Below are 55,085 nucleotides of genomic sequence, written 5' to 3' on the forward strand. Positions count from 1 at the left end.
GGTTAGAATATTAGGCCAATTCTTTCTGTCTATATATATATCATGGTTCTTGAAATAAAGATAATTAACTTTGCAAATCATTTCAACACAAAGTAATTATTCTCATACTTGAATCTTTGTGATGACACTTGTTTATGAGATGGAGGGACATTTTACTGTTTGACAAAACAATAGCCCCTAATCAAGTCACATAAAAATTTACAAAGCAGTTTATTGGAAGCAATAACATTAAAATTCTGACTTGAAAATATATATATATACACACACACACACACACACACACACACCTTACTAAAAGATAGATCACAAATACTTCTAGCTAACACATGCAAATTAATAAGGGACTCAAAGCTATAGAAGAAGATGGGAAGTTCCAGTTCTACAACATCTTTGTGAATTAAAGAACCAAAATATATAAAACACTTCAAAATTAACAGTAAAAGTAGGGTGACACTCACTGCAACAGAAATCTAAAATAATGATGCAACCCCCAATTAAGACCTCCATTCTTTTCAACCAAATAATTGTGTGTTTGCAGAAAATTAAGTTCATATGTATTTATATACGAATTGAGAACAGGACATCCATAAATATCACACTAATTATAATAACAAAACTGATCTATATTATATTATACATCAAAATTAAAAATAAAAAAAAAAATAGAAATTTTTCCAAATACTTGGAAGCCTTAAAATCCATATAAGACATGATGATATTCATAGATCATCATCTTCTACTGGTATGTATTAATATATTTGATTCATAATAAGCTAGCATGGAATCTCACATGATACTGCAACAGTTCATTTGTTCGCCACTTAAGCCCGGTTTAGTTGGTGGGACTGGCCCCTTTGGCTTTACTGAGTAAGAGTCGTGGTTGAACACAGCACGTTTGAGTTCATTGCCGCCACCTTTGTCACCAGCATTGCCACCATTGCCGGCACCATCACAATGTAGACACCGATTGTTTACAAGGTAGGGATTTGTTCCATAGTGATGATAGTAATTAGGAGGAGGAGGAGGAGGAGGAGTTTTTTTAGGAGCACTGGGGAGTTGTAAGTTGGCATTAGAATATCCAAACTGCCACCAACATAACTTGGCACGTTTTCCGGATTTAGCTAGAGTCTTCAAAAGAAGTTTGGGATCAACTGTGCCTGTCACTTCTACCATTCCATCATCACTCATTTTGAAGTTGGATACTCCTAATGCCGCCAACAAAAATAAGTAAATAAATTAATAACACTACTGCATTTAATTAACAATATATCCAAACAACTGATGTTCATTAATGTTTTATAATAAATGAACATGAGATAATTTATATTTCTAATATTGGATACAAAAAACAAACTTCTTGTCCATTTCATGGGATATGCATTCTGGAAATTGGTCACATCTATGAGAGATTAAGATTCAACTACTCAAGAAGATCAGGAATTTGAATAGCTCAGAAATTACTTGGTTACTTGTTGAAAGATGATTGTTTTGCCAAAAATGAGTATTAGAAAATTCCAAACGTGTACAAAAATATATACTCATACATATGTAAACCTGTCAGAAATCTCTTCTATTACACATTGTGTCTAAGAGGAGGGCGCCTACTATAGTCTAATACCATTAAATAATCAATTTTGAACATTTTTCTAAACAATAAGAAAAAAAAAAAAAAAAGTAAATTAAAGAAACCACGAATAAAGGCATCTATGCATATAAAAAATAAAAAAAATAAAAATCTTACCATTGGTACTCCTTAAAATCCTCATCACGGTTCTTTGCCATGTCCAAGATCGGGTATTCACCTTAAGAACACAAACCTGCAAACATATGATTCAACAAAAACAAGAATTATTTGCAAAATGAAAAAAATGGAAAGGAAGTGCAAATAAAAATCAAAGATGTATGTGTAAAGTATAACCATGAACGGGTAGTTGTCAATTTTTATTTGAGGGAAAACAAAGCTGGGGGCCATCGATAACAAGTTGCAATACACACTATCGAAATACGTGAAGGTTGGTGACAGAGATTGTGGACTTGTAGGTTGAGCGATTCAAGGTTTCTTGTTGAATAAAAGGGAAAAAACCAAGAAGAAGAGCAAAAATGTATATTTATATATAGTAATCATCTTGAATATTAATTTGGTTAGTTTGTAATTGATTATATATATCACTGACTTCCTTATTTAGCATTTGAAAATCTTTGATATACTTCTCCATTATTTTCCATAACTAAAACAAATCTTTCAAATATATTATATGGTGCATTGATTACCTTCTTCCTAATGTATCCACCAGTAGGATGCATTATAACCAATTCAGAAAAAAAGGCCCAACCGAGCTATATACAAAGCAAAGAAGCCCAATATCCACTATTATTAACCATTCAAACCCCTAAGCAGACTCTTAACCATATTTTCTCTTTTCACCTATATATGTATGTGTATATATATATACATATTTTTATAACATCAGTAGAAGAATTGTAAGCTTGTAAAATGAATCAACACTCTTTATGGGGTTGCATATATAACTTTTTGTTCAATTTATTTTTATATAAAAATATTTAAAATTTTAATTAATGAGAGGAGTGACTTTGAGGAAGCGGTGGTCTGCCGACCTCTTATAGCGCGCAGTGTGTTGTCCTAATTAATTTCCTTGCACAAAAATAGTAAGTTACTGAAAATTAAAGATTTCCTATTGCACAATTTTTGGCAACTAAATTTCTTATTGATTCGGCTTCCAAAATCGTAATATACAGGAAAGCACTATAATAATATATTCTCGATCTCTTGGTAATTTCCTATAAAGGTCGGATAAAAAAAACTCATTGTTTCTTTTCTGTTTTGGAGTACAGGAGCAGAGGCCAGAAGCCATTAAAGCTAAGGTGATTTTTCCTTTATTGTTCTTCTCCTCTTTAGTAAATAAATACTCATACTAAATAATCATGGCTTTCCATTGCCTTCAATTTTTCAGTTAGCCATTTCTCTCTATACTTAGTATGTCTATATATGAATATTTATGATCATATATACATGTATTCACCAGTAATATGTTTTCTTTATGTAAATGCAAGAAACCCTCGAGAATTTATTTCTCATACGTGTAGCTCTACATGATAGAGAAGAGATGTGTAGATCAATATTAAACCAAAAATAATGTTATTTTATTTTTCATTAACATCTTAATGTGTTAATGTATTGCATATTGGTTGATGTAGTATCATACTTTCTTTATTACTTCATTATTAGAGACGGCTACTTAGCACCTAGGGATTAGATCAATTTAATTTTTTCATACGTGTTTTATTTTATTTTTTCTCATTGTCGCGACTCTACAATAGCTACTGCCACCGTTTCGTTCAGCGCCGACTACATGCTCGCCGGTGAGAAGGTGTGGTCAACGCCTACCCTCCAACCATCACCACCACCCAATACCCACCCTCACCATAACCATCATGAACCACCAGCCACTATCTCCAAACTCCAGTTCAGATAAAATTGGCAAAATAAACCTACAAATCAAAACCCAATGTCGCACAGATGGATAGGTTTAAGAGTTTTACAGTGTCGCCGTCAGTACAGCCATTGATGGATCCATGAAATTCGAGATAAGTGGATAACGTACCCCTCCGGCGATTCGAAGTGAATTTATGAATTCTTCTCTGGCCGGCGATTCGAAGTGATAACCCTAGAGTTGTCAACAATAACAATGAGATCAAATACCCATAAACCATGATTCAAAGTCTTTTAGCACAGACCTTGTTTTTAGTTAGGCTGGCCCGAAATCCTATGGTATCGTTGGCTTGGCTCAAAGGTACGCATTCACTTTTTTGCCAGACAATATATAGAGTCTCTGTTTTGCCAGTTCGCTTGGTTGGGAAGGAAGATTTTCAGAGGGCACACATCTTTTAGTGTGTTTACTTAGGATATATATCAATTCGTCTGTGTACTTCATTAATATATATACATAATCATAACTTCTCTCATACTTCTTTTTCTATTAATGAACTCTTTTATTACTACTATTTTAGTATTTTTGAGGATTAAACTTTGTTTTATTGGTAGTGATTTTAGAGAGAGAAAGAGTGAAGACTCTCTCTGATATAGAGAGAGTAACCTTTAAAAGAAGAGGGAGATGGAGAGAGAGAGAGAGAGAGAGAAAGGAAAAGAATTTGCCGGAATGTTCAATGGTCGTGTCAACTAAATATGGCCAGAAAGAGAGGGATTGAGAAATAGAGAGAGAGAAAATATTTGGTTTATTTATTATTATTTCTTTTATGCGAGTATTTGAGATATTTTAATTACTAAATTAGCATAATTCTTGCATATCTTGAATATAGTGTGATAGGGTTTTTGGCATTTAATCCTTTATATAATTCTTAACATCTTTTTTAGCCTAATGGGATTAGATTAGATTATTATTATTTTCTTAAAAAAAAAAAAAAAATGTATTGTTAATTTGAATGTTTGATTTCAGAAAAATCGGAAGATGGGCCGAGCAAAATTGAAGATGGAACTGATTAGTAATGAAAAGGCGCGTCATTCGACCTTTCAGAAGAGAAAGAAGGGTTTGAAGAAGAAAGCTTATGAACTATCAACACTATGTGACGTGAATGTGTGCATGATCATTTACAGTCCCAGACAGAATGATCATCCGATGGAGCCGGAGACGTGGCCTACGAATCCCTATGAGATTCATCGCATGATTGAATTGTTCAAGAAGCGAACTGAGCAAGATCGTACTACCAGGACACTTGATTTGTCCCATTTTTTCATGGACAGGACTAAGAAAGTTGAAGAAGCACTGGTGAAACTGCGCAAAAAGAATGATAACGAAGCTAAGTATCCGACTTGGGACGACCGGTACAACACTCTGTCAGAGGACTACTTGAGGGAATTGAGCTGTATGCTGGAGAAGAGGCTTGTGGTCGCCAAGTCTCAGCTTCAATTGAGCAAGGGAAAACAAAGTTTGGAGGTGATGCCAGGTGGTATGATAGATTGCACTCCAATACAGTCAAGCCAGAATCATCCTTATAATTTCATGGATGACTTTGGTAGAAACAGCATGCAGTTGAAGTATCTTCGTGAGCAGCAATCCATTCCTTCTTCAGGTAATCATCATCCTCAACTTCATTATTACAACCCCACTACTGATCAACATCAACATCAACATCAACATCAACCTCAACCTCAACCTCAACCTCAACCTCAACCTCAACCTCAACCTCAACCTCAAAGGGGACATTATTACCCCACTGATCAACCTCAACCTCAAAGGGGAGGATTCATGCCACTGGATCCATACTCGACGAATTCAATGATGATGATAATGAATGGTAATGGCTACTGCAATCAGCTTGGTGGCGCGGGGTCTAGCAGCAACGTCATGTATCCAATGGATGGATCAATTTATGTTGATCCACCAATGCCACTGCCACTGCAACTGCCCAACATGATGGAGAACATTAATAATCCCATATTAATGCCCTACCCAGTGATGTCAACCGCTCCATCCCAAGTGCATGCCGCACCTTTTCAGGTGAAACAACAGTATGGTTATCATCATGAAGTCGATGATTTTCAGATGAAGAATAAAAATTAAGTGGTATGGTTTCGGTGCTAGTTTTGAGTATGGTTTCAGTAGTGGGTATGGTTTTCAGTTTTTTCGGATTGCTAGGCTTATTTAATTAGTCTGTTTATCTTCAATAGCTACTTATCTAGCAAATGACCTGTGAAGGAGTACTTAGTAGTTTTGACATACACAAACTATTTATGGATGGATTCTATTAGAAGCTTAATTTATAGGATAATTTGAATATGATAGGGATTTATGTGTAAGTTTTGGGTTTAGAATTTTGATTTATTTTTAACTTCTCATCTTATATGTTTGTCCTTGATATTCAAATAACTTTTGTTGCCTATATGGATTAATAAACTTTCAAATATTTCTATATGGCATGGTGGCTTTAATTGCACATGAATTCTTGATTACATAGTCGTCAAATGCACCTTGCTTTCAAGAAACTTTCATCATTTTGTCTCGTCAAATGCACCTTGCTTTCAGGAAACTTTCATCCTTTTGTCTCGAGTAAAAATATTTGAGAGAAGTTGCCTCTATAAACGAACCAAACCATTTGGCTCTTTTGATGTTTTACTTATATCTGCAAGAAAGCTGCTAATGTTTTAGCCTTTTGGTGAGATAATGCATGTGCAATTCCGGTAATTCAAAATTTTATCTAAGCAGGATATAGATAAATACAGTGGGCAAAGATTACATAAAGAACTAGTATTTCTAAAGGAAATGGACTATGGTTGGTATATCATTCGAGAGCCTATTACAAGAGTCATGACCTCTCTATTTATTTACTACCCATTAAAATAGTTTATATAAATACAACTCTAGACTCTTGTAGATCATGAAAGAGGCTCTCTTGATAGTATTACACAATTTAATTTTTTTTTTTTTTTTTTTTTTCACTTCAACTCTTGAACTCGAAGCCTTGACCTCACTTTTGAGAGGTGGAAGGTGAATAACATACCACCTAGGCTAAGAGTTATGTACTCAAGCTGAAAACTTAAGGTTCATAATTTCGTATAAAAACCTCATCAAGCTTCTCAGGGTTTTTCACATTAATTTCATTTGATGGAGGAAGTGAAGGGCAGCCATAAATAACAAGTTGCAATGCCCAAGCCTAATAAAATGTTTGGAGATTGTAGAACCATTTTTGTTTGTCTCTATATGGTATTTATAATGAGTAATAATTGTCATCCATTTAAGTTAATAATTTTATTTAAGTTAGTAATTAATTTAGGGGATTAGAACATCTGCAAAATATATAAATATATATTTGTGTAAATATAATCTATCATAATATACCTACTTAATATAGAGTTGATTGAATGAGAAAGAAAATATGCGTGTAAAGACCGTGCATAGTTGGAGATAAAAAAAAAATTTGCACATCATAACACAAACGAGTGTATATTTTAGGAAGTTTCACTTTTTGGGAAATAATAATTTCTTTTAACTTACTAATTAATTAGGAAGTTTCACTTTTTGTGAAATGTAAAAATTGGTAATATAAGTAACCTATATCGCATGATATAGATTTTAATTTCAGTATTATTTATATACAGTAGTTTTTTATACTGATTTTCTCAAATTTATTTGCTTAAAATTTTTTTATTCAAGCCCTATTTACTGGACCTACTGCAAGAAAATAGAATCGTTGTGAACATAAAAATTAGAGACAGACCGGAGGTCCAAATACAAAAGTCAAATGGGCTGGGCCTATCAATGAACAACTCTTCCATGTTTGTGGTCTTAAGAAAGAATAATTATGTTTGAGAGAGAGAGCGGTGAAGAAAAATATTGAAGGGTATTTTTGTAATTTTAAATAAAAATTTTTAATTTTTAATTTAATATTGAATAGTAAGGTTAAATTTATCATTTCATAGTCCGATTGACAGGTCGGATATGAATATTGGGACAATGTAATCACTTTTTAAATGTGTAGGAATTTTCTAAAATAGGTTGAAATTTTATGATCAAAATTTGAATATAGTGGAAGTTTTATGATTTTAACCCTATATATATATTTTTATTTCTTAGTTGGTAGTCACACTAGGAGCCCCCTTCAAAAAATTATTTACACCTAATAAAAATAGATCCTAAAATTTGATAATTCATGAGACATTGTAACCCAAATTTTTTCTAGTTAGGCCAACCCATTGGGTTTATAATTTTTTTCTATTAACTATACAAAACATATTAACCCTAACATACTGGCATAGTTAAAAAAAACCTTTGATTTTGATGCCCCATAAAACATCATATTTGAAGATTGCACCTAATGTGAGTAGAGAAGACGCTAGGGACAAAACCCCAAACCATACAAAACATATTAAAAGAGAGTAGACCACCAAATTAACACATTTAAGTGTTGGGTGTTTCGCGGCACAAGTCAATCGAATGCTATTGCTTACAAACAACCAACCCATTTATTCTTTGACTAGAGCCCTTTATTAATAATAATTACATATTCTTTTCTTTTGGCATCAAGTACTTCCCTTGTGTCCATATATTTTGAAGGACTTCAAGATTTTCAACAAAGTATTCTTGAGAATTAGTTGTACTTGATTTTAAAATATTTCACCCATATTTTAATGATTATAATTTTAAACTACATTTTAAAAAATAATAATAATTAACAATTGTACGAAAAAATTGTATTTTCCTATGATAAATTATGAGACAGCACTGCTATTATCGAAAGAAAAGACAAAATGTCTTACTCATGCATCTTTGCGTCATTTAATACAATAGTTTGCCAAATTTGGAAATTAGTTTAAAAGTAAGTTTAGTGGTGGGTTATTCTGTTAAACTTTATTAAAACTGATAATGTCGACCACATATCATGATTTGTCTTTTGCAATCATAAATAAGATTAGTGGGTCATATTGGAACATAATTTTGCACTTGAGTTGTTTACTTTAGGATGCATGCAATTTCATGTCAATAGTGCCCAAAAAGGATCAAGTTCGGCTCAGCCCACTTGGGGGCTTCTCAACTCGATTCAAGCTCACTATGAACTCAATACATTACCCACTTGTGTGTGTTCTTATTTTTACAATTTGACTATTATTTTGTTATGATATAAATTGTGGCCAAAGGCATGAAATCATATATAGTGAGCTTGAATCGAGTTGAGAAGTCCCAAGTGGGCTGAGCCGTACTTGATCCTGTTTTCTATAATGCCATATAAAAAATAGGAATAATATCTCTCAAACAAAATGAAAAATATAACACAGCATAAAACTCATATATTTTTGAACATAAAATTGATATAAAGATTTGAACTCTTGACTTTATATTTTGTGAGGTGATGAAATATCATTAAATATTTGAGCATATTTTTTTTTTTTGACTATGTACACATTACGGAGTCATGTCATATGTGAATTAGAAATTTTCATCATAAAAATAAAAATAAAAAGCTCAAAACATTATGATATTAAACTATATGAGATAATTAAAATTTAAAGAGAGTAAAAATTTAACTACTTTGGAATTGGTAGATTTCAAATTATTTTGATAAAGAATTTTGATTATATAATTAAGTAAATCTTATGCTGAAAGATAAAAAATTCATGAACGAGCACATCTTAATGACAGATTTTTTTTTTATCTTACCTAATATATCATAGGTTTGACAATATTAAAAGATTATGTCTGTCATATTAAATGAATTTTCTTAGGTCGATAAAACATGTCTTTAAGAGACGATGGATTTAAATTGCACAGCTAACGATTTTTCGTAAAATTAAAACAGACGTGTAGGGAAATTAATTATTTCTCGATGGTTCATTTTAAAAGAGTTAAGGCCCATTAATAATAACGCGTGTATGGATAGACTTGCGAGACTTCCCTTCCCACTTAGAGTCAACTTTCTCAGCCTCCAAACAGAACACCAGGAAGCTCAAGTCCTGAACCTGAACGGCTCTGCCAAGCACATAAAAACGAAGCCAAGCCTTTTAATAAGACGAATCAATTCGTTTTGAGAAAATTTGAGTGGGACCCACTTCCACTTCCCGGTAATACTATAACTTCGCTTTCAAGGACCAATCTCTCCGGAGTCCCGACTCCTCTCTCTCCTAACGCAAAATAAACGTCCCCCCGTCTCTTCTTCTTTCACTTCTACTCTACTCCGTCTCTCTCTCTCTCTCTACAATTTTTTCTCTCTCTCTACAATTTTTTGTACAAAACATAGAGAATTTGGTAGCTCTGTGATGAGTCGGGTAGTTCTCTGAGAAATGGGTACGTGTGCTTCAGTCCTCAAAGACCCAAATTCATCCACGAAGATCCGACGACCATTTAGGACTAAAACTGAAAAGGTTGTGATTCAGTCACCCACCAAAGTCAAACCAATCGTCAATGGTGACCGACCCACCGCCGAGTTTGGACCCAATTCTCAGCCCTATCAACCAGTTTCGAATTTTCATGACTTCGGTATGATCCTACTCTTGCAATCGAGATCTGCACAATTTATATTGAATTTACCATTGATTCTGATTGTTGCTTTATTTGAATTTTCTAACCATAAAATCGAATGGGCTTTGTGTATTTCATCCTCTCTTTTCAGTTTTGTTACTTTTATGCCTTGTCCGTCTTTGTGGTACACATTGAAATAGGTATGCGTTTTTGGTGGTTGATATTTCTGATATGAATTAAATTTGACCCATCTAATTTAGGTGATTTGCTGCTTGTATATTTTGGGTTTAAAGATGTTAGTTTTTGTTTTCTATCCTGCTGTTCATTTTCTTTAAAAAATTTGTAGTTATTTTTGCATAAAATGTATCATGCCATGTCTGTGACATGGTTTTTAATTAATTTCCACCACAGCCTTTGCGCACGGCTGGCTGAATGATATTGCAATAGCGGCCTTTGATCTCCATCTAAAGTGCTAGCCTAGTGCACGAGGCTCCACCGTTGTGGGGTCAGACGTACAGCCTCACCTCTGTCTGGAGAGGCTGTGGTTGTTTATGGTTTCAAGACCTTGACCTCCAGGTCACAATGGGCTTTGATGTCCATCTGATTCGTCCAATTCGACCTGAATTTGTGACTGGACAGTGGACACTGCCTTGGAAAGATGATAGCAACCCTGAAAATCATTTTATTTTTTCAAGGCTGATTGATAAAGAGACCACAAAGGAGGGCCGGAGAGGAAGACGTCAACCCTTCTTGAACGAGCTGTTAATATGGGAAAAAGAACAAGAAAGAAGATAATCCCGTTGAAGTCTTAAATTTTGCTTCTAGGATGGAAGTTGTGCATAAAGTCATAAACATCTACAAAGATTAAAACAAAATCATGTTGTGGTGTTATTGGCAAAACTTTAGTCATTCTTGTGCAGATTTCTGTATTAGTATTATGTTTTTTAACATTTCTTTATGCCTGTGTTTATTGAATATTAGAAATATGATATCCATATTATATCGAAACTCTCTTCAAATGGGTTTTTTCCTGAATGCTACACATACCCTCTTAAATGTTTACTTGTGAAGTGCCATTGATTAGTGTCCAGCATCATGGACAAACTTTCAAGTTTATTTTATAGTTGTAAATGGAGCCTTTTTTAAAAAAAAAAAAAATTATTAAATACCTTATATTAGATGACTGTTTCAAATGAATGAAGTAACCGTCACACTTTATATTACATAAACACCATTTTATTCAAAAAGGGGGGAACAAACAAAAAAAAAAAAAAGTGTTGGAAAATATAAGCAGCTGGTTGAGTCTCTTTGTCCTCAAGTAGTTAGACACTTTCTCATTAGACGCATATATGAGTTCATGTAACATAGTTTTTCCCTTATATAAACGACGGAGAGAATTATCGCTTAATGGAATAACTGGTCTGCACAACCATAATCTGTCAACATTCATCTTTTAAACTGGATACGATTCTGAGTGGTCTCTTGTTCTTTTGTTTTTTTTTACCTTTTCCCTCTTTTGCGTTGATTTTAATCAATTCATATAGCTTGGAAGTCCTTACCCATTGTGATTTCCATCAATCCTTACTCAATAAACTCTCCTTTCTCAGCTCTCAGGTATGCTGCTGCATTTGAATAATTCTCGAACAATATCCACATCAAAATTTAGATTTAGAAACCCAACTATAGAGGGGTGATGGTGATGGGAGATTCTGACAAATCTATGTACCAAATTTGTTAACTCCCTGTTTCACTTGAAGAGAGAAGTTTATCCAGATTGTTTGTTATTTGATAAAATTATAGGAAGATAGCTGCCTTGGCTAAAAATTCCCATATGCCATTGCTAGTTGCTTGCAATTGGATTTTGGCATTTTGAAAGCAATTTATTGAAAGAATTGACAAGGTGAACTGTCCTTTTTTAGTATTTAAAATCCAAACTTTTTGTTGGATTGTCAAATTTGGTGAATTATTGGTCGATATTGACCTTCTTGGAATTGTATTTTTGGGTTCATTATCAGACTACATTTTACAGACAATATGTTTATTGACATTACGATGGCCACTGTGACTCATATATGTTCATTGTCATTATTTCACTTTTTTATTGTCATCAAATCACATACAGGATCCTAAACATGGTACCTATAAACAAATCACTTAATAAAAAAAATGTTCATTGTATATTGATATGCAATCTTGTTTATGTTCTGACTCCAAATTATACATCGTATTCTTATTTGTTCTTTTAAAATATGTCATTATTAGTGCTCAAGCTTCTTTTTTTGGTTGCTAAATAAACGAAAAAAATCTGTACGTGAAAAGTGGAGTGATCAATTTTTTTTCCCAATTTGAAATTCACACATCCTCTTTGCCCCACATGGGGAATTGAACCCTTGACCTTGTACTTTGAAAGGTGAGGAAGTACCACTAGGCTACAGCCTTGGTGGTATAATTTACTTATTTTAAAGCCACCGAATGCACAGGTCATACGAAGTGACAAGGTTTATGCAACTAATGGGTGTCCCATTTACATGTAGTTTCAGATGCATTATTTGTTGATGTTCGTTGCTAATCTTATAGCTGTCTGATGCCAAAATTTTATGTATGCGCCATTGTATTGCAGGTAGTAAAGAGGAGACCTTTTTTGATTCCCAGCCCTGGTTAGATTCAGACTGTGAGGATGATTTCCTCAGTGTTAATGGTGGTAAGAATGCATTAGAATGCTTTCAGTTATTTTCTCTTTCAAGCTTACATCATTGTTTGTGGGCATTACATCTTTAGATGAGATTTCTTTCTTGAATTCTATACTGTATGATTGATTGACTGCTGCTGATTACACCTATAAACTAAAAAAAATTTCACCAAAAATGGAGGCTCTGTTGCCAAGGAAACAATCAAGGATCGAGTGACCCTAAGTTTGCCAACCTCGAAGTACCAATTTAGTCCAACCTGTTAAGCCATAGGCTGTAAAAGTAATCCTACTGATCTTAACAAGAAAACCTCAAACTTGGAGCTGTGGAAGAATATGTCAAACTCGGCTTAATAAGCCCGATGACACAGGTCCAATTGTTCAAGTCTAAGAGCATTCACTTTTTGCAAAAATGTTAAAGATTAGGTTTGTTTTTAGTCTTTCTCCTCCCAGAAGACCTTGCAGGGGTAGTTAACACTGAGTGATGCCCCCCCTCCCCATTTCTTTTTTTTCACAGGAAGAAGTTACGAATTGTTTGGTGGTCTTTCTGTCAAATTTCATCCTGTTGTAATCCATGCAAGCAGAACCAGAACTGTTTTTACTGAATAAATTATTTGGTACTCTACTTGTCAAATGTCATCCTGTTGCAGTTTTGGATTTTGCCTAATCTTTGCCCAGCTGTATCATAAGGAATGTGAGATGTGGAAGTTGTGTCATGCAGAATGTTAAGAGTGTTTCTAGTTTCTTTACTTCTTGTTGCCACCATAAACTTTTTATTAGGTCTCTCTGTCACCTAAAATGCAGATTTTACTCCATCTCGTGGTAGTACTCCAGTCCATCAGAGCTTCTCCATGGGAACCCCACGAAGATCATTTCTCGAGGACAGAACACCAGGTTCCAAACCTGAACCATCCTCTACAGGGAAGAGAATGAAACTATCTGAACTTCTTGAAAAGAGCTTAGAAGGTGACGAAAATGTAAAGATGGAAGGTCAGACAGCTATGCTGGAGCTTTTTCAAAAAGATGCAAATGTCACCCCTCGTGACTCTGGAGCTAATTCTGTCAGCAGTATTAAAAAAACTCCTAGTGGACATTTAAAAGCTGAGAAGGAAAAATCGGTTAGATCTGCAGAGTGTTGCATTCCGAGCTTGCTTTCAAGCCGTAGCTTTAGTGAAAGGAGGAAGAAGAAGAAGAACCCTGTCCATAGCTTCCAGTGACTATACTCTTGATTTCCATTACTTTCAGTACAATGTATATTGAAAGAAGCCAAAATCTCAAATCTCTCTCAGAGAGTATTACAAGTTTAAAATTAATGAATTTAGAGTAAATATATAAGGGTATTGGTTTTTAGCAGTCATAAGGATTTACATATATAAAGTCAGACAGAAGGTGATGCTCAATAAATCAGTCTCAATGCGACACTGTCTTTATGTTCTAATTTTTCTTTTCTTCTAATGTTCAGTTTCACTTTAGAAAGCTATTACAATCAATGTGGTAGTATCCTTCTAATGGGTAAAGCCCAACTTACCGTCTGATTCTCAGCGAGGACTATACTAATTGGGCCTCAGGGAACAGAAGGCATTGTATTTCTATGGGCCTCATTCAATTTTTGGGAAGCTTATATTATTATGGTTCAATTTCTGTTTAGATAAGAAATTTATTTTGGTATCAAGAGTTTTTGTGCCTATGGGGTTAGTACGAGGAAAGAGCCAAGCTTTCTTTTCAATACTTTTTTGAACCCCTAATTTGTCATCCTGAATGCTGCATAACTTTGATATTTGATTTTGCCAAATATTAACTAGAGTCTGTGTTGGAAATATTGAGAAGTGGTTGATCTCATTTTGTTTTCAGGAGGAAAATCAACAATGAGTTGGTCTGGGGGAATGCCTGTGTTTTTATCTAGGTATTTAATTTGTGTGAAGCATTGCAGTCTGGTATTGTATTGTCCAAACAACTCATAAGCCCTAAACTCTGTTTGGGGATCACACAAGGTACTGATGGGCCACAGTGTTTATTGGGCCTGGATCATCTAATTTTGGTTGGGCTCCTTGAAATCATTGATCGTAATCATGGCTCAAAGCCATGCATGTATAGATCACAGAGCGAGAAGAGAAAAAACAAAAAGAAAAAAAGTGCGTCTCTACTAAGAGACGAGACCAAACAAAGAGATACTTTTCTTATTCAAAGTTGGTGAACAGCTTTTGGGGCATCAATGTGAAAGGCCAACTGTGTGTGATTATATTGTTAGGTAAATATTCACATATCCTCAATATGTGGATGGAACCCCTCACCTCGTTTTTTCCCCTCACCTGAAGAGAGGTAAAAACAATTGGTCACATATCCTCAATATTAATCTCCTACTTTTAAAAAAAAAAAAATTAAGAGTTTAAATTTCAATAAAGACATGTGTGTATAAGTACCATACCAATCAATTACAAATCTTGGTGGTAGTGTTTGTGGTGTGCATTGAGTAATGGCCATTAGAATATCTTCATTGACGTCAGCATGATCAGTAGTAAGTTGCATAAGATCAGCACCATTCATACGATTTGGACGCAAGCAGTCTCTGAAAATGATGATACTATAACTTGCAAGTTTGGAAGTCGAAACCAACAATACCAAAAAGTGGTATGCTTCCACAACTGAATCGTCGATCTCCACATCCAAATTTTGAATCTATGTCTTTGGGTTGTCAAAACCTAAACAGATAATGGGAACACTACTATGCTTCCACAACTGATTCCTTCAATAAACTGTACTTTTCTTTTTCATCTTACAATCATTCAATAAACTAGTTATGGAAATTTCATTTAATGGGATGGGTTCTAATCATCTCATCTAATATATTTTTTTTGGGGACACCTACATAAAACATATTGACCATTTTAAGAGTTGAATTTGGATCCCCCCTTTCCATACTCTCTTGCAATAATATTGTGTTTTTCTAAAAAAATTAGAAATTGTCAATTAGTTCAATTTTTTTATTCTAAAGACAAATAAGTCCTATAAATTTTTTACAAAGACAAATAAGTCATATTTTTGAGAAATATTTTCAAATAAGTTCAAATTCTATAAAAATGAACCTTTTTTCAATATTCCCCTTTATTTCTAAATTCCTATGAGTGCATTTTTTTCACTAGAATATAAATTTTTCTAAACTAACACTTATTTTAAAAAGTATGAATTGTTACCAAAATTAATAATCCTAAAACATTTAACAAATGATTTCAACTTCAATTTTTGTAAATACTCCACATGTTAAACTACAATGAAATGCCTTTCGTGCATTACATTTATGAATAACAAAAGAATTTTTTCCATTACTTGTGAATTTTCTACTTCATATTTCTTTAAAAAAAGGATAATTATTTTTTTCTTAAAAAAAGGATAAATACATTAACTTCTCCTATAGATTGCCTAATTAACGTACAGGGACATCCCCCCTAATTTAAATTAACATTCATCCCTTTTAATTTTGGTATGGATGACACCTGACTTGCCTTTTCATAAAACCTAATATTTTTGTCTACCGATGTCATGCTTAAAATTTACTTAAAATCCAATAATACCCTTAGAAAGTTTCGAAAATGATATTTTGTCTAAATATTAAATTAATATTAGTACAATAGGTATAGTAGTCATTTAACACACATTCTACGCAAAGCCAACACTTACAAGAGAGGTCAGTGTTACTTTTCAAATCATCGCGGAGCTAAGTGTAATTATTCAAAAGAAAATTCTTAGAAATCAAAATAAATCTCTATAAAATTGAGACAATGTTATTTAAAAGAGTTATCAAATTATTTTAATATATCAAATATAAAGTGAATTTGCAACTACTTTTTTTCTTAAATTCTTTGTTTTTAATTTTAAAAATTAGTAAAATTATTTGGAGAAAATTAGTTAAGTTGTATAAAAATATATAAAATGGATAAAAGAGGAATTGTATTAGCCATATAATTTTGTTAGAAATTTTTATAAAGAGTAGGACTTCATTATCACATAAGAGTTTTTTTTAAACTAATTTTTTTTAGAGTGCAAATGTTGATTTTAATATTTTTTTTTTCTTATCAAATGTTGTTTTAGGTGGGGCCAGTGAAAACTATAGCATTTCGCTCATTGGCCCCATTTATTTATTTACATTATTTACGGAGTATTTGTTATTCCTTTGTGATTTTTCAGTCAAGCAATCATTATCCATATGTAAAAGCTTAATTCGAACCATCATGGCGTGGGAAAACAAAAGAAAATAAATTTTGTAAAAGAGTCTCAGAGTCTCAAACCAAAAGTTGAAAGGTAGAGAAAGAGAGAGGACGTAGGCTGCCCTTTCTTTGATCTTTTTGGCTTTCAGTTTTCAAAGCTTTTTTAAATAATAAAAATGATAAGATATTTATAGATGATGTTATCTGACAACATATGTAAAGATGAGATTTATTTATATGTATTATACTTTTTTTTTTTTTTTCTCGCAAGCAAGAAAACATATTTATTAATTAGAATCAAAAATTACATCCAAACTAGTTTTATGCAAAACAAAGTCTGTGAAATTATTATCCCATAAATATATATTTTTCTCTTGTAAAGCATATGCAACAACTGCATGGGCAACCTCATTCTCTGCTCTAGGCGTATACACCAAATCAAAATCAGGGTGATGATGAAGCCATTCATGGATATCTTCTACTAGAGGCCTAAGTAAAAGAGACGCAGACCCATCCAACATCGCAGCCTTGACAATGACCTCTGTATCAATCTCAAACACAATATGACTGTAACCCCAACGAATAACCTGGTCCACAATCTTTCGAAGCACTAAACCTTCAGCCACTAACGGATTTGAAACTCTTTGAAAGAAAAAAGACGCCAATCGCAACACCTTTCCCCTATGATCACGCAGAACCATTCCACCTCCAGCCTCACATAAGACTTTGCAAAATGATGCATCAGTATTAACTTTAAGCACGTCTACTGGAGGAGCTTGCCACTTAATAGGATTCTCATAACTATTTTGCCCTGAATAGTGTGATCTCATAGTAGCAAAAGGAGCAACATTACAATTTAAAAATTCAAAACAGTGAGCTTATCCAATTCTAACTATCTCCATTACATCTTACCATTTTTGCTCAAACACCCAAGCATTACGCGCCTTCCAAATCTGCCAACAAAGAAAAGCAGCCATATTCTTCATCGAGTGCTCCTCACTTAAGCTCGACCAATTCTCCATTTTTGATCTCCACCATCTATCCCACTGTCCATGGCCAACTTCCTCCCCATCTAATCTAAGCGTAGAAAGCTTCCAAACCAACTTGGCTCTTGGACACCTATAGAAAAGATGACTAACTGATTCAGTTTCCAACCCACATACTTTACAGATAATATCATCCATCATCTTCCTCCTACCAAACTTTCTAGTACAGCCACATCCTCATTTAAACAGCGCCAAAGGAAATGTTTAATTTTTGGCATAACCTTCAACTTCCATAGATGTTTCCACTGTTGTTGACGTTCTTCTATCCCACTTGTTCCATATTCACCTCTATTTGCATGCCGCATCCCACCTCTTTTTAACTTAAGCGCAACCTGATATGCAAATTTTACACTAAAAGATCCATTTGCTGAAAAAAGCCACCATTGTTTATCCACTCCTTCTGTAACCCGCAATTGGATCTGTAAAATTCGTTTCCAATCTTCTTCTTTAAAAATTTGTTTAATCAGGAACTCATTCCATCCTCCTGTATATTGATCCACCAAATCAGCTACTCTGTAAATGCTAGAATTAGAAGGTTCTGGAGTAAAAAGAGTAGAATTGTTTTTATCAGGAATCCACTTGTCTTCCCAAATTCTAACACTCTGACCATTTGCAATCTTCCATACCAGCCCATTCTCAATCACTTTTCTGGCTGAGAGAAAGCTTTGCCGGGCTCATGAAGAATTTGAACCTTTTTTAGCTCTGAGAAAATCACAATGAGGGAAATATCTACTTTTATAAATTTGAAAAAACAAACCTTTCCGTTCCACTTGCAGACTCCATGCTTGTTTTGCTAGCAAAGCTGTATTGAAAGCTTCCATGTCTTTAAATCCCAATCCCCCATCTGCATTATTCTCTGTCAATTTCTTCCAGCTAGCCTAATGAATCTTTTGTTTCTCCAGATTACCACTCCACCCAAACTGGGAAATATTCCTCTTCAGCGTATTACATATTTTGTGAGACACCTTGAAGCATGACATCGTATATGGAAGTAAAAATTTAATAAACTATATTTTGAATTCCACAAGTATTTTTGTATATGGAGAATTTTATAAATGTCCTGACAAAAAGAAAACAAATGGAGAAGAGAACTCTGCACTGTGTTTTAGTTTTGTCATTTTGTCTTGTGGGAATCTTTAGCTATGTTACACATTTATATAATTTTTCACATGTAACATACCTCATTAGGGGTATACACGATCCGGTTTAGATCGGATTGGAAGTATTTTAGAACTAAACTATTTATAACTGTTTCACTATTTTTAAATTAGACCAAACCATACTATCTAAGAAACCAAACCAAACCAAACCAAACCGCGAAAAACCGGTTTGGTTCGGTTCGGTTTGTCAGTTTCAATTGATTTCTTTTTTATTTTAATTTAGAATCAACTAACGTATAACACGCAAAAAAAATAAAAAATGAAAATAAAAATTTAAAAATAAATAAAGGAAAGAAAATTGAGATATATGTGAAAGGAAAGAAAATTGATATATATTTGAAAATGGAAATTTGACTTTTGTAAAAAGAAATTTAAAGAATTTAAAGAGCAAAAGAAATAAAGGAGAGACGTGAGAACTTTACTCGATTTAGGTTTAGGATATGATATACACATGCAGGCTCTTATGCGGTCCAAAAGAACGGATATTTTAGCGAATCAATAGTCAAATAGTCGATTACTCATAATACTTTATCAAACCTAATTATAATTAATATTTGTTACATTAATAGTCAATTTACCATATTTAGTCAATACTTTTATTCAATCTTTCTCCACCTTAATCTCTTCCATTTTTCTTACAATTTTCAACAGTTAATTTGTTTATAAATTTGTAATAATTGTTTATGAAAAAATCCCCCTAAATTGAAAAGAAAAAAAAATTAAAATAGCAAAAAAATTAAAAAAAATTAAGCATCATTCGGAAACTAATTTAAGAATTGTCCCACGTGTATTTAGAGTATAGGGAACCAATTGGCATATTGGAAGCATATGATAGATTAATGGCATAAGAAAGAGTTTCCAATTTACTTTAGTTTGATATACCTGCGCAAGTAGTACCATGAATTGCTAGACATGTAGTATTAAAGTTTTTGTTAATAACGATCTAAATTAGAGAAACTGTGAAGTGGTAAATGGGGGTGTGTGTTATGTGCACTTGACATGGTCTCGCCAAAATGTTTCTGCATGATTATTTTCAACAACCAAAAAAAGTAAAAAAGAAGTTGAGTAATAGAAATAGTTTTTGAGACATTTTAAAATTTTGAACGTGGATTTTCTAATACCATAAAATATTTCCAAAATTAGGATGATGAAGTTGGATATTTAATTGTATTTGTGTATAAAATTTAAAAGAAATTATAATGGGTGAAAAGTATGGTAAATTGACTATTAAGGTAACTATGGTAAATTGATTATTAAGGTAATAAATATTAATTATGGTTAGGTCGGATAAAGTAATAACGTGTAATTGACGATTTGATTATTGGTCTGCTGAAAAATTCGTTCTTTTAGACCGCATGAGAGCCTTCCTTAGCCTTCCTGATGATATATATATATATATATATATATATATATATATATATATATATATATATAACATAGAAATGGTTCGGTTATATATATATAACATAGAAATGGTTCGGTCCGGGCTGGTCCGGTCTAACATGACCCTAAACCAGGACCGGACCGAAAAATTAAGGTTCCATAATTTTGGACCCAGGATCAAACCAAACCACTATACAATTAACCCAAATCGATTAAACTTGAATTGTTGACATAATATTTATTGTTGAACTTGATTAAGACCTATATCTCAAGAATAAATATATAGAAAGAGTAACACTAGTTGATTTTGAGGGAGCCAATTGATATTGAACATCCACAATCCATAAATATATGCCCTAAATACTAATCAGCTAGTATTTATTTTCAAGTTTTAACAATGATCCTACTTTTTAGTTATCTATCTAAGTGAACAGATTATGTGTAGTTATCTAAAGTCATACATACACACACGCATGCATACATACACACACGCATGAATACATACAGTCAAATAAATGATAAGGAAGGCAGGCAAGTGGGCCCCACCCATTTCCTTGTATTTTTGCTTTTCTATGGTCGGATGGGCATTCCCCTTCTGAGTGGAAAGAAAAGAACGTGAAAAGCCCCTTCCTTTAGCCAGAAATTCTATCAATCAGTTAACATATTGTATAATTAAAGTTTGTTTTCACATTCTCTTCCCTCTCTCTCTATATATACACATCTTATATCTCATAGAGTCATAGCCTTCACATAGAGAACCATCTTGCCAAAGCAAGAAATGGGTCTCAATTGCACACCGAGTGTAGCAGTAGTGTTGAGCTTATGTGCTCTGTTCTTAGTCATTGAGTCTCATCCAGCATTAGGTTCGAACCGTGGTTCATTCGGCCTAGCTACCGATGATGTCACTGCACCACCGGCCGGTATCTGCTCCGGGGCGGTGATTTTACAGGGTTACAAATGCCAAGAGTTTGATGTAAGTGCTCAACCCCTATAATTATTAAGTACAAGAATTTCATTAATATAGTATATACTGTACTAAAGAGAGTTGCGCGCACACATATATGTGTATATATAGTTGAATTAATCTATATATTGCGTTGATGAATGTTGGTAATTAAAATGAGTTTTGTTATTAGGTGAGAACAGATGATGGGTATATATTAAGTGTGCAAAGAATCCCTGAAGGTCGTGTAGGAGGTGCTGCGAAGAACAAACAACCAGTGCTATTGCAACATGGGGTTCTTGTGGTAAGTGCCTATATATATATATATATATATATATATATATATGATCTATACATATAGTATTATTATGTTTTAGTTTTTGATTTGTTTCAGACAGCAATAAAATCAAAGTGTTTTTGCTCACCACTCCGTAAGAGAGTATGAACTTACAAGTAGTAGATTATTGAGTATGAATTATGAAACCGAGTATGGATAGATCTGACATTGGGACAAAATAGTTTCAGTCCCGCGTCTTGGCCTCATCTTCTTCATGGGAAAGTTAAATCAATCATTTCGGTCAATTTTTAAGGGTGTTTTAGTAATTTCGTCCCACTGACCGCTTACCCAGATTCATTTGTAAATTTATTAAATTATTTTCTTATATTTTAAACAATTACGGTATGCATAGTTTTTATTATTTTTATTCCTTTGAATTATTAATTACTTCCCAAACCCTTATTTTTCTTTCTCTTTATTTTTTAATTAAGTGAATTAGTAAGAACATAGATGGCACGATTCTTCCAATATTAGATCTTCAACCTTGTAATAAAACGTTGATGGACATTCTATTTGGAAGCAAGTGGGGGCGGTCACCATATCAGCTAAAGCTAGGTGGAAATTTTTTAATTTTTTTAATACAATTTTCAAACATTATGATTAATTTATGCTTCCTAGGTTAAAAAAAATAAAATTAATTTGTGCTTCCTAAAAAAAATATCTTTAACATCAAAGACAATCGGTAATGAGTGATACACAGGATAAAGTGGACTCTTATTAAGGTGTAACTTCTTATTTTTGTTAAAAAGTAGTGAGAAAAAGCAAAATCTAATTTAAACGTTTATTTTTTATTTTTTAATTATTGTCAACAAACTTAACATGCATCATTCACATATCCATACTTTTGTTTCTTTGCCAACTTGAATCCTCATCACATTTCACCATTCATTTTAAAAGGCAAATGAGATATCAATAGGTCACAAGATCCTTAATTAATTTAAATATTGTCATAAATAAATTTTTTGTTAGATGTAAAAGTCAATTTATAAGGTATTGTAAACTTTTAAATTATATTTCCAATAGAATAAATATATATTAATTGGGTAATATGAAAATATCAGAAACTAAATATTTCCAATTTAATGTAAAAGGTTATTTAAATGTTAAAGAAGATGAAATTTTGTTATATTTAGGTTTAATACATGTATAAACTATGAACTAGCCAATAAATTATCAAGAGAAAGGGTAAAAGTATAATAAGTAGACTAGTAACCCGGATACGTACAATCCCGTGATGAATAATAAGCACGTGCGAGTTTGTCTGGAAAGGTAAGAACAATTAACCCCAAATGAGAGGAATCTCATCTGACGGTCCGCAAAATCATGCGGACCATCTTATGTACCGATTTTCAAGATCTATGGCTATGCATCCCCATTGCATTCACCTGTCTCGTTTTGTCCGCATACACCTTCTTATATTTTAAAAAATCATTACCCGTTAATGTTTTTATATATATGTGCTTGGAAATTGTTAAATGTGGTAATTAAATTAAATATTGTGTTACTACAACTATTGCAGGATGGAATGACATGGCTATTGAGTTCTCCGGATGAATCCCTGGCATTGATCTTGGCTGACAGTGGCTTTGATGTGTGGATCGCTAATACTAGAGGAACCAGATTCAGCCGCAGACATGTCACTCTTGATCCCACTGATCCTGTACGTACGTGTGTGTGTGTGTGTATATATATATTCTCTAATTCTCTACCGTTGTATATCCTCACTCTAGCTTAATTTCTAAAACTGCCTCACAAATTAAAAGTACAAATTCAAGCTTGAACGCATTTGGAATGAATGAATCCCTTCCTCAAACAAACTTGATCATTGAGTTCATGAAGCTATCTATTTATTATGATGTTGATAGAAATGGGCTGTTTTTAAGCTCTGGATTCTTGTAATTAATGGAGGTTCTGGTTCCTGAACGTATATGCATCACAAATTTCACAGGATTTTTGGAATTGGACATGGGATGATATGGTGACCCACGACCTACCAACTGTTATTGATTTTGTGTTCAAACAAACCGGCAACAAGATTCATTATGTTGGCCATTCCATGGTAACTATCATTACTTCCCTACCTCTCTCTCTCTCACACACACACACAAATATATATATATATATATATATATATATATATATATATCACACAAATATATATATATATATAGAGAGAGAGAGAGAGACACACACACACACACACACACACACACACACACAAACAACAATAAAAGTGTGCATAACATTGTTTTTGGCAGGGAACTTTGATAGCATTGGCAGCATTCTCAGAAGGGAAGCAAATAGACAAGGTGAAAGCAGCAGCCCTGTTAAGCCCAATTGCTTACTTGAGCCACATGACTACTGCACTTGGTGTTGTTGCAGCAAAAGCCTTTGTTGGCGAGGTACACCCACCGTATATATTTTAGCTATGAAATTACTAATATATCTATTTCACCATCTAATAGTTTAACCCTAAATACACGCACACACACACTTGCTAATGAATTAAATTTAATATCAATTTCTTGTTTTGTTAACAGATCACTTCGCTCATAGGTGTTGCAGAATTCAATCCCAAAGGGTATCAATCTAAATACTATGAGTTAGTTGGCTTGACTAAGTCTAGAGTAACTACTCTAAACAAAATTTTTAGCCTGAAAATGTACTTAATTTAAACTATAATATTTTCTTCTTCTTTTAATAGTGAGCCAGTAGCCAACTTCCTCAAAGCTTTGTGTGCTGATCCAGGTCTAAACTGTTATGACTTACTAGGAGCACTAACAGGTAAGAGATATATATGTGTGTGTGTGTGTGTGTGTTTTTTTTAATAAAAAACAAAAAACAAAAACAAATTGAGCACGTGTTTTCAAGTATACTGACCATGTGCAAACAAATTACTAATTTGAGGCAAAAATTGCTGTCTCAATGTCTCCACCGTGGATCTCTTCCTGAAGAATGAACCTCAATCTACAGCAACCAAGAACATGGTGCATTTGGCTCAGAGTATGTTTATTATTCATATTGTATTGTAGCACTTATCATCATTAGTTTTTTTTGTTTAAAAATGATTTGTAATGATCAATTCGCATGTATACAACTGACAATGGACACATTTATGAAATACTGTATCAAATTGCAGCCGTTCGAGATGGAGTTTTAAAAAAATACGACTATGGCAATGATAACTTCAACGTGGAGCATTATGGTGAAGCCAAGCCGCCTGTTTATAACCTCTCTAACATTCCCCACAACCTTCCCCTCTTCCTCAGCTATGGAGGCCAAGATGCGCTTTCTGATGTTCGGGATGTGGCCACCTTACTGGACAGTCTTAAACTACACGACGAAGACAAGCTAAGCGTTCAGTACATCAAGGATTATGCTCATGCAGATTTCATCATGGGAGTATCTGCCAAGGATATAGTTTACAACCAAATTGTAGCATTTTTCAAACGACAAAATTAATCACCGATCAGCCTCTCAGTCTAATGTATTAGAACGGATTTTTACCCGTTACATGATATAATGAATCGTTATCAATTCAATCTCAGTGAGCTGCAAGTATGTAGTGTAGCACATAATAATTAAAGATGATGAAATTTGACACAGGATTGTGTCTGCGTACCTCAGACATCCTTCCAAGAGTTATTAACTGATGTTTTCTGGAGATGACTGCACGAAATCCATATATATAGCACCATATCTATTAGTCCTTGGGCCCCATAGCACCAACCGATTGATCTTTAATCACTTGTCAAGGCATTTCCATCAAACAGTGAGTAGAGAATTTGAATGAAATGAGACAATTGGGTTGCATAAAGTGTGTTCTTATTTTGGTCTAGAAATCAAGGTCGAAAATTTACATGTCAAATAATAATAATCCAACTATGATATAGATTGCATATATAGATAGAGATGGTGAGAAATGCATATATAGATAGGTATTTAATGTATTGTTTTATTGCAGTTTTAATTGATTAAATGATTTATTTGATCACGTGCCTATTTGTTTATGTGTTTTTAATTGAATTATTTGTTTAAATTAATTTATGTGCTTAAATGTTATTTTTATTAATTATTGGTATGAATTGATTTGTTTAAATGTGAAGTGATGATGTGTATTTATTTGTTTACATGCTATGTGTTTATTTGTATTTAAATTGTTTGTGTTATTTTGTTTTAGGATATTTACCCATGAATAGTTGTATTTATATATTTATGATAATATATATATATAGATAGTTTTAAAAATTATTATTGTTATTATTATTTTTATGGAAAGTAAGAATTATATGCATTGTTATTATTATTTTTATGAAAATTTAGAATTATTTTGATGGGATTTATTAATGGAGAATTTTATTATTTAGTTTCTTTCAGCTTCTTACTTATCCTTATTTCTTTTGTATACTATGCTTGTTAAATTACCAAAATGCTTTTGATATCTTTCGGTTCTGTGTTCGGACTTGATTACCCGTGACTCTAAAATTGAGAGGTATCACAAGAAATGAACTCATCACATCAGGACTACGACCACCGGAATTAGAAAGAATGATGGGGGCACATTAAAAAGTTGACGGAGAGATGATCATGAGATGGATAGATGCCTTTTGTTTGGTTCGTATTTGAGATGATTCAATCTACATGATTCAAACCCTTTGTAGATACATGCATGTACCAAATGTCCAAATTGAAATTAAGTCCCTCCATGAAATTAGCTATATAATGGCCAAATTGACAAATCTCAACTTGACTTGGACGAAGGACTCATCAACATAATGCTTGCTAATTTGATCAGTTTGTGGAATACGACAAAGCACAAGAAAGATAGGATTGACTACCTAGGGTCAATGGTCAAAAAAAACAAAAATCATAGGATCAATGACTTGAGTGGTTAGGTCACGCTTCATTTACTAGATTTATTTGACCATTATAATAGGACCACCATGACCCCTGTCAAGTTCCTACTAGAATGGTCAAGTTCACATCAATTCTTCTCATTTATTTGTATCAGAAGAATTAATCCTAGGTTTTACATTCCACAAGTTTTCCTTATATTCAACCTCAGTTTGTGGAATACAACAAAGAAACCCAGCAATTTCCTATTCGGGTCTCCAAGTCATGAGAGTAGCTAAAAATTCTTCTTGTGAAATTCATTAATGTTCTTGTGACATGGTATCACCAACAAATTACATGTTCACATTGATATGAGTATAACTCGACTTGGATGAAGCACTCATCAACATAATGCTTGCTAATTTGATCTATGAAGGACTCATTGCATCTTTTTCATCAAGGCATGTAGATCAACTTGTACATTAGCAGATTCCACTTAGAAATTTTAGAACCCGTCTTGTTCACAATAATTACAAATGTTGATTATGATCAATACCGATCAGTTTGTGAAATACGACAAAGCACAAGAAAGATAGGATCGACTACCTAGGGTCAATGGTCAATTTAATCATGATTCATTTACTAGGTTGGACCTCATAATCCTCTCAAACTTGATCAGTTTGTGGAATATTACAAAGAAGCCCAGCAATTTTCTGTCCTGGGTCTCCAAGTCACGAGACTAACCTAAAAATCTTCTATTCTCTTCTTGGAATATGGCAATGTATAATCACTTCTATTGAAATCCTAAGGTTCACATCATACCATGTCCAGACGGCTACTTCATCACATCAACACAGCTTGAGCCTTTCTTTTATGCTTTCATAGAACTGTGTCCAACTCATGAGTCATGACCACTAGCATAAAGTCATTAACCACTTATTTATTGGGTCAAGTACAGTAACTCCAGCATCCCATCACATATGTTGGGCAAAATGGCTATTTATATCACCCGCTATAAGAGCAGAACATATGATTTCAATGAAATCTTCAAAATAGATACTCTAGTCCAAATTGATTTGTTGTTGAATAACAACAAATAGTTATCATCTTTTTGCGGTGAGAGTGTTGCATAGTTGCATTCCACGCGTACTCTTGCATTTCCAGGCATGGGTATGAAGAGTGGCTTCCTTCTTCAACTTCTCTTTCTCATCCTTCTGTCAGGCTTGTCATACCTTGACACCATTAAACTAGGCTACTGCTCTGGCAGTACCAGAGTAGGTTGCATAGAAATTGAGAGGAAAGCACTTCTCAAGTTCAAAGAAGGTCTCACGGATCCCTCACGCCGACTCTATACTTGGGTTGGAGAAGATTGTTGCCAATGGAAAGGAGTGAGCTGCAGCAACAGCACTGGACACGTCGTGCAGCTCAAACTCGACAACCCATTTCCAGATAGTTTTGATACCCCACTGGGCGGTGAGATCAATCCTTCTTTACTTGATTTGAAATATTTGAATTACCTTGACTTGAGCAACAACAACTTTGGAGGAATTCAAATTCCTGACTTCATTGGATCACTCGGTGAGTTGAGATATCTCAATCTTTGCAGTGCATCCTTTGACGGGACAATCCCTCCAAGTCTTGGCAACCTTTCAAGCTTGCGTTATCTTGATCTCAATTCAAATTTTGTTGAATCAATTGAGAACCACCTTCATTGGCTCCAGAGTCTTTCATCTTTGGAGTACCTTCACTTGGGAGGTGTGGACCTTCACAAAGCGGCAGCTTATTGGCTTCAAACTATCAATATGCTTCCTTCACTTTCCGAGTTGCACCTGCCCCAATGTCAGCTTTCCCAACTTCCACTCTCCCTACCCTCCTTTGTTAATCTCACATCCCTTTTGGTGCTTGACCTCTCCTACAATGGTTTCAACTCCACAATACCCCACTGGCTGTTCAATCTTACTATCCTTACAAGTCTTGATCTCCAGTCCAACAATCTTTACGGTGAGCTTCCAGATGAATTTGCCAAGTTAACTTTCCTCCAAAGCCTTGATTTGTCCCAAAATTCTTACATTGGAGGTAAGTTATCAAAAAGCATGGGATATCTCTGCAATTTGAAGACATTGAGACTTTCGATCAATGAAATCACGGGTGAGATAGCTGAATTCATCAATGCTTTATCTCATTGCACCAACAGCAGCTTAGAAACACTGCATCTGGGATACAACAAGTTGACTGGCTATCTGCCTGATTCATTAGGCCATCTAAGCAACTTACGCTATCTTCAACTCTGGCAAAATGAGTTCAGAGGTTCGATTCCAAATTCCATTGGAAACTTGACATCCTTGGAGGAATTGTACCTATCGGACAATCAAATGAGTGGTCCCATCACCGAAAGTCTCGGGCAACTGGCATCACTGCTTGTGTTGGACCTCTCTGAGAATTCATGGGAAGGTGCTGTCATAACAGAAGCTCATCTGGTCAATCTCTCAAGTTTAAAGGAGGTATCAATCAACAAACAATCTCCAAATATTTCCATGGTTTTCAACATCAGTTCAGATTGGATTCCTCCTTTTAAACTCACTGTCATCGACATCCGATCATGCCAATTGGGTCCCAGATTTCCAGCTTGGCTTAAAAATCAAAATGAGCTGAAAACCCTGGTACTTAACAATGCCAGAATTTCAGACACCTTCCCTGATTGGTTTTGGAAGTTGAATTTGCTGCTTGATAGACTTGATGTAGCTTATAATAACTTAAGCGGCAAGTTGCCAAACTCATTACCATTCACTGACCTATCCATTGCCGATGTGAGTTCAAACCGCTTTGAGGGACCTCTGCCGATTTGGTCTTCTAATGTAGCTGCACTGTATCTGAGGGATAACTTTTTCTCTGGACCAATTCCTCATGAGATTGAAAAAATGCCCCATCTGACAGACCTAGATATCTCTTGGAACTCTCTAAGTGGAAGCATTCCCCTGTCCATAGGTAATCTGAAAGCTTTGAATACCCTAGTCATCTCAAATAATCGTTTATCAGGAAGAATTCCAGAGTTTTGGAATAATTTACCAGATTTGTACATTGTAGATTTGTCAAACAACAAACTCTCTGGTACAATTCCGAAATCATTAGGTTCTCTAAGCAACCTCAAGTTCTTAACACTCAGTGGAAATGATCTTTCAGGCAAACTCCCTTCCACCTTGAGAAATTGCACTATCATAGAAAGCCTTGATCTTGGTGACAACAGATTGTCTGGAAACCTTCCAACTTGGATAGGAGAAAGCATGCAATCTTTATTAATTCTCCGTGTGCAGAATAATTCCTTTAGTGGAAGCATTCCTCCACAAATTTGTAGCCTATTTACCCTTCACATATTAGATCTTTCCCAGAATAAGCTGTCAGGACTGATACCTTCCTGTTTTGGTAATCTGACTGGCTTTAAAACAGAGTTCACAGCAGAAGATGCTGTAAGATATGAAGGGCATCTGAAGGTGGTTACGAAAGGAAGAATTCTTGAATATAATTCTACCCTTTACCTCGTTAATAGTGTAGACCTCTCACAAAATGATTTATCGGGGGTGATTCCTAAAGAATTAACAAGCCTCTCCAAACTGGGCACGTTGAACTTATCCATGAATCACTTGACAGGAAAAATACCGGAGAGAATTGAAAACTTGGAAAGGTTAGAAACCCTTGACCTCTCAAAGAACAAACTTTCAGGACCTATTCCACCGAGCATGGCTTCTCTGACCTTTTTGAATCACTTGAACCTGTCATATAACAATTTGTCAGGTAAAATTCCCACAAGCAATCAGTTCCAAACCTTCAATGATCCATCAATTTATGAGGGTAACCTTGGTCTTTGTGGGCTTCCACTAGCAACCAACTGCACTGACAACAATGAGACGTCTCATTTTCCTGAATACGAAGATAGAGACACAGATGATGGAGACAAATTTGAAAAGCTGTGGTTGTACCTTAGTGTAGTATTGGGATTCTTCACGGGATTCTGGGGAGTTTTTGGTACTTTAATAATCAAGAAAAGTTGGAGAGATGCCTATTTCAATTTCCTTCTCGGAATGAAAGATAAACTCTCGCAAAGGTCTCATCAGATATTGCATTTTCTGCATAGGAATGTTTTTGGAGCTTAAAAAAGTTGTCGAAGAAAACTGGAAGAAAGATGAGTGTTCTCTAAAAAATAGATCATATCCTACTTTTTGTAAGCTATCCTGTAATAAAATAATGCAACAATATAATAATATTGTTACAATCTTGATTAGTCCCTCTGTCCAAAAACGATGTTCTGTTTTGTTACAATCTTAATAAAAGATGTCACGGTTCCCCAATCAGGACATCTTTTTTGGAATACGTTTATATAATGAAGTTGCAGGAGAGTTTCAACAGTATCAGGTGCTAACGCAAAGATTCATTGAGGATGAACCTATTCAAGGGCCTAGAGTCCGAAAGTCAAGAGTCGATGTGTTCTTCATAATCTTCTTCAAGTTCCTGTTATAAGAGGTGAGTGTCTCTAAAACCCAAAAAAGGGATGAAAAACGGAATCCTCTTTTTTACTTATTTAGGGATAAGCATGAGTCCATGACCTACAATTGGGTGCTTGTTAACTTGCACAATCATCTTTGAGCTTGGTAGGCCATACACACTAAGACCAACAACTGTTGCTTTTCTTAAGTTTCTTTTTCATTTTTACTTTTAATGCTAATTTGTTCATATCTAAGACAAGAAGACTAAAGCCTAATCTGTCTGCAGAGGACTCTTCGAAAGATAGAAAGAAGGCAAGAAGAAGAGAAGGAGGTGAATATGACATTACAAATGACTTGCTATTGGAGATCATGGAAGAATCAATACAAATATTTTGGCGCTTTGTTAAAGCTGATAAGGATTGCACAAATGTGATTCGAAGAGCAGTTGAGGTTGAACTTCAAGACCCTGCAGACACTGAGATTTTGATGGAGGTCCGAAAAAATCTTCAAAAGGTTAGCTTTTAACACTTGACAGATAGGATTATAAGTTTTCCGTTTGATGAAAGCATGGTATGCTCATTTTTTTCTTTCTTTTTATTAACTTGGATGAATGCAGAAGGAGAAGAAGCTTAAAGACCTTTTAAGGAGTGGAAATTGCATATAAAGGAAGTTCCGAAAGTGTCAAGAAGACGAATCAGATCACGTTCTCTATTTCTAAAGCCCCTGTAGGGCCCACGACAACAAATAGAAAGCAGCTGCGTGGAAAGAGAAAGAAAGTCAGGTTTGGTAATAACCCCTTGGTCATTACAATGACTAAAGCCCCTGTAGGCCCACGACAACAAATAATACATTTAACATTTATATATATAAATAATTTATTTTACAACCACAATAAACATTTAAATAATTAACTTATGCACAAAATAACAATACACGAAATGCAATGGACCCGTGACACAACCCCCGTGCATAACGACCCCGGTAACGGGTCTCACCTGGAACCTCCCAGCCCGAAAAATAAAAAAATGTCGAAATGGCAAGCAATACATTTTCAAGTGTCCTGAACTCAAGAAAATGCCCCTATCAACACTCTGACACACCCGGCACACCCCACGATATTTGACACGCAAAACGAGACAAGATTGAAATAAACCCGAAAAAAATCAGAAAATTTCAGAAAATGAAAAATGGCAAAAATCGAAAATATTATAGTTGTTGGGTACAGAAATTTTATTTTGGGTTCATTGCATATTATGCATTATTATTTTGTACTCATTTACTTGGTGACATGTTTAATTGTGGTTGTAATTTAGGCTACGTTTAGTAACGAGAAACGTTTCTTGTTTTCTGTTGGCAACCTCTAAAAAAACAAAACGAAAACAAAAATCCCGTTCAATAAAATGTTTTTGTTTTTCTATAACAGAAAACGTGTTCAATTTTTGTGAAGAAAAGAGAAAACATCAAAATGATATTTCTTATGTTTTCGACACTGTAGTAAAGAAACGTTTTCACTAATGTTAGTGCACAGGTACTATTCATTTCAAATAAAATTCATATTATTTGTGTTATATAATAAGTTGCATATTAAATGTTAATAAAAATATATAATTTAAATATAGAATAAATTAAATATTATATATTATTTATTATTTGATAAAAATATATTTTAATTTATAATATATTAAATAATAATGTAAATGATTTTTTGTGACAAAATAATTTTTGATATAGAATATAATGTTATTAAATTATTAAGCAGTAGATATTTTATATTATTATATATCATATCTATATTATATTATATGTAAATATTAAATTATAATTAATTTACAATATTATAACACAATATATATTTAATATATTATTACTTTTTATTTTTTATTATTTAATAAATTATATTATTTAATATTTTTTATTCATAATAAATTATTATATGCTAAATATATTATATATCACATAATAAATGTATACATCATGCATATACATGTATTTATATACATAATTGGTAGGAATATTTTTGTCTTGGTATATCTAATTTTGTACTTATGATGTATTGGGTATTTTTGAGATTTATAATTTCAAATTAGATTTTTTAGATTTATGACTTTTTGATATTAATGGAAGCCAGAGAAAATAGACCCCTATAAGAGAAAGCCGTGCAACCAAAGTTTGGAACCCGGAGGCGCTAAGAAAGAGAAAGCGTTATCACTATACGAAAAAGTGTTGTGCCTGAGTGATTGGGTTGTTCCCTGTGTCCGAGAGTTCGTGTTCAAGTCATCTACCCTCCCCTCTAATCACTAACTCTTAAAATTCTTGCCATGAAAAAAATAAAATAGAAATGAAAAAAAATAAAAATAAAAAAATTTAAAGAATATTATGTACATTTTGTGACAAATATGTTGTATTACTAAACACAATTATTGTTTTATGTTTTCAAATTTGTGGCAACAAGTGTTAATAAACATCATTTCTGTTTTCTATTTTCACTCAAGAAAACAAAATCACGTTTCTGCTTTCTTAAGACCACAAAAACAGAAAACGAAAATGTTACTAAACGCACCAAGTGTGTGTATATATGTGTGTTAAATGTAAAAGTAAAATTTTTATTAACCGTGGGACCCGCCACTTTAGTAAGTCATTGTCAGACATTCATTTTCTCATCTCTCACGCAGTAATTTTGCATTTTATGTGAATACTTTACAAATTGTGTGGTTGTATAATGCTATTGTATATATTTAAGTTCACCCCTATTACATTTTATGTCATAAACCAAAGGGTCATTACAGACCCTAAGTTCTCTCTCACTGCTGCGTTTTCTCTCCCTCGCCCTCTGCATTTTCTTTTTCTGCCATTTCAAAGCTTGATTTCTCCTTCTCCTTTAAAAATTAAACTTTGCCACTGAAGGCAAAGTCAACGAGCACGTCGAGGCCTACGTTTTGGTAGGAGCGAATCATTATTTGGGGCATTTTCAGAAATTCAAATTTGGGTGAATATTGGGGTTTTTCATCTTTATTGGGGTAGGAGTGTTCTAACCCACAATTTCTTTAACCCTTGTGAATTTTTCCCCTTAAATTTGCTTATAAGCATGTTTAATTTGATTATTTGACCTATGGTATTTAGGATTTTATATGATAATGTGAATTATGTGAATAGTTGGCTCAATTACATGTTCCTTAAGTTGATGTGATGAAAATATATTCAATTTATGCCTTAGTTTGTTCAATATGTTTAAATCGTTTATTTAAACATGGGGTATGTGTATATTATTGAGAATTATTGATTTACATGAGATTTCATTGTTAATATTGAAATTGTGTAGTATGGAACATTTATGCATTCCATTGGGAAAGGAAAAAGGGAAAAGTGCTTTTGAAAAACAAAAGAAATTGTTTTAGGGGAAAAAGTTTTCAAAAAGTGTTTGCAAAAACCCGGACGCTTAGGAGTCGCCTAGTGGTCCGCGGCACTAGTGTGGTCTAGAGGGGAGTAGGGAGAGACCCTAGCGTAATTGAGCTACCTAGACCGGATATGTCTTGATTTCGGGGACGAAATCTTTTAAAGTAGGGGAGAGTGTAATGTTTGTGCCTTTATATATATATATATATATGCCTGTGTGTGCGGTGTATATTAAAAGAAAAAAAAAAAAGAAAGAGAAAAAGAAATTAGAAAAAGAGAGGTGGGATGTAACGACCCTCACCCTGGCCAGACACAATATTGTCCGCTTTTGGCTCACCCAAACCAGAGACTTCCCAGGGGGTCACCCATCCTGGTACTACTCCAAGTTAAGCACGCTTAACTACAGAGTTCTGATGGGTTCACGACCATTACGGCTTTAAAACGCGTTGTGTCATAGAAGGGTGTTGAATCTACATATAGCACTTGCCCCATCCACACCCAAACGATGTGGGATTGTGCACCTGTAGCTCGCCCAGTGTGGTAGCCTACTGGTGCCCCCTGCACACGCTCACACACACCCACCTACAAGGTCGCCACAATCACCCCCCCTTTGGGGCCCAACGTCCTCGTTGGCCACACTTCCGGCTGGGTCAGGCTCTGATACCATTTGTAACGACCCTCACCCTGGCCAGACACAATATTGTCCGCTTTTGGCTCACCCAAACCAAAGACTTCCCAGGGGGTCACCCATCCTAGTACTACTCCAAGTTAAGCACGCTTAACTACAGAGTTCTGATGGGTTCACGACCATCACGGCTTTAAAACGCATTGTGTCATAGAAGGGTGTTGAATCTACATATAGCACTTGCCCCATCCACACCCAGACGATGTGGGATTGTGCACCTGTAGCTCGCCCAGTGTGGTAGCCTACTGGTGCCCCCTGCACACGCTCACACACACCCGCCCACAAGGTCGCCACATGGGACCCACGTCCCTTTTAAATGAATTAAGAGACCAAGTTAGTCTCTGTTCTTTTCCTCTCTCTTTCTCCCGACTGCTGCTCTCGGCTCCTTCTCTTTTTCCTTTTTTTTCTTTTTTTTTACTTCAAGCTTTAACCCTTGATTACTCTCTCAATCCTTGCCGGATTTAGGTGCCGTTTGAGGCAAAACGACGAGTGTGGCGAGCTCTACGCGTTGATGCAAGCAATTTCCAGTTTTGAGCCTTCTTTGGAACTCGAAAATTTAGACCAATTTCTAGGGTTTTGGTGCAATCTTGAGGTAGGGGCATCTTAATCCACTCTCTTCTTGTTCTATTGTGAGTTATGCTCTTTTGTTGTGCTAGACATGCTAAATTTGAGAATTAATTGCTTCAATGAGGTGTAAGTGATGTTTAGAAAAAATTCATGTCTTAGGGTTATGACTTGTCTATGTGAAAAGCATGTATAGATGATGGTTTTGTGGTGTTTTTTGTGAATTATACCTCTTTTATGTGCTAACATGCTTTACTTGGGGATTAATTGTGTTAATGATTATTTTAATGTTGTCTAGAGAAATGTATGTTTATGTACATGTGATATATTATGTGAAAAGCTTGCTTATGTGTTGAGTTTATGTCTATTATGTGTAAACTTGCTGAAAGTGATGTATGAGACCATGCTTAATTGTATTGTGCCAAAATTTCACATTGTCATGATATTGAGATTATATGTACATTCATGGACATGTCATTGGGATGCATGAAATGGGAGAATTTGTCTTGAAATGAAAATGAGGAATTTTTGGGAGATGATAGTTTTTGTGAAATGGTTTTGATAAACCCGGTCGCTGCGGGGTTACCAACGGGCCGGAAGTTAATATAGCCTAGAGGGGGCTAGGGAGTCGCCCTAGTGTGGTTGAGCTAGCTGGGCCCCATAATGACGCCGCGGGGTTACCAAGGGTCAGGGACACTAGCCAATCCTCCTCTCGTATCGCGGCGGGGTTACCAAAGGGCGGGCTGTATTAACGTTTGAAAGTGATGGTTTTGAGAATGAAAATAGGGAGTGTCATTGACATGCATGGCATTTCATTGCATTGAATTGCATTGTTTATAATTGGAATTGAATTGTATGTTGTATTTGATCCCCTACGTTGTATGATCCCTATCTCCCATTGGCCTATGCTTTACTTGAATTCACAAGGACACAAGATTTGTGTCTTAAGTGTCACCTACTGAGTATATAACTCACCCTACTATTTATACATTTTTTTTCAGGTCTTGGAAAAGAACCGGTGAACGACAACCCACCTCAAGCTTGAGCGATACTAGAAGCTCACTTTTGTGTCTTTTGTATATCTCCCATTATTTTTGCAAAGCACTAAAAGTGTGAAGGTGTATATGTATATTTTGCAAAAACTTTGTCATGTAATGTAATTAAGGTATTTGATGATATTTTGGATGTGAATTTGATAACATGTAAACCTTATTGATGAATGGGGAGAGTAATACTAGTTTGAAGTATTATTGAGGTCATTTGATTGTGTATCATCATCTACTATTGCCGTGAATTCGGAATTTGAGCCATGATAGGTTAAAAATGAATTTAAACAGGGTATGGTAGGCCTATTTTTAGGGGAGGTCATGCCAATTTTTTTTTTTTTTTCGTGTTTAAAAGGTATTAGTTTTGGGATTGTTACATTACTAATATATCATCATTATATAAAATTATATAATAATAAATAAATAAAACAACTGTTTTTTTTAGAAATTGTTAAATTGATATTTCATATATTTAGATAGTTATTTAAATATAAGGAATGATTCTTACCTGTCTTTCCTTTCCTTTCTTTGGAGGAAATAAGAGAGATATACATCCCTCCTCTCTTCCTCTTTCCTCAATTTGTCTCTGAACCAAACATAAAATGTTAAAATTAAGTTGAATTCGAATCTCAAGCACTGTTCTACTCACTTCATTTATAAATAAAAAAATTAACATGTAAATTCGTAGTCATTTGGCATGATTAGCTCAAGAGTTCAAGATCACAAAACTTTGCAAAAGTCCAAGAGCATTTGATGCCAAAAACAATTGACGTCTTTTTCAGCAAGGCCTGTAGGTCAAATTATACATTAGCATAGTCTACCCAGAAAATTCAGAACCCGTGTTCACACTAATCATATATATATATACACATCTCGATCATCTTCAATATAACTAAAAAAAAGCATAGGATCAATGACTTGTCAATGGTTTGGTGAAGCTTCATTTACTAGATTTATTTGACAATTCTAGTAGGACCACCATGAACCTGTCAAGTTCCTACTAGAATGGTCAAGTTCACATCAATTCTTCTGCATTATTTGTATCAAAAGAATTAATCCAAAGTTTTACATTCCACAAGTTCACCATATATTCAAGACCACACGAACCTGTCAACCTCAGTTTGTGGAATATAACAAAGAAACCCAGCAATTTCCTATTCGGGTCTCCGAGTCACGAGAGTAACTCAAAATTCTTTTTTATTTTTCTAGTTCTTGAAAATATGAAAAATTTATAATAGCTTATTATAGTCTTAGGGTTCACATATACCCTACTCAGATGGAGAAATTCTTTAATACTCTTGTAATTGTAATATGGTATCACCAACAAATTAAATGTCGACATGTATGTCTAACTACCATAACCTCACATTCTTCGAGTTTTTTCATAGTGCCGTGTCCAACAAATGACCACTAGCATAAAGTCATCAGCCACGACCACTAGCATAAAGTCATCAACCACGTACCCAATGGGTGGTCCATTCATACCTCGATACCATTAAGCTGGGCTACAGCTCTGGCACTGGCAGTACCACCAGAGTAGGTTGCATAGCAATTGAAAGGAAAGCACTTGTCAAGTTCAAAGAAGGTTAACCGTTTGAATTGTTAGAATAATGAAAGCATTTTTATTGATTTCGTATGGACTTTATAGGCCCATTCATCCATTCCAAGCTAAAACAGCTACATGTGTATCCATCTCTCCTCCCTCTTTCCAAATTCATCTCTCAACCAAACATAAAATGTTAAAATTAAATTGAATTAGAATCTCAATTATACGTTTGTTTTTTTAAATAAATTTAGTTGAATTCGAATCTCAAGCACTTTTCTACTCACTTCATTTAAAAATGTCCATCTCAAAGGTAGTAATAATGTAATCATTATAATCCTTCACCAAATCTAGGCCAAATAAAGGGGGAAAAAAAAGATTTAACATGTAAATTCGTAGTATTGCAATTGGCATGATTAGCTCAAGAGTTCAAGATCACAAACCTTTGCAAAAGTCTATGAGCATTTGATGCCGGGATGTCTAGTCACAATCAACCAAAAACTAACATTAAAAACAATTGACGATCACGTCTTTTTCACCAAGGCATGTAGGTCAGATTGTACATTAGCATAGTCCACCTAGAAAATTCAGAACCGGTGTCCACGCTACATTTACTAAATTTATTTGACCATTCTAGTAGAACCACCATGAACCTGTCAAGTACCAACTAAAATGGTCAAGTTCACATCAATTCTTCTCATTTATTTGTATCAGAAGAATTAATCTTATAGTCCCGCTTTGTTTTGTGTCTACTATTTTTGTTTTTGAACTGTTACAGTATCAATTTTGACAACAAAAACATATTTAGTGCAGCCTTGTTTTCTATTATACAATATTAAAACACTTCGTGAACAGTGATCCAAAACCAAAACACCAAAAAATTATTTTTTTTCTTGTTTTGACAACTGTTCATGGTCCAAAACCATATTTTGCATGTTTCTGTATCCGACATTTTCACAACAAAACATCGTTTCCAAACGTGCTTCCAATTTTTTTTCCAAAACGCTCCTACAACAAAAATACTGTTTTTGTTTTAGCCAAAAATAAAACGCTTAAAAGTGCATGCCAAACATGGTCAAGTTTTACATTCCACAAGTTCACCAAGGACCACATGAGCCTGTCAACCTCAGTTTGGGGAATATAACAAAAAAAACCCAGCAATTTCCTACTGGGGTCTCCAAGTCATGAGAGTAACTCAAAATTCTTTTATTTTCTTCTGGTTCTTGGAAATATGGTAAATCTATAAATGCTTATAAAAGTCCTAGGTTTCACATTGACTGTATTCACATGAAGAAATTCTTTAATACTCGTCACATGCTATCAACAACAAATTAAATGTTCACACTCATATGACTAACTACCATTACCTCACATTCATTGATTTTTTTTCATAGTGCCGTGTCCACCTAATGACCACTGCATAAAGTCATCAACCAGGTAAATAATGGGTGGTCCAATGGCTATAAGAGCATGCATATGATTTGAATGAAATCTTCAAAATACATCCTCGTGTCCAAATTGATTAGTTGTTGAATAACAACAATTAATTATCACCTTTTTTTTTTTTTTTTTCAGTGAGAGTATTGCACAGCTGCAATCCACAAGTACTCTTGCATTTACAGGCATGGGTACGAAGAATGCCTTCCTTCTTCAACTTGTCTTTCTCATCCTTCTTCTGTCAGGCTTTTCATACCTCGACACCATTAAGCTGGGCTACTGCTCTGACACTGGCAGTTCCACCAGAGTAGGTTGCATAGCAATTGAAAGGAAAGCACTTGTCAAGTTCAAAGGTGGTCTTACGGATCCATCAGCGCGACTCTCTTCTTGGGTTGGAGAAGATTGTTGCCAATGGGGAGGAGTGAGCTGCAGCAACAGCACCGGACACGTCGTGCAGCTCAAACTCGGCAACCCATTTCCAGATAGTTTTGATACCCCACTGGGCGGTGAGATCAATCCTTCTTTGCTTGATTTGAAATATTTGAATTACCTAGACTTGAGCAATAACAACTTTGGAGGAATCCAAATTCCTGACTTCATTGGATCACTCGGTGAGTTGAGATATCTCAATCTTTGCAGTGCATCCTTTGACGGGACAATCCCTCCAAGTCTTGGCAACCTTTCAAGCTTGCGTTATCTTGATCTCAATTCAAATTTTGTTGAATCAATTGAGAACCACCTTCATTGGCTCCAGAGTCTTTCATCTTTGGAGTACCTTCACTTGGGAGGTGTGGACCTTCACAAAGCGGCGTCTTATTGGCTTCAAAATGTCAATATGCTTCCTTCACTTTCAGAGTTGCACCTGCCCCAGTGTCAGCTTTCCCAACTTCCACTCTCCCTGCCCTCCTTTGTTAACCTCACATCCCTTTTGGTGCTTGACCTCTCCAACAATGGTTTCAATTCCACAATACCCCACTGGCTGTTCAATCTTACTAGCCTTACAAGTCTTGATCTCCAGTCCAACAATCTTTACGGTGAGCTTCCAGATGAATTTGCCAAGTTAACTTTCCTCCAAAGCCTTGATTTGTCCCAAAATTCTAACATCGGAGGTAAGCTATCAAAACGCTTGGGATATCTCTGCAATTTGAAGACATTGAGACTTTCTGTCAATGAAATCACTGGTGAGATAGCAGAATTCATCAATGGTTCATCTCGATGCACCAAAAGCAGCTTAGAAACACTAGATTTGCAATACAATAAGTTGACTGGCGATCTGCCTGATTCCTTAGGCCGTCTAAGCAACTTACGGTCTCTTCAACTCACAAAGAACTCATTCAGAGGTTCAATTCCGAACTCCATTGGAAACTTAACATCGTTGGAGGGATTGTACCTATCGGACAACCAAATGAGCGGGAAAATCCCCAAAAGTCTCGGGCAACTCACATCTTTGGCTGTGTTGGAACTCTCTGAGAATCTGTGGGACGGCACTGTCATAACAGAAGCTCATCTAGCCAATCTCTCAAGTTTGAAAGAGGTATCAATCAATAAACTCTCTCCAAATATTTCCATGATTTTCAACATCAGTTCAGATTGGATTCCTCCTTTTAAGCTAACATTCTTATACATCCGATCATGTCAATTGGGCCCCAAATTTCCAGCATGGCTTAGAAATCAAAATGAGTTGAGAACACTGGTACTTAACAATGCCAGAATTTCTGACACCTTCCCTGATTGGTTTTGGAAGTTGGATTTGCAACTTGATGAACTTGATGTCGCTTATAATAACTTAAGCGGCAAGGTCCCAAACTCATTACAATTCAGCGATCCATCCACTGTCGATCTGAGTACAAACAAATTTGAGGGGCCTCTCCCGCTCTGGTCTTCTAATGTAACTAAACTGTATCTGAGGGATAACCTCTTCTCTGGACCAATTCCTCAGAAGATCGGAGGAAATCCTAATTTGACAGACTTAGATATCTCTTGGAACACTCTGAGTGGAAGCATTCCCCTGTCCGTAGGTAATTTGAACTCTTTGATAACCCTAGTCATCTCAAATAATCGTCTATCTGGAAAAATTCCTGAGTTTTGGAATAATTTTTCACAATTGTCCATTGTAGATATGTCAAACAACAATCTATCTGGTACGATTCCGAAATCATTAGGTTCTCTAAGCTACCTCAAGTTCTTAGCACTCAGTGGAAACCATCTTTCAGGCGAACCCCCTTCCACCTTGCAAAATTGCACTATCGTAGAGAGCCTTGATCTTGGTGACAATAGATTTTCTGGAAACCTTCCAGCTTGGATAGGAGGAAAAAACATGCAATCTTTATTAATTCTCTCTGTGAGGAATAATTCCTTTACTGGAAGCATTCCTCCACAAATTTGTAGCCTATCTAACCTTCACATATTAGATCTTTCCCACAATAAGCTGTCAGGACTGATACCTTCCTGTTTTGGAAATCTGACTGGCTTTAAAACTGAGTTCACATCAGAAGATGCCGCAAGATATGAAGGGCGCTTGAAGGTGGTTGCGAAAGGAAGAATGTTCGAATATTATTCTACACTTTACCTCGTTAATAGTGTAGACCTCTCGGACAATGATTTATCAGGGGAGATTCCTAAGGAATTAACAGGCCTTTTCAAATTGGGCACGTTGAACTTATCTATGAATCACTTGACAGGAAAAATACCGCAGAGAATTGGAAACTTTGAAAGGTTAGAAACCCTTGACCTCTCAAAGAACTTACTTTCAGGACCTATTCCACCAACCATGGCTTCTCTGACCTTTTTGAATCACTTGAACCTGTCATATAACAATTTGTCAGGTAAAATTCCCACAAGCAATCAGTTCCTAACCTTCATTGATCCATCAATTTATGAGGGTAACCTTGGTCTTTGTGGGCTTCCATTACCAACTAACTGCACTGACAACATTGAGACGCCTCATTTTCCTGAAGATGAAGATAGAGACACAGATGATGGAGACAAATTTGAAAAGCTGTGGTTGTACCTTAGTGTAGTATTGGGATTCTTCACGGGATTCTGGGGAGTTTTTGGCACTTTAATAATCAAGAAAACTTGGAGAGATGCCTATTTCAATTTCCTTCTCGGAATGAAAGATAAACTCTCGCAAAGGTCTCATCAGATATTGCATTTTCTGCATAGGAATGTTTTTGGAGCTTAAAAAAGTTGTCCTAGAAGGGCTGAAGAAAGATGAGTGTTCTCTAATAAAATAGATCATATCCTACTTTTTGTAAGCTATCCTGTAATCAAATAATGCAACAATATAATAGTATTGTTACAATCTTGATTATTCAAGAAGATTTCATGTTTGTTAGTGCGCAGTTGTATTGATTTCATGGCATATAACAATGATGTATGTACGTACTTCGCCTATCTACTCTATGGCAAATGAAGCAAATATGAATTGCTACCCTATGGCAAATGAAGCAAATATGAATTGCACATTGCAGAATGGATGTGGAAGTTTCTGTTAAAAATAACCTAGATGGGTTGTGAATAAGTATATAAATTTAGTTCCAAAAAGTCGTAGGAAAACCTAAGTGAGAAAAGATGTTTATATAGATTTTTAAAAACCTAATCATACTTGAAAAACAAGTTAAATTTGTGCATAATTGTCTCACAAAAATTTGATCAAAAATGAAACAAAATTGGACTAGAAAAATAATTTCTATTTTGGTTTCACCACATTTGGACCAGTTGGAAAAAAGTGCGACGAGTCAACTTCGGCAGAAAGAATGATGGGGGCGCATTAAAAATTTGACGGAGAGATGATCATCGAGATAGATAGATGCCTTTTGTTTGGTTCGTCTTTGAGATGATTCAATCTACATGATTCAAACCCTTTGTAGATACATGCATGTACCAAATGTCCACATTGAAATTACGTCGCTCCATGAAATAGCTAAATAATGGCCAAATTGACAAATCTCAACTTGACTTGGATGGAGGACTCATCAACATAATGCTTGCTAATTTGATCTACGAAGGACTCATTGCATCTTTTTTCTGCAAGGCATGTAGATCAACTTGCACATTAGCAGATTCCACTCAGAAATTTTAGACCGCCTTCACAATAGTTACATATGTTGATTATGATCAATATCAATCAGTTTGTGGAATATGACAAAGCACAAGAAAGATGGAATATAAGAGCAGAACATACGACTTGAATGAAATCTTCAAAATAGATCCTCTAGTCCAAATTGATTAGTTGTTGAATAACAACAATTAGTTATCATCTTTTTGCCGTGAGAATGTTGCGTAGTTGCATTCCACGCGTACTCTTGCATTTCCAGGCATGGTTATAAAGAGTGGCTTCCTTCTTCAACTTCTCTTTCTAATCCTTCGGTCAGGCTTTTCATACCTTGACACCATTAAACTAGGCTACTGCTCTGGCAGTACCAGAGTAGGTTGCATAGAAATTGAGAGGAAAGCACTTCTCAAGTTCAAAGAAGGTCTCACGGATCATTCACGGCGACTCTCTTCTTGGGCTGGAGAAGATTGTTGCCAATGGAGAGGAGTGAGCTGCAACAACAGCACTGGACATGTCGTGAAGCTCAAACTCGACAACCCATTTCCAAATAGTTTTGACGGTGATGGAACAGCTGTTTACCAACTGGGCAGTGAGATCAATCCTTCTTTGCTTGATTTGAAATATTTGAATTACCTAGACTTGAGCAAGAACAACTTTGGAGGAATCCAAATTCCTGACTTCATTGGATCACTTGCTGAGTTGAGATATCCCAATCTTTCCAGTGCATCCTTTGGCGGGACAATCCCTCCAGTCTTGGCAACCTTTCAAACTTGTGCCATCTGGATCTCAATTCAGATTTTGTTGAATCAATTGAGAACAACCTTCATTGGCTACAAAGTCTTTCATCTTTGGAGTACCTTAACATGGGAGGTGTGTACCTTCACAAAGCAAGCATCTTATTGGCTTCAAACTGTCAATATGCTTCCTTCTCTTTCCGAGTTGCACCTGCCCCAATGTCGGCTTTCCCAACTTCCATTCTCCCTACCCTTTGTTCCTCTCACATCCCTTTTGGAGCTCGACCTCTCCAACAATGAATTCAACTCCACAATACCCCACTGGACATTCAATCTTAGTAGCCTTTCAAGTCTTGATCTCCAGTCCAACAACCTTTATGGTGAGCTTCCAGATGAATTTGCCAAGTTAACTTTCCTCCAAAGCCTTGATTTGTCCCAAAAATCTTACATCGGAGGTAAGTTGTCAAAAAGCATGGGAAATCCCTGCAATTTGAAGACATTGAAGCTTTCTGTCAATAATATCACTAATGAGATCGCTAAATTCACCGATTGTTTATCTCAATGCACCAAAAGAAGTTTAGAAACATTGGATTTGGGATACAAGAAGTTGACCGGCCATTTGTCCGATTCATTAGGCCATCTAAGCAAGTTAAGATTTCGATTCCAAAATCCATAGGAAACTTAACATCCTTGGAGGAATTGTACCTATCGGACAATCAAATGAGCGGTTTCATCACCCAAAGTCTCGGGCAACTTGCATCGCTGGTTGCTTTGGACTTTTCTGAGAATTCATGGGAAGGTGCTATCATAACAGAAGCTCATCTAGACAACCTCTCAAGTTTAAAGGAGGTATCAATCACTAAACAATCCACAAATATTTCCATGCTCTTTAACATCAGTTCAGATTGGCTTCCTCCTTTTAAACTAACATACATCTACATCCGTTCATGCCAATTGGGCCCCAGATTTCTAGCTTGGCTTAGAAATCAAAATGAGCTGAAAACTCTGGTACTTAACAATGCCAGAATTTCACACCCCTTTCCCGATTGGTTTTGGAAGTTGGATTTGCTGCTCGATGAACTATATGTCGGTTCTAATCAGTTAAGTGGCGAGATCCCAAACTCATTACAGTTCCACTGCCCATCAAATGTCAATCTGAGTTGGAACTGCTTTGAGGGACCTCTCCCACTCTGGTCTTCTAATGTAAGTTCATTATATCTGAATGATAACCTCTTCTCTGGACCAATTCCTCAGAAGATTGGAGGAATGCCTTATTTGACAGACTTAGATATCTCTTGGAACTCTCTGAGTGGAAGTATTCCCCTGTCCATAGGTAATCTCAACGCTTTGACAACCCTAGTCATCTCAAATAATCGTTTATCTGGAAAAATTCCTGAGTTTTGGAATAATTTTTCAGTATTGTACATTGTAAATATGTCAAACAACAATCTATCTGGTACGAACTCCCTTCCACCTTGCGAAATTGCACTATCATAGAAAGCCTTGATCTTGGTGACAACAGATTGTCTGGAAACCTTCCAGCTTGGATAGGAGAAAGCATGCAATCTTCACTAATTCTCTCTCTGAGGAATAATTCCTTTACTGGAAGCATTCCTCCACAAATTTGTAGCCTAACTATTAGATCTTTCCCACAATAACCTGTCAGGACTGATATGGACACTTGAAGGTGGTTGCGAAAGGAAGAATGTTTGAATATTATTCTACGCTTTACCTCGTTAATAGTGTAGACCTCTCACACAATGATTTATCAGGGGAGATTCCTAAAGAATTAACAGGCCTTTTCAAATTGGGCACGTTGAACTTATCTATGAATCAGTTGACAGGAAAAATACCAGAGAAACTTGGAATGCTTAGAAACCCTTGACCTCTCAAGGAACAAACTTTCAGGACCTATTCCACCAAACATGGCTTCTCTGACTTTTTTGAATCACTTGAGCCTGTCATATAACAATTTGTCAGGTAAAATTCCCACAAGCAATCAGTTCCAAACCTTCAATGATCCGTCAATTTATGAGGGTAACCTTGGCCTTTGTGGGCTTCCATTAGCAACTAACTGCACTGACAACAATAAGACGCCTCATTTCCCTGGAGAGGAAGACACAGATGATGGAGACAAATTCGAAAAGCAATGGTTGTACCTTAGCGTAGGATTGGGATTCTCCATTGCATTCTGGGGGGGGTTTTGGCACTTTAATAATTAAGAAACACTGGAGAGATGCCTAGTTCAATTTCCTTCTCGAAATGAAAGATAAACTCTCGCAAAGTTCTCATCAGATATTGCATTTTTTGCATAGGAAAGTTTTTGGAGCTTAAGAAAGCTGTTGAAGAAAACCTGAAGAAAGATGAATGTTCTCTAATAACATAGATCATATCCTACTTTTCTGTAAGCTAGCTTGTAATAAGTAATGCAACAATATAATAATGTTTCTACAATCTTGATTATTCAAGAAGTTTTTTTTTTAATGATTTTTAGGGCGCAGTTGTACTGATGTCAGACGTTTACCATATCACGTACATAGCCTATCTACTTGCATAAGTCACTAGTCAGGACATTAAAGTACATTAAAGTGTTGAGAGCGCAATGGATAATGAAAACTTGGGTTGTCAACAAGTGAGTGGATCCTCTATGGTACACCACAGTGCTGCGTACCGCATAGTTTCCTGGTTCTGTAAAGACATGGCGGCTTTAGTTACGGACAAGTCAAGATGAAGCAAGGAAATAATTTTGAGTTCTTTGGTTAAGGGCACAGTACATTCTAGGCATTATGTAAGCACGCCTCAACCAGGATAATGAGGGAAAGACACGTGATGCACCAAACTAGCCCACTGGGTATTCTTGTTGTCAGCACATACGTGCAGAAATGCTTGTAGATTCAAGAGGTGTTATCTACGAGTTGGGTTTTTTGAAAACACAATCCCATGAAGAAAAGATCAAAAGAGAGCAATAGTAGAAGTGCAACAGAGATAACAAACAAGTACATTCAGGAAAAGATTCCATCCAAGACTAAATACAAACAAGACATGCTACTATTTTAACCATTCAGGTTTTCATTTTGAAGGCACAAATCTATCACCTAAAATTGAAACTGAAGCAATTGCAATAACAAAAAGTACTAGCACTTTGAGGTGTTCATCCAGAGCTAGAGTGATCACCACACATGCAGTGGAACAGGCTAATCTCAGTTCATATACATAACTAACTTATCTCTAATGCAAGCCAGTGCGTCATTGTACTCACTGGTTGGCACAACAGAGAAAAGTTTACCTCAAAAATATACGCACAGTAAAGCTAACAGGACTAGACTTAAAACATGAGGGAAAAGTTTACCTCAAAAGTACACGCACAGTCAAGCTAACAGGACTAGACTTAAAATATGCGAGAGTCGTATATAACAAATGGCAAAATGGCCACAATGCATATATAACTTGGTTCAAACTAACTCGCATAGGAACTGGTATGCAAAAATTAAATAAACCAAAATGAAATCATCACGCTCCAACAATTTGAAGCAGCATAAAATTGCTGTCATCAACAAAACAAATCAGTTGCAAGCAAAATATGACTGTTTCTTCAGATAACCAGTATTTTAAAAACACCAAAATCCCACAACGAGAAAGTTAACATTGTTCCTTCATGGTTCTGCAACCAACAATGATAATAATACACTGCAACCAACAAAGTTCAGCATTAGGACAAAATCTCCATCGCTAATACCATTCAGCTTCTTCATGGTCCATCTGGTAGGAGAGAAGAATGGGAAACGGGAAAGAAGGGAAGTCAAAGGTTGGGAAGGATGAAGTTTGCTTACTTTGGTAAGAGTAAAGGAAAAGAGAAGAGACAAATGAAAGGGGATTTCCCCTCTGGGTTCATGGAGTTCTTTCACAAGGAAGGACTTCACCATGCCTTTTTACATTTTTGTCACTAAAACAAAGCAATATAATGATAAATCAAGTAATATCCCTTTTGTTCCTTCTTGCTCAACCAAACAAAATAAGTAAAAAGCCTTCCTCTGGAAAAACCTCTTCCATAAAGAAACAATAAAACAATAAAACAGCATAAAGGAGCTTACTTCTTTATAAAATTTGAAGTTAAAAATATTTGAAAATAAAGAAAATTATTTTTCTTATAGTTATAGATTTAAAAAATAGTAAATTAATAAAAAGATTGATACATAAGATGAATACAAGAAGAGATAAGAAGAAATGTGCCACCCCTCCTATATATTTGATGCTTCTCCTGCAAAGAAACTCATAATACCAACCCCATTCGTAATTCCATCAATTATCCGTCTATCAAAAAAATAAATTAATTCAGCCAATCCTCTTATACCTCCAGTTAAAAATGCTGCATAAAAAGCATTTATGTAACCACAATTATATGACCAATCACTTCATTATATAAAAGAAGTGAGTTCTGCTTTCTTTATATATTTATATATATTATATAAAGAAAGCGGAACTCACTTTCTTTCTTTCTATATATAATATATATTATTCTAAAAAAGAAAACAGTAGATATGGAGAGGCAGAAAAAAATAAAACGTTAAGTTAGGTTGACTAAGAGAACCAGAACTAAATCATATTATTATAACAAATTAATAATATGATATAAAGTTATGAAACTATCCATGAAGAGGAACTCCAGTATACCACAGATTCTAATCATTGATAAGTTGACTAAGCTATGATACTAAGTTTGTCCAATATGTATTATCAGTGTGCATAATGTGACTCTCCTCCCCATCTAACAATGGAACAATCAAATATATCCACAATACATTCAAAAGGGATATTAAAAAGATTGATGAGTATGAAGTCGGAAAAAGAAATCAAACATTGAAACATCAGCAGCCTCCACATTCCCTTATTTATGTGCTTCCAGGACCATCTGCAACTGGCTTGCGATTCAGATAGCGAATAACAGCATCTTCAACCCTATTAAATCACCAAATTAAAGTTCAATAATGAAGGCAATGTCTCAATACCCCTATAAAGACATCTAACACGACACACACTCTGACACACACATATACAATAGAGAAATCAGTCTAAGACTTCAATAACACTTGATGAACTTGGACCATTTATAACAAGAGTGACCTTGAACAGTAACTGGCATGTGGCATGAGTTACCCGTATGATGAGCCTCACGTCACAACTCAAAAAGATAGCAGCTGAGTAATATTGTTATGGAGGTAAAAGTGAGAGTAATTGCATCCATCAAAAACATTTCTACTCAGACCATTAAACATATATCTCAATGAATATATTTTTAGTGGTGTTATTTGTGGATATCTCAAGTTGAATGACAAAAACTTCATAAATTATGCAAGTGGATATGATCGTTTAAATAATGAGTATCATAGTTGTTAAAGGCTCAAGGCGCACTAAGGCGCCAAAGGCCTTCCGGAGCCTAAGCGCAAGGCGTAGGATAAGGCGAGAGCCTGATCGAAGTATGGCGCGAGTATAACATAATGCATATTTAAACATATAATATTATATATATTCATAATCAAGCACTAATTGCAGTTAATGTAAGTAGTGAACCATAAATTTATGAATTTTGTCAAATATTTCATAAGTTTAAAACAATACGATAACTGATATAGAACCTTTTAATTTAGTAGTCATTAAGTAAACAAGAAAATGATACAAATAAATGATTAAAAAATACAAGGCGCGCCTTTTTTGAGCTTGGAGCTTACTAAAAAGCTTGAGCCTGAGGGCTTTATGTGAGCCTGATTGAAGAGGCCTCGCCTGTAGTAGGTTTAGGCGCCCTAACTGAGCCTTGACAAGCCTGGGGCTTTTTTGGAGCCTAGGCGCGCCTTTAACAACTATGATGAGTATAAATCCTCTACTTCTAAAACTGGCCTTTTTTTTTTTGGTAGGGGGTGGGGGATGAAAGAGTAACAACTGGTTGATGAGCTTACCATGGTTGGTTGAAGAAATCTGACCGATGCTCTTTTTCAGCACTGCGACTTGCTTCCCCTGCTACAAGTTTCAGATCCCTACTTTGAGATTCAATCAAAGCATTAATAAATTCCACTGGTGATTGACTGAATCCAAGAAAGAATGCTCGCCTCCTACGATGCTCGTGAATTTTCCTTATGGCAGTACAAATTGCTTCATCACAGGCATCAATTTCTTTGTTCTTCTCTGTGTTGGCCAGTAAAGCATTTAATTCTTTTTGTATTGGAAAAGCCACATCCACCAATATGTCATAGCATGCATTTCCGGCAGGACTATTCCCAGAAAGCTTGATCTTATGCTCCAAATGTATCGGCTGTGGAGGTGACAAATGATGTGATATCTTCTGCGAAACCATGGTGAATTTCATCTTTTCTTCCCCAAAAACTTTCTGAAGTGGCGGATCACAATTAAAATAAGACGGGTCATTCGGGTTCTGCAATTTTCTAGCCTTCACATAATGCCAGATTGCAGCAATAATTCTTGGGCGGGTATCAACCTCAATACCAAGAACCTCCATCAAAGCTGGTGAAAGCTTAAATTTCTCGGGCATATAATTCATTTCTAACCTTATATTCACAGTAAATTCTTTGTCCCCTTTTCTTTTTACCTCAAAGCCCTCATGAGGTGCAGGTGATCGAGCACTATCCCATATAATAATATGATTCTCTGGATATAGTCTCTGGTCCAAGGAAATGGTAACTCTCTTGAAGAAAGATGAGAACTTTGGGTATAAGGGGCTTGATTTCTGGATCATGCCAGACTGTTCAGGATCTATCCCCTCTTCCAAGATCCTCCCAATTATCTTAAGGGTCCATGTAGGTGGTTCAGCATTTGGCTTCTTCGGAATTGTGCGGATCTGATTAGCAAAAGTGTTGAATACATAAATTCTAAGGGTTTTCTGGATAGATGGGGGGTTTTTTATGGCCTCCTGGATGTCAATTTTCTTTCTTGCCAGAGCAGCATCAACACGAGACTCAAATTCAAGGAGCTGAGTGTAAAGAGCAGATTCAGGCAAATATGCAGCCACTCTATCCTGTAATTGCTTCTCAGGAAGCTTCTGCTTTTTTCTGCGAGCAGCAGCTGTAAGCTCCATAGTTCTCAATGGTGAGATTGTGTTGGTAGCTGACAAGCCAGGTGGCCGTGCTGGTGGCTTTTGTGGTGCTCTTTTTGCGCTTGCATTGCCCGATGCTCCAATGGAAGGTGATGAAGAACCCACATTACCAATACCGGTGGAGTGGGCCTGGTTTAGGGACAGCCCTTGAGCCTGTAACTGAGCTTGGAATTGGGCGTGCGCCGCTTGAGCTTGGGCTCGGGCATGAGCTTGAGCTCGGGCATGAGCTTGAGCCTTTTGTGCTTGTTCAATCGCCTGGGCATGAGCTGCAGAGAATTGGGACAGCTGAAACTGACCCGTAAAGCCAGACCCAATTTGTTGTTGGGGTTGGGACTGCGACTGCAGATGAGAAGTCGGGTTTCCAGGCAAATTAGAAGAGACCATCCCGGCATTGTCAAAAGGAGATGAAACCCCAATATTCTTGGGAGGGTTATTGTTATTCGCAGACATAGCTAATATCCAAAATAAATAAATTATCGTATAATATGAAACCCTCAAAGGAGGCAACCAAAAAGCCCAAACTCACATAGCCTCAGAAGACCTTGGTTAAATCTGACAAAAAAAAAAAAAAAAAAAAAAAAATGCAAAATCTAACCCTTTGAATGCGTAGGCTCCAGGAACAGTCTATATCAAAAAGCATCAAAACCCGAATTTCTGGAGTGTAATCAAAGCTCAATTCACCAAAACCCCAAAATCATGTGACACCCAAAAGATCGAAATTCCTAAAAATAAAAAAATAAAAAGCACAACTTGGAGATCAATTCCATCACATACTAAAAAATTGTAAATTTCAAAGGAAAAAAAAACCCTAGTTTCAAGAATTGGGATTACCTTAGTAAATAAATTATTAGAAACTAATAGTAAAAAGTAAGAAAGAAGATTGCATTTGAAACTAGTAAGTGTTTGATAATTTATCAGAAAATGATGTTCGGAGAAGAAAGTGAGCAAATTTGCAATGAGTAACAGTAGGAGCTGCAAGAAGTAAGAGAACTTCAATCGAAGGGACCGAGTGTTCTTACGCGTTGATGAGCTGAGCAAGTCTGTGTGGTTCGGAGTTCTTTGCCCTTTGCTTCCTTCCACAGGAGAACGGCTAGAAATGGAGTGAGATGACTTATTTGCTCTCTCTCTCTCTCTCTCCTCTCCTCTCCTCTCTCCTCTCCCTCTCTTGGGGTTTAATCGTTTAATTTCCTCGTGGAAAAATTGCAGGAGGCCGGCCCATTTTTAAAAGGGATTTCGGATCTAGTTAGTATCCAACAGGGTGGGTGTGTGGGTGGGTAGGTAGGTTCGATTTGAAATTTTGAACAGATTGATCCGAATCCAAAACCTGCTTTCATGAATCCACGGCCTGTCAATAATGGTTAAAGTCGGTACAGGTTTAGTTTAAAAAGTCCAAATCCAAATCCAAATTCAAATTAAATTTAAATTGAACTTTTTAAAAACGTAGATTAGTACAATTTTTATATTGAGCCTAATGTAAGGGGATTCTTGTCCCACATTAGTTTTTGATGTAGTCTTATCTCACATCAATTCTAGATAGGAAGTAAAATGTATATAAGTAGGTCACATCAATTCAAGATAGGAAGTAAAATGTATATAAATAGGTTAGATGTTAATTTCATTTAACATTTAAGTTTTTGGGTCGAATTGCAAAACATCCACTCGTTAGAGTTGGTATTAGAGTGAGATCTACTGTCACGTCAAGCACCCAACTCAAAAGTGTCGGAATTGCGAGTTCGGGCGAGAAGAATGTTACAAGGGCAATAATATCCTACATCAATTCCAGATGAAAAGTAAAATGGGTATGAATGGGCTGGGTGTTAACTCTACCTAACAATTAAGTTTTTGGGTCGACCGCTATAGTTGGTATTAGAGTCAGACCTAATACTTTATCTAGTGTCACGCCAAGCGCCCCATCCAGAGATGTGCAAGTCTTCGCTTCTAATAGATAGGGTGGTCCTGTTAGAGTTATTAGAGAAGTTTTAAAACTTCTAACTCTTGAATTTCTATTGGTTAGAAATTCAAAAGTCCTTAACTAATTAACGGTAAATAATAATAATTAAATTAAAATAAATATTATAACTGTTAAAACAAACGGCGCGTCTATTGATGAAAATAGGTGATAAAATTCTATTAATATTTAGGTTTTGATTAGCGGAGAGGTTTATAAAAAAAATCAAGTTCTCTTCTACTCTCGGAAAACCTACTGCAATTATATTATCTCTCTGCAATTATACATACTACTCCTATTATATATATATATTCTCTATTTCTCTGGGGCAACGTAACATAAAAATTTGGTGAAAGCTTCTCTGTGATCGTGCGCATAGGGAACCATTGGAGTTGTATCTTGGAGTCTTTGGTGGATCGTAATTACTTGCACGTAAGGGAAACTTCAAAGACTTTAGGATAGCGCATTGCGTGCCTCTCCATCTAACAGGCCAGAACTATTGATCTTTCTCTGTTGTGATTTCTTTTACTATTTTAATAGAATTATATTTGTTGTTTAATTATTATTAAATATTAATTGTTTTATTATAATTACTTTTTTATTTAAAAACATCTTTTCCATTCTAGAAATAGAAGTATTTTAAAATCTGTAAATCAACATCCCTAACAGTTCCAACCGTAACGAGACATTGCGAGTTCGAGTTGCATGTTGCACCTTTATATACAAATGACCTCAGAGTAAATTTGTAACTTTTTTATTAAAATAAATAAATAATAAAATATTAAAAAGGAAAAAATTGTTACGAGTAAGATCATAAAATTAATAAATTTAATATAAAAATATTTTATATATATATATATATATATATATATATATATATATATTTGTATTCATGAATTAAAATAATTTGAGAATTTGTATCTAAAAATATTTGGATAATTGAGTTGAGTGTGTGTTAACTAATTCACTTAATACCCAATATTTTTATCACCCATCTACGTTGATAATGAATTATGAACTCACTATTAACTATTAACTATTAACTAGTTCATTCATCATCAGTACAAAACTTGCCCAAACCCACTCAATTGCCACCCCTAATTATTAATGCACAATATTGAACAACTGAATTAAAAAATTGATCGCACAATTAATCAACAAACTCTATGGAAACGCTCCGATTATTTCTAAAATGGATGAGTGCTTCGCAATCTTAGTATTAAAGTTTCTAAAAAAAATCACCACCACTGGAATAGTTTCTGATTTAATGATTTCAGCATATCTGCCACAGCAATGGTACCTCGTACAGATTGAACCGTCAATGCCATGTTCATGAAATGTATGATTACTTGCTTGTTTTGTTTAATAATATTGTTCATATTTTCATGTGTGTTATAGTCGGATCATTGTTCAATTAAAGTGTTGAGTCTTGTATCCTCTGTTTGCGTCTTTTACTCCCACTTTCCTGTAATCTGGATTCTGAATTTATATAGTTGTTCATTGTATAAAAAGCCATGAC

At 35.3% G+C, this 55,085-nt stretch overlaps 9 protein-coding genes and 1 long non-coding RNA gene across 11 annotated transcripts; 8 read left to right on the forward strand and 2 right to left on the reverse strand.

Moving 5' to 3' along the window:
- Positions 1-4,487: 4,487 nt before the first annotated feature.
- LOC132282264 (agamous-like MADS-box protein AGL9 homolog) lies at positions 4,488-5,600 on the forward strand. Its single transcript, XM_059783871.1, has one exon. The coding sequence runs from the start codon at positions 4,488-4,490 to the stop codon at positions 5,598-5,600; it is 1,113 nt and encodes a 370-aa protein (XP_059639854.1).
- Positions 5,601-9,617: 4,017 nt separating this feature from the next.
- On the forward strand, positions 9,618-14,113 carry LOC132285124 (uncharacterized protein At3g27210-like). Its single transcript, XM_059787291.1, has 3 exons — positions 9,618-10,007; positions 12,610-12,690; positions 13,480-14,113. Exons 1-3 carry the CDS (start codon positions 9,812-9,814, stop codon positions 13,890-13,892), a joined length of 690 nt encoding a protein of 229 aa, XP_059643274.1. The 5' UTR covers positions 9,618-9,811; the 3' UTR covers positions 13,893-14,113.
- Positions 14,114-17,164: 3,051 nt separating this feature from the next.
- Positions 17,165-18,061, reverse strand: LOC132282265 (uncharacterized). Its single transcript, XM_059783872.1, has 2 exons — positions 17,790-18,061; positions 17,165-17,678 (listed from the first exon to the last, which is right to left on the reverse strand). Exons 1-2 carry the CDS (start codon positions 18,059-18,061, stop codon positions 17,165-17,167), a joined length of 786 nt encoding a protein of 261 aa, XP_059639855.1.
- A 3,020-nt stretch (positions 18,062-21,081) lies between these two features.
- Positions 21,082-25,293, forward strand: LOC132285029 (triacylglycerol lipase 2). The gene is made up of 9 exons (XM_059787188.1): positions 21,082-21,439; positions 21,603-21,713; positions 23,266-23,406; positions 23,695-23,805; positions 24,005-24,148; positions 24,287-24,327; positions 24,451-24,530; positions 24,654-24,749; positions 24,886-25,293. Exons 1-9 carry the CDS (start codon positions 21,245-21,247, stop codon positions 25,206-25,208), a joined length of 1,242 nt encoding a protein of 413 aa, XP_059643171.1. The 5' UTR covers positions 21,082-21,244; the 3' UTR covers positions 25,209-25,293.
- A 2,041-nt stretch (positions 25,294-27,334) lies between these two features.
- LOC132286323 (receptor-like protein EIX2) lies at positions 27,335-30,889 on the forward strand. The gene has a single exon (XM_059788642.1). It carries the CDS (start codon positions 27,746-27,748, stop codon positions 30,725-30,727), a length of 2,982 nt encoding a protein of 993 aa, XP_059644625.1. The 5' UTR covers positions 27,335-27,745; the 3' UTR covers positions 30,728-30,889.
- A 138-nt stretch (positions 30,890-31,027) lies between these two features.
- On the forward strand, positions 31,028-31,792 carry LOC132286656 (uncharacterized). The gene is made up of 3 exons (XR_009472833.1): positions 31,028-31,094; positions 31,344-31,570; positions 31,674-31,792. It is a non-coding gene; the product is annotated as an uncharacterized LOC132286656 (long non-coding RNA).
- A 7,881-nt stretch (positions 31,793-39,673) lies between these two features.
- Positions 39,674-43,062, forward strand: LOC132284156 (receptor-like protein EIX2). Its single transcript, XM_059786230.1, has 2 exons — positions 39,674-39,725; positions 39,864-43,062. Exon 2 carries the CDS (start codon positions 39,913-39,915, stop codon positions 42,907-42,909), a length of 2,997 nt encoding a protein of 998 aa, XP_059642213.1. The 5' UTR covers positions 39,674-39,725; positions 39,864-39,912; the 3' UTR covers positions 42,910-43,062.
- Positions 43,063-44,046: 984 nt separating this feature from the next.
- On the forward strand, positions 44,047-45,192 carry LOC132282266 (receptor-like protein EIX1). Its single transcript, XM_059783873.1, has one exon. It carries the CDS (start codon positions 44,047-44,049, stop codon positions 45,190-45,192), a length of 1,146 nt encoding a protein of 381 aa, XP_059639856.1.
- A 44-nt stretch (positions 45,193-45,236) lies between these two features.
- LOC132282267 (LRR receptor-like serine/threonine-protein kinase ERECTA) lies at positions 45,237-46,902 on the forward strand. The gene is made up of 3 exons (XM_059783874.1): positions 45,237-45,972; positions 46,497-46,681; positions 46,786-46,902. The coding sequence occupies exons 1-3, from the start codon at positions 45,237-45,239 to the stop codon at positions 46,900-46,902; spliced, it is 1,038 nt and encodes a 345-aa protein (XP_059639857.1).
- Positions 46,903-49,090: 2,188 nt separating this feature from the next.
- Positions 49,091-52,814, reverse strand: LOC132284157 (SWI/SNF complex component SNF12 homolog). Of its 2 annotated transcripts, XM_059786232.1 has the most exons (3): positions 52,638-52,814; positions 50,468-52,340; positions 49,091-49,472 (listed from the first exon to the last, which is right to left on the reverse strand). In XM_059786232.1, the coding sequence occupies exons 2-3, from the start codon at positions 52,066-52,068 to the stop codon at positions 49,406-49,408; spliced, it is 1,668 nt and encodes a 555-aa protein (XP_059642215.1). In that variant the 5' UTR covers positions 52,069-52,340; positions 52,638-52,814; the 3' UTR covers positions 49,091-49,405. The 2 variants fall into 2 exon arrangements, with proteins under 2 accessions (XP_059642215.1, XP_059642214.1); XM_059786231.1 differs by having other exon boundaries at positions 50,468-52,814.
- Between the last annotated feature and the right edge of the window lie 2,271 nt (positions 52,815-55,085).

Source organism: Cornus florida, unplaced genomic scaffold (assembly GCF_030987335.1).
Source record: "Cornus florida cultivar Cherokee Brave unplaced genomic scaffold, ASM3098733v1 CherokeeBrave_3.0.0_Hap2_Chr11, whole genome shotgun sequence".
In the NCBI taxonomy this organism is placed as follows: Eukaryota; Viridiplantae; Streptophyta; class Magnoliopsida; order Cornales; family Cornaceae; genus Cornus; species Cornus florida.

Bases quoted from the DNA above. Each gene is read 5' to 3' on its own strand.
- LOC132282264 (XM_059783871.1), top strand. From the start codon at position 4,488: ATGGGCCGAGCAAAATTGAAGATGGAACTGATTAGTAATGAAAAGGCG.
- LOC132285124 (XM_059787291.1), top strand. From the start codon at position 9,812: ATGGGTACGTGTGCTTCAGTCCTCAAAGACCCAAATTCATCCACGAAG. The intron at 10,008-12,609 runs GTATGATCCTAC...ATTGTATTGCAG, and splicing joins TTCGAATTTTCATGACTTCG to GTAGTAAAGAGGAGACCTTT. The intron at 12,691-13,479 runs GTAAGAATGCAT...CCTAAAATGCAG, and splicing joins TTTCCTCAGTGTTAATGGTG to ATTTTACTCCATCTCGTGGT.
- LOC132282265 (XM_059783872.1), bottom strand. From the start codon at position 18,061: ATGGATGATATTATCTGTAAAGTATGTGGGTTGGAAACTGAATCAGTT. The intron at 17,679-17,789 runs GTAAGATGTAAT...AGGGCAAAATAG, and splicing joins TGGGTGTTTGAGCAAAAATG to TTATGAGAATCCTATTAAGT.
- LOC132285029 (XM_059787188.1), top strand. From the start codon at position 21,245: ATGGGTCTCAATTGCACACCGAGTGTAGCAGTAGTGTTGAGCTTATGT. The intron at 24,328-24,450 runs GTATCAATCTAA...TTCTTTTAATAG, and splicing joins GCAGAATTCAATCCCAAAGG to TGAGCCAGTAGCCAACTTCC. The intron at 24,750-24,885 runs GTATGTTTATTA...ATCAAATTGCAG, and splicing joins CATGGTGCATTTGGCTCAGA to CCGTTCGAGATGGAGTTTTA.
- LOC132286323 (XM_059788642.1), top strand. From the start codon at position 27,746: ATGGGTATGAAGAGTGGCTTCCTTCTTCAACTTCTCTTTCTCATCCTT.
- LOC132284156 (XM_059786230.1), top strand. From the start codon at position 39,913: ATGGGTACGAAGAATGCCTTCCTTCTTCAACTTGTCTTTCTCATCCTT.
- LOC132282266 (XM_059783873.1), top strand. From the start codon at position 44,047: ATGGTTATAAAGAGTGGCTTCCTTCTTCAACTTCTCTTTCTAATCCTT.
- LOC132282267 (XM_059783874.1), top strand. From the start codon at position 45,237: ATGAGCGGTTTCATCACCCAAAGTCTCGGGCAACTTGCATCGCTGGTT. The intron at 45,973-46,496 runs GTACGAACTCCC...ACAATTTGTCAG, and splicing joins GTCAAACAACAATCTATCTG to GTAAAATTCCCACAAGCAAT. The intron at 46,682-46,785 runs GTAGGATTGGGA...TCGAAATGAAAG, and splicing joins AGCAATGGTTGTACCTTAGC to ATAAACTCTCGCAAAGTTCT.
- LOC132284157 (XM_059786232.1), bottom strand. From the start codon at position 52,068: ATGTCTGCGAATAACAATAACCCTCCCAAGAATATTGGGGTTTCATCT. The intron at 49,473-50,467 runs GTAAGCTCATCA...GTGATTTAATAG, and splicing joins GATTTCTTCAACCAACCATG to GGTTGAAGATGCTGTTATTC.